General features: G+C 36.9%; 3 protein-coding genes across 6 annotated transcripts; 2 read left to right on the top strand and 1 right to left on the bottom strand.

The window, feature by feature from the left end:
* The first annotated feature begins 379 nt into the window (after positions 1 to 379).
* LOC121265854 lies at positions 380 to 1258 on the top strand. The gene is made up of 2 exons (XM_041169526.1): positions 380 to 823; positions 929 to 1258. Exons 1-2 carry the CDS (start codon positions 380 to 382, stop codon positions 1256 to 1258), a joined length of 774 nt encoding a protein of 257 aa, XP_041025460.1.
* Positions 1259 to 17670: 16412 nt separating this feature from the next.
* On the top strand, positions 17671 to 27478 carry LOC121266168. Of its 4 annotated transcripts, none has more exons than XM_041169915.1 (8): positions 17671 to 17922; positions 23379 to 23568; positions 24959 to 25008; positions 25282 to 25378; positions 25473 to 26041; positions 26302 to 26526; positions 26608 to 26753; positions 26936 to 27069. In XM_041169915.1, the coding sequence occupies exons 1-8, from the start codon at positions 17914 to 17916 to the stop codon at positions 26937 to 26939; spliced, it is 1290 nt and encodes a 429-aa protein (XP_041025849.1). In that variant the 5' UTR covers positions 17671 to 17913; the 3' UTR covers positions 26940 to 27069. The 4 variants fall into 4 exon arrangements, with proteins under 4 accessions (XP_041025849.1, XP_041025847.1, XP_041025850.1 ...); XM_041169913.1 differs by having other exon boundaries at positions 17673 to 17922; positions 25473 to 26029; positions 26608 to 26664; positions 27034 to 27478; XM_041169916.1 differs by lacking the exon at positions 26936 to 27069 and adding an exon at positions 27090 to 27244 and having other exon boundaries at positions 17673 to 17922; positions 26608 to 26664.
* Positions 27479 to 44458: 16980 nt separating this feature from the next.
* On the bottom strand, positions 44459 to 45515 carry LOC121265855. The gene is made up of 2 exons (XM_041169527.1): positions 45402 to 45515; positions 44459 to 45205 (listed from the first exon to the last, which is right to left on the bottom strand). The coding sequence occupies exons 1-2, from the start codon at positions 45513 to 45515 to the stop codon at positions 44459 to 44461; spliced, it is 861 nt and encodes a 286-aa protein (XP_041025461.1).
* Positions 45516 to 72089: the final 26574 nt, after the last annotated feature.

Genomic DNA, 72089 nt, shown 5'->3' on the forward strand with positions numbered 1-72089 from the left:
ACCACTCTGGATGGGTTCTGCTCGAGCGTTACGTCAAGCTCACCTCGAGCGAACCACTCTGCCTGGGTTCCGCTCGAGCGCTTAGTCGAGCTCACCTCGAGCGAACCACTCTGCCTGGTTCCGCTCGAGCGCCAGGTCGAGCGCCCATCGAGCGAACCTCTCTGGAAGGTTCCGCTCGAGTGCCAGTCGAGCGCCAGTCGAGCCATGTTGAGCGCACTTCAATCTTTTTCATGTACCAATCCATCAACACTTGTTACAACTCAACTTTACATAGGTTTTCACAAGAATATGCCAATTAACTCATTTTTCCCTCAACAAACAGAACTACAAACCATGAAGCTTTTAAGACCAAAATGGTGAAGGTGTGGAGTACTACAGGATGGATAACCTTCAAGGAGCTTGCACCAACAGATTACTTATCGAGTTCCAACTCTTATCAGATAAAAAGAAGGTCTTGCATGGAAGACCATGGTCTTTTGACCGTTACCTTGTCTGCCTAAAGGACTTCGATGGAGAGCTATCTCCAAATGAGGTGCAGTTCTCATCAGAACCCTTCTGGGTTCAAGTCCATAACCTCCCTTTCGTAGGTATGACTAAAATATTAGGGGAGATGATTGGTGCAATCATAGGCAAGGTGCACACTATGGAGGTTGATGCCCAGGGGTGTGGATGGGGTAGTTTTCTAAGACTCAAGGTGGATGTGGATGTCACCAAGCCTTTGAAACGAGGCCCAATGATCAACCTTGGTGGTAAACCATGTTGGACTTATTTCAAATGCGAACATCTACCTAATTTATGCTTCAAGTGTGGCCTACTGAAGCACGTAAATGGGAAATGCTCAAGTCTTAATCAACCCCCTCAAACTCAAGATCAATACTGCCCATGACTTAGAGCTTCCTTTGCATTCCCTTAACCATCCTTTGTGAAGAAGTATGGAGGCTCACCTAAAGTTTCCTTTCAAGGACCTGCATTTCGGGAGCAATCAGAGGAGGAAGGTAACATGGACACTGGTAATGGGCAGTCTCAATCAGCAGTAGAGGTAGAGGCCTCAAGTCAGAAAATCCCATCTTGTTTCAAGGAACCTGTCACGACCCAGCCTTTCTCTAGCCAAACCAACCAGGATAGCAACTTGTCCTCTGTGCAAACCTGTAGTCCAATGAGCTTGTCTAAGGATCCCCTCTTTCTCGGGATTCCTGTTGTGCCAACTAAAGCTTGTCCTTTGCCTTCTGGAGGTGCAGAGAAAATGTCAGTCACATAAGCTAAAACTTTCCTTTTCTTATGAAAGAAAACAATAGGGCAGCTACTAATAACACCACACCCAAAGCAGACTTTCCTAGTAAGTCAAATTGCTCTAATTCTGAAACCCCCCTAGTGAACCCAGACCACATCCTCCTTTACCTACCAAAAGTAAAACTTGGAAAAGGCAACCTAGAGGTCAGACTCAAACCCTCCTTGACATCACTAGTACCCCAAATGCCCCTCCTCAATTCAGCTCTGCCAAAAGACTAGCCTTTATGGTTGAGACTATGGCCAGAGTTCTCATGCCCTCAAGAAAACTAAAACCAACCTCACACTTGAAAGGAGGAAAACTCAGGCACAAGTGGTGGTGGCTACTTTGCAACCCCACCCCTCCCAATGAATTTCTTGAGCTGGAATTGCTTGGGGCTTGGGAAGTCTCGGACAATTCATGAACTTCACCTTATGGTAAAATCAAAGGCCCCACACTTGGTCTTCCTCATAGAAACCAAGTGCAATAGTGAAAAGATGGATATAATTAATTTAAGTTGGGTTTTGACTACTGCTTTAGTGTTAATAGCAGGGGCAGAAGTGGTAGCTTGGCCTTTCTTTGGAATTCTTCAGTAGAACTTAAGAGTGTCTACTTACACCAATTGGCATATCTCAGCCTTCATTAAGCTTTAGAGTAATGAGAACCCTTGGTTGTTAACAAGATTTTATGGCCACCCCAATACTGCCAAAAGAGTTGGATCTTGGCTTCTTTTAAAAGGCTTAATCCCTGCACAAAATGTCCCTTGGCTGTGCTTTGGGGATTTTAACGAAATTACTAGCATTGATGAAAAAATGGGAGTTGCATCAGATCCAATATGCAGATTGTGGATTTTAGGGAAGCACTTGAGTTTTGTGATCTTAATGATCTTGGTTTTTGTTGGGAATAAGTGTAGCTAAGACTAACACGAAGTATAGTAGCGGAACTAAAACAAAAAAAAATTCATGACAATCACACAGAAAGAACACCAAGAATTAAGTGGTTCGACTCAAAATGAGCCTACGTCCACTGGTGGGGTTGGTATCGAAGATTTCACTATCAACAGAGATGGAGTACAAATCAATACAACAAAACTTCACAAGGAAGTTATCTCTCAAAACTCACTCTAGACTTCTCTCTCAAGAAAACACTAAAATAAGAGCAAAATGTATTCTGAAGAAGTTGGAAGAGAAATGGGCGCCGTTTGATATTTATAGGAAAAGTGAGAATTCACTTTTGTGAACATTGGCTCGAGCGAACGTCGAGCGAACGTAGATATTCTGCACTTCGCTCAAGCCAACAGTTGTGCGAGAGTTGAGCGAAGCTCTCTGCCTGAACTCGCTCGAGCTGGGTGTCGAGCGAGGGTCGAGCGAAGCTCTCTGACTTGGATATTGCTCGAGTTGAATGTCGAGCGATACTTGAGCGAAGCTCTCTGTCTGAATTCGCTCAAGCTGAATGTCGAGCGAATGTCGAGCGAAGCTCTCTGTCTGAATTCGCTCGAGCTGAGTGTTGAGCGAATGTTGAGCGAAGCTCTCTCTGTCTGACTTCGCTCGAGCTGAGTGTCGAGCGAATGTTGAGCGAAGCTCTCTGTCTGACTTCGCTCGAGCTGAGTGAACCTCCTCCGCTCGAGTGAACCTACGACACATGCACTGTTCAATCAGAATTCAAGCCACCTCATAACAAATCTCCACCTTGGCTTGAACTCTGCCAAAACACAAAAAACCTCCGACCACAAAAAACCAATCCCCACCACCAAATCCCTTACGGGAATAACAAAATGCGAACACCAATTAAGTCCAAACAAAGTTTGAACTTGTATACTGCAACTGGCTTAGTCATCATATCTGTTGGATTCTCTGTAGTAGCAATCTTCAGAATCTGTATAGCACCCTCTATAACAATCTCTCTGAGAAAATGGTACCTGACATCAATGTGCTTCGTTCTTTCATGATACATTTGATTTTTGGTCAAATGTATTGCACTCTGACTGTCACAGAATACTGAGATCCCATCTTGTTGTAAACCCAAATCATTGACCAAGTCTTTCAACCAAATGGCCTCCTTAACAGCCTCTGCGGCTGCCATGTACTCTGCCTCGGTAGTTGATAAAGCAACAGTGGATTGCAGTGTTGCTTTCCAACTGATAGCTGACCCACACAGAGTGAAAACATAACTTGTCAATGATCTTCTTTTATCTAAGTCTCCAGCATAATCTGAATCAACAAAACCAGTAACTTTGGAACTGAGATCGACATCTCTATCAAATATTAACCCAAAGTTCAGGGTTCCCCTCAGATACCTGAGTATCCATTTCACAGCCTGCCAATGAGTCTTACCTGGGTTAGCCATATACCTGCTAACTACGCTCACTGCCTGTGAAATGTCTGGGCGGGTGCAAACCATTGCATACATGATGCTGCCAACTGCACTTGAATAAGGAACACTAGCCATGAACTGTTCCTCTTCAGTTGTCTGAGGAGATAGGCAAGCTGAAAGCTTAAAGTGCGTAGCAAGTGGTGTACTTACTGGTTTGGAATCAAACATCCCAAATCTTTGAAGCACTTTCTCAATGTACTTTCCCTGGGACAAGTACAACTTTCCAACTTTCCTATCTCTGAAGATTTCCATTCCCAAAATCTTCTTCGCAGCACCTAAGTCTTTCATTTCAAACTCATTTCTGAGTTGGGTCTTCAACAAACCTATGTCAGATATGCTTCTAGCAGCAATAAGCATATCATCAACATATAATAGCAAATAAATGAAAGACTTATCAGATAATTCCTTATGATAAACACAACTATCATAGTTACTTCTCAAATAACCATGATCAATCATAAAGGAATCAAACAGCTTATACCATTGCCTTGGCGACTGCTTCAAACCATATAAAGACTTCTTCAATCTGCACACATGATCTTCCTTGTTTTCAACAATGAATCCCTATGGCTGATGCATGTAAATGGTCTCTTCAAGTTCACCATGTAGGAACGCTGTTTTAACATCAAGTTGCTGTAGCTCTAAGTCATACAATGCTACTAAAGCTAGTAGTAATCTGATCGAACTGTGTTTCACCACTGGAGAGAAGACTTCAGTGAAGTCGATGCCTTCTCTCTGACTGAAGCCCTTAGCAACTAAGCGTGCCTTGTATCTTGCATCTGTATCACCCTGGATTCCCTCTTTTCTTTTGAAAACCCATTTGCAGTCAACAGTCTTTACCTTCTTTGGCAACAGAACCAAATCCCATGTTTGGTTTTTGTGAAGAGACTCAATCTCTTCAGTCATAGTTGCGCACCACTGTGCAGATTCTACGCTCTTAACAGCTTCTGAATAACTGGAAGGTTCCTGACCAACAATATTCTCTGCCGTAGTAAGAGCATACATAACCATATCTGCATGAGCATACCTCTGAGGTGGTCTAATCTGCCTCCTCTGTCTACCAGTCGCTATACTGTAGTCTTGCTCACCTTGTGCGCCGTTACTTGAATCAGAATCATGCTCATCTTCAATAGCATGATCTTGGGCGCCGTTGGGCAGCCCTTGTGATGCTTCCACCTGAAACTCCACCTGCTTTCTAACATCCTGTTCTTGTCCTGTAGACTCAGAATTCTCCTTCCTCGGACTAAGCATGGATTTTTTTATCAAAAGTGACATCCCTACTGATTACAAACTTGGGTGATTTAGGATCAGTACACCACAATCTGAATCCCTTCACCCCACTGGCATACCCAATGAATATGCCCTTTTTTGCCCTTGGCTCAAGTTTTCCATCATTAACATGGAAATATGCAGGACAACCAAAAACTTTTAAATTTGAGTAATCAGCAGGAGTATCAGACTATACCTCATTCGGAGTCTTCAAACCAATCGCTGTGGCTGGAGAGCGATTGACCAAGTAACAGGCCGTGTTGATTGCTTCAGCCCAGAAATCCTTAGCCAAGCCTGCATTAGAAAGCATGCTGCGAGCTCTCTCCAAGAGGGTCCTGTTCATCCGTTCAGCTACCCCATTTTGCTGTGGAGTATGTCTAACTGTACGATGTCTGGCAATACCCTCATTTCTGCAGAATTCATCAAACTCACCTCCGCAGAACTTCATACCATTGTCAGTGCGAAGTCGCTTGATTTTCTTACCCGTCTGATTTTCAATCAAAGCTTTCCACTGTTTGAAGTTAACAAATACATCACTTTTCTGCTTAAAAAAGTAGACCCAAACCTTTCGTGAGAAATCATCAATGAACGTAAGCAAATATTGAGCTCCACCTTTTGACGGGAAGGAAGATGGGCCCCAAAGATCAGAATGAATGTAGTCCACAGAACTTTTGGTTCTGTAAACCCCTGTAGAGAACTGAACCCTGCACTGTTTGCCAAACACACAGTGTTCACAGAAATCCAGTTTCCCTATCTTCTGATTACATAACAAACCCTGCTTACTCAGAATTGACATTCCCTTTTCACTCATATGACCCAAACGCATATGCCACAAACGAGTGACATCTGTATCTGGATCATCTGAAACTGACATTGCAGCTGCACCTGTCACTGTAGAGCCCTGAAGGAAATAAAGACCATTTGTCTTATCTCCTTTCATCACAACCATAAAGCCCTTACTGACTCTGATAGCTCCACCTTCACCAGTGTACTTGTAGTCCAGAGAATCAAGAGTACCCAAAGAAATAAGATTCTTTTTCAAATCTGGAATGTGTCGAACATTAGATAATGTCCGGACAATTCCATCAAACATCTTGATTCTGACTGAACCAATTCCAGCAATTTTGCAACCCATATCATTCCCTAACAAAACAGAACCTCCGTTGACCGATTCATAGTTAGTGAACCAGTCCCTCTTGGGACACATATGGAAAGTGCAAGCTAAGTCCATGACCCACTTGTCACTAAAGCGACTATTAGAGTCGCTTATTGCTAGAACAAGATCTAGGTTGTTAGACCTATCATCAGCAACACTAACGGCATTAGATGAACTAGTGTCGTCCTCTCTGTTTTTCAATTTTGGGCACTCGTTCTTGTAGTGACCAAATTTATGGCAGTAATGACATTTGACGTTTTTCTTACTAACCGTTGTTTGTGAACTGCACCTGAATTTTCCCTTATTCTTCTTTAAACCCCTATCATTTGATCTACCCCTGCTTGAGGACCCTTTAACAAACAAGCCACTAGCTTGTTCATTAGTGTTCTTCACACTCAATTTATTCCTCAACTCCTTAGAATTCAAAGCAGACTTTACATCTACCAAGGAAATTGTATTTCTACCATACAATATGGAATTCACAAAGTTCTCAAAAGATGTGGGTAATGAACATAAAATAATTAACGCTTGATCTTCTTCTTCAAGCTTAATATCTATGTTCCTCAGATCCATAATGATTTTATTAAATTCATCTAGGTGTTCAGAAATAAGAGTACCTTCCTTCATTTTGAGAGTGTATAACCGTTGTTTCAAATACAACCGGTTAGTGAGAGATCTCTTCATGTACAGATTCTCAAGTGCCGACCAGAGACCAGTTGCAGTCTCCTCGTCAGCAACCTCTCTTAAAACTCCATCAGATAGTGACAAAAGAATAGTACTGTGTACCTTTTCTTCTTCTTCTTTCGAAGGAGCCGGAGAATCTTCAGATACCGAGACTTCTAATACTTTTGACAAGCCCTGTTGTCGCAGTAAAGCCTTCATCTTGATGCGCTATAGACTGAAACTGTTCTGACCGTCAAATTTCTCCACTTCGAACTTAGCCATAGCCATCCCTCCAGATCCTGAGCCAAGCTCTGATACCAGTTTGTTGGGAATAAGTGTAGCTAAGACTAACACGAAGTATAGTAGCGGAACTAAAACGAAAGAAATTGATGACAATCACACAGAAAGAACACCAAGAATTAAGTGGTTCGACTCAAAATGAGCCTACGTCCACTGGTGGGGTCGGTATCGAAGATTTCACTATCAACAGAGATGGAGTACAAATCAATACAACAAAACTTCACAAGGAAGTTATCTCTCAAAGCTCACTCTAGACTCCTCTCTCAAGAAAACACTAAAACAAGAGCAAAATGTATTCTGAAGAAGTTGGAAGAGAAATGGGCGCCATTTGATATTTATAGGAAAAGTGAGAATTCACTTTTGTGAACATTGGCTCGAGCGAACGTCGAGCGAGTGTCGAGCGAACGTAGATATTCTGCACTTCGCTCAAGCCAACAGTTGTGCGAGAGTTGAGCGAAGCTCTCTGCCTGAACTCGCTCGAGCTGAATGTCGAGCGAATGTCGAGCGAAGCTCTCTGTCTGAATTCGCTCGAGCTGAGTGTCGAGCGAATGTTGAGAGAAGCTGTAAGGCTCTGCCTCTTCATCAAAGTGGCCCGGATCAGTGCGTGAAAATGGCCCAGCCATTTTCGTGTTTAGTGAGAATCCCGAACGACGTCGTTTTTGAGGTGAGTGTTTTCTTCTTCAACTTCCGTTTCTTTCCGCATTTTTCTGTTTTAGTTTCAGTTTCTCCCGCATCTCTCTCGCGCACGTCTCTCTTTTCTTTTCGGTTTCATCTTTATTTCTTGTTGTTGGCTTTAGTTTGAGTTTCCGAATCCCTTGCCCTAGACCTCCTCACATGGATTTCTGTTGCTGCGTTGCTTCTGGTTTCCCGAGTGTTGCCGTCTGCTACACTCTGTTTTTTCTCCATTTTGCATTTTGATTTCTGTCTGCAACTCACGGGCATCAATTCGCATCCCCTCCATTTTCGACTGGTAAGGGTTTCTTTCTCATCCAAGTTTCGGTTTCTCCTTCTGTAACCGTGCGATTTCTGCTTCTTAGTTTTGGGTTTGGTTTATCTTCATTTTGTTGCAGTATCTGTTTTGGCTGTGAGATTGAGTAGCTTTTTGTGAGTTTTTCTGGTTGTTGCGTGGTGAGTATTTCGGGTTGGTGTTTTGTCCTAGGTTTGGATTATTTGAAGTTTCATTGTAGTGGAATTGTTGGACTGGTGGTTGAGAAAATATTTGGAAGTATTAGTTTATACTTTATGTTATGGAGTTGGGAATGGAAAGAAGAGTGCTTTGTGTAGTGTAAACTGGTTAAGTTGGCAAAATCTGCGTACTTCGCTCGAGCGGACTGTCGAGCGCGACTCGAGCGAACAGCCAAATGAACATTGGCTTGAGCGGAGTGTCGAGCGATACTCGAGCGAACCTCTCTGACTTGCATTCGCTCGAGCGGAGTGTCGAGCGATACTCGAGCGAACCTCTCTGACTTGCATTCGCTCGAGCGGTCTGTCGAGCGAACTTGGCTCGAGCCAACTGTCGAGCCAACTTTCAGCAAACACTTTTTCAGTTCCAAATCAATCTCCACTTATAACCAGCATACTGAGTTTAGTATAGAATATTTTGGGTCGAAGTGTGGGCTATCCGGATTGTTATTGGGCTAGTTAAGTGTGATTAAACTCGTTGAATTATGGTTTAGAGTTTGAGTCTTGAGTTGTTTAAGACCAATTGTGTATTGTTGGACTTTAATATTTAGTTTATATTATCTTATGAATAGGTGGCGAGACGGATAGAGATCGTATTCAAGTCATAGATAATACGCTGCAGGAGTCAGGTAAGTGGGGTTCCTATGCTAGGTTTTATACAAGTTAATAAGACTGAGGCTGATTTTATGAAAAACTTGCATATTTTGTGTTATGTTGGGAACTTGTGAAAATAAAGATCAACCTCGGTCACTTATCTGCATTATTCATGAAATCTGTTGAAAAAGGAAAAATATGTTTTGGCATGCATTGTGTAGACATGAGCTAAATTCTGTCATGTGATTTCTGAAATCTGGAAAGAAGAGAGATATTGAGGATATGAAAAGTTGTGCATTTATTTAGAAAGATGTTCTGGCTTTTGTGTTCAGCGTGTGTAACTGTCTGATTCTGTTTTGGTACTCTGTATTATTTTGTTACAACATCTGAAAACCTTTGGCATGGTGTACTGGTTTTCGTATCTGACTCTGTCTCTGCTTTGCTCTGCTCTGCTCTGTTATGCTCTGCTCTGTTTGGGTTGGTACCAACTTCTCTGTCTCTGAGTGCACCCACTTTGAAAACAAAGTGGTTTTATTGTGGTCTTTCCTATGTGCACACTCGGGGCTCCGAGAAGAATAAAGGAAAGATTTCACCTCTGTCTCTGCCTGGTTTGGCCACCGGGGTTAGCACAACCCTACCACGGGGGTGAAACATGGTCTCTGCTCTGTTTGATGCTCTGTTTTGATTTGACGATGATACTCAGTTTATGTTATGCCAAAGTACCATGGGTTTTACTTGTTTAAAAACCATCGCTCGGATATTTTGAAAATATGTTCTGTTCTGCATGATAACTCTGGAAAAGTATTTTGTTCTGCATACTCTCCTTGATAAATGCTCATGTTTGCACACTAGCATATAATTTCTGCTTACTGAGTTGTTGATGACTCACCCCCCTATCATTATAATATTTTTCAGATGATGTGGTGAGTCCAAATGAGGACCTAGATTAGAATGCTGGTTGAGTCTAAGCTGAGGAGATGTTGGTAGAAGAAGGACTTCTGGTGTTCTTAGATTTAATATCTTTGGGTTTTATTTATGTCTTGAGTTTAGTAAGATTTATGAAATATTTAGTTAGTTTGTTATGATTATCGGGAAGTTATGGACCCCTTTGATTTATCTTTATTGCAGTAAAGATTATGTGGAGTTTGTAATGGGATTATTGAGAAGATTTGAGATTGATTCCATTTATGAAGTTTTTTTTTTTTGGAGTTTATTCTTTGGATGTATTGGGAGATATGTTTATGAGTGACATGTAGAAATTCTCCAAGCCACCCGGGTTTGGGGCGTTACAGAAGCTCTCTGTCTGACTTCGCTCGAGCTGAGTGTCGAGCGAATGTTGAGCGAAGCTCTCTGTCTGACTTCGCTCGAGCCGAGTGAACCTCCGCTCGAGCGAACTTACGACACATGCACTGTTCAATCAGAATTCAAGCCACCTCATAACAGTTTTGAAGGAAACATATTTACCTAGACTAATAATAGAGAGGGAGGGAATTTTACTAAAGAAAGGATTGACAGAGCTCTTGGCAACTCTAAATGGATAGCCAAGTTTGAGGATCATTCTGTCCACCACCTGGCAGTATCCTCCTCAGACCACAGACCCCTTATCATTAAAACTCAAAACAGTTTGCCTAGCACAAAGAAAGTGAGACCCTTCAAGTTTGAAGCAAATTGGAGCAACAAGGAGGCCTGTGAGGACTTGATTAAATAGACATGGGATAATCTAATTAGCCAGCCAAACCCATTGACAAACACAATCTATGACCTTAGGAATTGCAGAGAAGGGTTGATAAGATGGAGCAGAAATCATGGGAGTCTTCTGAAGACTAAAACAGACACACTCAACTCTGTGAAAGAGACAAATGAGGGCCAACTGTATGATGACATTAAAGCTCTCCAAACAGAAGTTGACTCACTGCTTGATGCAAAAAATATCAAGTGGCAATAGAGGGCAAAGCAAAATTGGCTAAGGGAAGGGGATAGGGACACATCTTTCTTCTATAAATGTGATAGCCAAAGAAGAAAGCAAAACACCATCAACAAGATCAAGATGAGTCTGGCCATGAGTACACCAGTCAGCAGGACATTAGTCAAGTTTTTCAAAATTTTTTTCAATCCCTTTTCACTTCCTTGAGCTCCATTGGGATTGCTGAATGCATATCCTCTATGCCTAAGAAGCTCATAGTAGAAATGAACCTCTCCCTATCCTGACCTTTCAATGCAATTGAAGTTAAAAAAGCCCTGTTTAGTATGAATCCAATGGGTTCTCCTAGCCCAGATGAATTTCCTACCTTTTTTTTTTTTCCAAACTCATTGGTCCACAGTGGGTGAAAGGGTTACTAGTGTTGTGCTTGCAGCCCTAAATGAAGGCAGGTGGGCTAGTGGATTGAATGAAACCCTCATTACTCTAATTCCCAAAAAACCATCCCCCTCCCAGGTTATTGATTTCAGGCCTATTAGTCTATGTAATGTGTTTTACAAAGTCATTGCAAATACCTTGGCTAATAGGCTGAAACTTGTTCTGCTAGAGATCATTTCGCCAACACAGACAACTTTTGTTCCTGGTAGGTTGATCACAGATAACATCATAGTGGCCTTCAAATCCCTCCACACTATGAAGACCAGATTGAAAAGAAAAGATAGTTATATGACACTCAAACTTGACATGAGTAAGGCCTATGATAGGATATAATGGCCCTTCCTAAAATCTATCCTGCAGCAATTTGGTTTTGAACAAAATTGGATAGACTTAATACTGAGGTGTGTAAGGAAAGTGTCTCATTCTCTCCTTTTCAACGGTGTTCCTCAAGACAGTTTTGTTCCCATAAGAGGGCTCAGGCAGGGGGATCCTTTATCCCCATATCTTTTCATCATGTGCACAAAAGTTCTCAGATGCATGCTCAACAAAACTGAGGATTCTGATTTCATCACTGGTCTTCCCATAAGAAGGAACAAACTCTCTATTAACCACTTGTTTTTTGCCGATGACAACCTTCTTTTTTGCAGAGCCAACTCTATTAAATGGATCAAACTCTATTACTTGTTGGAATCCTATGAGTTTGCCTTAGGTCAGAGGCCAAAAAAGGAAAAACCTTCAATATATTTAAGCAAAAACACTAGAGAAGAAACAAAGGGGATCATCATCAACATTGAAGGCATAAGGGGCACCAACTCCTATGAGAAATACTTAGGCCTACTAGCTCTCATTGGAAGGTCTCGAGCTCATTCTTTTAAAGGTATCATAGACAAGGTGCAAGCTGTGAGCATCTCTAATTGGAAGAACAAGTTTCTTTCCCAAGCAGGAAAATAAATTCTCATTAAAGCCATCATCCAGGCCATCCCTACCTATAACATGTGCATTTTCAAATTACCTAAGCAACTTGGCCTAGAATTGAACAAATTGGTAAGAAGTTTCTGGTGGGGGCAACAAGCTCAGGAACTCAAGATACACTAGATACATTAGAATCAAATGAAGAGAGCCAAGTGCCAAGGTGGGCTGGGATTAAGAGATTTTGCAAATTTCAACTTAGCTCTACTAGTTAAACAAAGTTGGAGAATTGTCTCTAAACTTGATTCACTTGCTGCACAGGTCTTAAAGGAGAAATACTTTCATAATAGCTCCTTCCTCTCTGCTAAGCTAGGCCAGAACTCTTCATACCTTTGGTAAAGCTTCCTAACTGCTAGATATCTCCTCAATAAGGGCCTATTCTGGAGAATTAGAGATGGGGAATCTATTGACATCTAGAATGGCAAATGGCTTCCTAGGTAGTCCTCTTACAAGCCTCAAAGCTCTATCAAGTTTATGCAAGCTGATACAAAAGTCTCATTTCCTATCGACTATTCAACTAACTAGTGGAAAGGAGACTTGGTTTCTTCTGTGTTCACTTAGGAGGAAGCAGACCTCATCAAAACCCTACCTCTCAGCCCCTATCCTAAACCTAATAGACTAATATGGAGATGTACCACCTCAGGAGATTTCAGTATAAAAAGTGCTTATCATCTGCTAACTGAATTGGAAGACCAACAACTAGGACAATCATAAAGGCTAACCACACTACAGGTTTCTTGGACCAAATTATGGAACCTGAACATTCCTAATGCTACTAAAAACTTCCTTTGGAGGGCCTGCCTCAATGATCTGCCCACTCGAGCCAATCTACTAAAGAGAAAAGTCATTGTGGACCTTGCTTGCCCAATTTGTAAGCTGGAACATGAAACTGTTAAGCATATCCTTTAGGAATGCCCCTCAGCTAGGGATGTTTGGGCTCTGAGCACTAGGAAACTGCAGAGAACAAGCCCTCACTACCAGCAATTCAAAGATATTGTCGAAGGCTTTGTTGAAACTCTAGAACCTGAGGGAACTGATGTCTTTTGCCTCAACAACAGTGTTTATATGGAAAAGGAAGAATGACATGGTCTTCAAGAATCTATTTATATACCCAACCAAGATTGTCCAGCAAGCTATATACCTGATGGAAGAGTTACAACAGACCTCTCAGCAAAAGAAGGCTCATGCTATCAACTTACAACAGCACACAGAGTGGGAAGCCCCACTCAAAGGAAGGTTAAAATTGAATTGGGATGCAACACTTGACAAAGTAGCTTTTAGAGTGGGAGTGGGTGCAGTTATTATAGACTGTGAAGAGAAAGTGCTAGCCACCCTCAGAATGCAACATGCTTTGTATCCTGATCCTTTAATGGCAGAAGCTTATGATGCACTTCAGGCATCCTTGTTTTGCAAGTCCATTGGATATCGAGATATCATCATGGAGGGTGACTCCTTGCAGGTGGTTTTAGGTCTTAATTCTTCTACAGACAATTTCACCTACTTAGGGCAGTTGTTAACAGACACAAGATCTACTCTCAACTCTTTTGATTCTTGGTTAGTAAGGCACATTGTAAGAGCAAACAATTCAGTTGCTCATGCCTTAAGTAAGGATGCTCTTAGCATTAGTGGTTATACCACCTCTTTTGATTTTGTTCCACCTTGTATCCAAACTTTGGTTTAATCCTTAATATAGGTTATGTTTTCATATTAAAAAAAAAACAAAGAACAACTAAAAAACAAAGTCTATGGCTAAAAGCTCTAAAGCCAAAACTATATTTCTAACTGTAATCTCATGGAGGCTCTAAGCATTCCAAGAGATGTTATTAATATTGAAGAGGTATCTAGTTGCATTCTCTCTCCTGTAAGAAGTGAGATTCCTTAATAAAACTTGCTACTTTTTTCCATAAAAAAAGAGTCGGTTACCTATATATATAAAAAAAAGAGTAGTTTACATAATCCGAAGTCTGAATGTAACAACCCAGTCCAATAATATTTTTTAGGAAGTTTTATTGGCCCAGTAATTAGTTTTAAAAGTCCAAAAAAAATATTTATTAGACAGTTGAGCATATAGTGGAGTCAAGATTAGACTCATTAAAATTACTAAATTTTGAGCCCATGAAATAAACCCAAACCCATTCGGCCCATTGCATGGTTTAGAGTTACATGTTGGTTTCTGCATAACTCTAAACCATTCTCCACTTATCACTAGGATTCACGTTCCAATAGAAATATCTTCCAACAGGGTTAAAATTCTACAGTTCTTGTTGCCCTAAATTTCTAAACCAGACTACCCTATATACATATCTATATATATGTGTGTCTGTCCAACTTGTTAGCATCCACTATTTTTCTCCCTTACAAAACCAGGGTTGATGCAAGTCTACTTTATTTTCTCAACAAGCCCCTGATCTCATGCACATTTTCAATGTCTCTCTCTTCAAGCCACAATCTGCACAACAAAAACCACCAACCTCCATTATTCAAGCTGAACATTACACACCCAAACCGTAAGCTACTTTAATTTTCACCGAGAGCCAAAGCAACTACCAAATGTGTTCACGCAACGCAACCACATTGCAAGTCAACCATGTTGAAAACCACCGAATCCCGTGTGTGCGCAACCCTGCACAGAGAACCACCAAGCTTTGCATCGTCCAAAACTCAGCCCTCTTCCTCCACACACAACTGACGCAACCCATGCACAAATGAGAGTTATGCAGTTTTCGCTTGAGGAAAAAAGATTTAGTTATGTAATTTTATATTAGTAATATCTTAGAGTAAATACAATTAATTTTCAAATTTGTCCTAATTTAGAGGTTTTCTCATTGAGCTATAAGTCTACGACAAGTGCGTCTTGCATGAATGGGAAATGAATGCACAAGCTACAATGTAGCATGTTGCCATGACAAGTTGGGATAATACAGAGATATTGACATTGTACTTCACGTCAATTGAGCATTGCCTTAATCGATTATTGATGGGAATTAGCAAAAAATAGAGGAAGGATGAGAAGATTTATCTAAGAAATTGGTTTGCTAAGGCAGCATAAGAGAGTCAAACGACCCTCATGCACCAAATGAAGTTGAACAGATATAAAAGCCCAATCTTTGAAGAGAATGTGCTGGCGAGTATTAAATAAAGTAGAGAAAGTCAAGGAAATAAGAAAAAGAAAATAAAATAGGAAATAATAAGAAAGAACATGATGGCTAATAAACCCTAACTTAATTTAGGGTTTCCTTAAATTAATCCCTAAATTAATTTTGGGTTTCAGAGTTTAAGGTTCCAATCTGAAACTCTAAACTAATTTAGAGGTTTCAATCTTGAAACCCCTAACATAATTAAAGGTTTCAGATTGGAACTCTAAATTAGTTTACGGTTCTAATCTGAAACCCTAAAGTCACAAAATCACACAAAAAAATTAATGCAAACATCAAAACACATGCACAAATCAAATCTCTACAACATATAATTCACAATGACAGAATCACATCCTCCAACTCCTCCATTTAATCCCATCCTTCATCCAAACTCCATAATTCAACAAAAAAAAAAAAAAAAAAAATACACACTTCGGATTCAATTAACTTACCTTCAGTGACAAAGATGCATAACGGCGGTGAAGGTGTAGTGCGTACAATGGATGGATGGAGATGGAGCAGACAAAGATGAGAGAGAGAGAGAGAGAGAGAGAAAGAGAGATATGGATGAAAGTTGGTCAGTCTGGAATTGAGAAACTGACCGGACCGAACCGAGATTGAGAACAGTTGATCTCGGTCCATGAAATACAGAACTGAAAGTTTTCGGTTCGGTTCCGGGATGGGGTTTTTCCACTCTGAACCAGACTGGACCGACTGAATAGTAAAATAAAAAAAATTATATATATATTATTTATATAATAATTGTATAATTAATTATGTAATTTTCATTTAATTTATCACTATTTACAATATAAAATTTTAAATATGTAAATTGTAATTACAAATTAATATTAATGTAATTAACTAATGTATGATATGAATATCAATTAACTAACCTATCACCAATTTACCATTAACTAATTACTAACATCTACATCTAATTAAAGTTCTAATTTATTAGATAAATTTTCGTAGGAGTGCTACCTGCACCATACAGTGCGGGGACACCCCCTCCCCGCCCCCCACCTCGCACCATGCAGGGGGAGGGTTTCCAACCCCAATCCTGGTGGCGGGGGCTGGGTAAATCTCACATTACTTTAACTATTGTATTTCATTGACCTCTTATATAGAGGTTGGTTTATGAGACCAAAGCAATCTATTAACTTGAATTCAACTTCAATTTTTTTAATAAATTATATATATCTATATACAATATATTTATATAAATATTAAAAATATAATTTTTTATATTAAATATGGGAGGGGTGCGAGGTAGGGCCCCGCTGGGGTTAGCCAGCCCCCGCTAAGGGTCTTCCATGCCTCGCGTCGGCATGGGCGGTGCAGGGTAGCCAGCCCGTCCATGCGGGGGCGGAGTAGGGGCGGGCCCCCGCTGCCCACCTCTAAATTTTTGTAAAATACCTAATACAATTATTTATTAATCATATACAAAATGTAAAAACTAAAATGTTTAATATATAGATAGTTATTATAATACATTGACATACTCTAAGTTAGTAACAAATTATCAATTAATATCATCAATAAAATTATAATTAATTATTTTTTAATTAGTTAGTTATATAATATATATTAATAATTCACTTAATTTTAATTTAGTAATTTAAATAAAATTTAAAAAAATAATTGGGCTGGACTGAACCAATAGTTACCGGTCCGGTTCTTATAGATGTTCAGTTCGGTCTAATTCAGGAAAAATGATTTTTGTCCATCACCTCCCGAACTGGACCTAGCCAGACCGATCGATTTACACCCTAGAGAGAGAGAGAGAGAGAGGGGGAGAGAGAGATTTTAGAGATCAAAAGTTAGAGAGAGTTTGAGAGAAGGGGCCAGGGAAGGAGAGTATGCAAAACGATGTCATTTTATGACTGCTTTTTTTTATACAAGTACATAAATATATTTAATATATATTATATGCGGGGTTTGTGAAAACCAGGGTGGGGTTGGACTTGGGCATCCTCCGTCCCTTGACTCCGCTGGAGGGCCAGATGCATCTAGCAGCATGGATCCTTATTAAAGTTCTAATCTCTAAAAAATAAATTCCCCCTAAAAGAATAAATTACCTCTAAGAGTTCTACAAAATGATAAACATCCTTATTAATTAAAGTTAGTTTTTAGAAGTAAAGAATCTTTAAAGAATATAACATTATTAAAAAACAAATTTCATATAAATATTAAAAAATACTTTTTTAATTATTAAATTAAAAAAATACGTGGATATTGTCAATGGTACTGACATTTTCTTAAGATTTAGAGCGGATTTGGATTGTTTTTTAAATTTTTATTATTATTCATAAATTCTAACTTATAAATATTATTATTATTTACGAATCATTTCAATCTGTCGATCCAAACCGCTCCTTAGTTGACAAAGCAGCATCCGTATATTTCAATTACGTCAGCGAACGCCCCAATTTCGTGTCGCTTTTTGGCGGGTCTGAGGCTTTTTGGTTTCGAACATTCGCTCGAATTTCTCTGACATCTCTCGCTTGCTCACACAGCTCAGATCTCCCCTTCGTCCTCTTTCTACCTTCGTTTAGGTAGATCTTGGATTTGTTTATTTATTTTTGGTTTAGATTTTCTGAGCTCACGTATCGGAGAGTTTGAGCTTGCAGGGGTAACTTTACTGATGAATGAGGTACGGATTTTTATATTACTTTTTCCCATTTTCTCTAATTTTCTGTTTGCTTGCGGAGTAAAGGAAGGAAAAAATGATAGAAACTTCGGTTTTGAGTTTATATTTTCTCCTTTTTATTTTATTTTATTTTATTTTTGTTTTAGTTTCTTAAAACGGACTTGCTTGACACAACTTTGCTAAATAGTTCTATACTGGTAAGTTGTTATATATATATATATATATATATATATCTATGTCTTCTCTTAAATGTGTCTATGACTCTATGGCGGCCCTAAATGGTTTGCTTTTCTGTGGGCCTAGTTAAGAAAGAATATAATATTTGATCATTTATTTTCTCTCGTTTTCTTCATTTTCTACGCAGCCAAACATATTTGTCTTTAATACATTGGCTTTAGGTAACATGGGCGAATTGATTTTCGAAATATTTAATATTTGAATGATTTTCTTCGAAATTTCTGTATTTAGAATTGGCAGCTTTCAGTATTTTCCCGCACCTGTTTCGGATTCCTTACCCATGCTTTTTTTGTTGTCTTTGGATGACTAGGGCAAGTTAATGCAGATATTAAATTTGTTTTCTGCCTAGGATGTCTCCTTTATTGTTAATTCAAATCTCAATGAGCAAGATCTTCAACGTTGCATGTCCCATTCTTAAAAAATTATTTTCATAAAGAGTGGTATTAGAAGAAACAATTTGAAACAGAGGCTTGGTTTGTTGCGGTGATTAGGAAGATTCACAATTTGAAACAGTTTGGGGGTGTCCTCACTTATGATGCTGATATCAGAAAATGAAATGGAATACCAACTAAATATTTTATGATGTTTATATATGTAATGACCCAATCCAATAATTCTAAATTTGAAATATTGATAATTTTTGTTGGGCCTAAATTATATTTAATAGGTCATATTGGATAAATCCATGAGTGATAAATTATTGAGGTTGATTAAGAGTTTTAATTAGGATCAATAACTAGGTTAAATCCCATTTATTATTGAATGAGTTAGATTCCTTTAAAAACTTAAAGATCGGTCATTAAAAATTTATTTCAATTTAAATCATCACTAATTGAAGTCTTGTACACGGTTTCAGTCACTGCTAATCCTACATTGAATGAACTTCTAAATCATGCTTTTAAATTCAAACTCTCTTCTTAGATGATCATGATTGAGTGTTTAGTAGATTAGTGTCACTACATGTATTAACCGAGTCAAACTCAAATCTCTATATAGGTATCTCCCTTCCGTGTGTTATTTAGAAAAAATTATAAACCTCCATATGTGCAACCCAAGATACCCAGTCCAACACAGTGCGTGTCCCACGTTCACCACGTTCACCACGCCAATAGCCGACTGCCTCATTCCTCTCACAACCTCTCTCACGTTTTCTCTCTCATTCTAGTTCTCGTGATCGATTTCATGCTGGAAATTTTGGATTAACGCTGCGAGGTAAGTAGCTTGATCTTAAATTAGGATTAACTTACGTTAGCTAATTATATATATTATTAAAGCTAGTTTTTTGAAAGTCAATGTTTATGTACCATGCATGTCATGATATTTGCAAGTAAGTCATTCATCATGTTTTAGTCTACATATTATAGTTATGTATGTATTATGCATCTCATACATCTCATGTTACATAAGACACATAAGCTTTCATAAGATCAAGCGTAAGACAAACTCAGAGTAGTTAATAAGATGACCATTAGATGTATGGTGCCAATACGATTTATGAGTGGATGTGCAAGCCACGGAGTTAAACGTGGTCCACAACCTTGTATACATGGTTAAGTGTGTGGGCTAGTATGATAAGTAAGATAAGTTAGATGAGTCAAGATAAGTCATGCATGCCATAACATACGTATGAACGATCATGATTTTAAGTTCTCAGCATGAAATATTTTATGAAAAACCTTATGTTAAGTATGCTTACGTTATGATGAGTTTTTTTTTAAGTCATCGACTCATTTTAGTTTGTTTTATGTTTTTAAACCACCCCAGGTTAGAATATTTATGAAGGTAGGGCTGCAGAACGAGAGTTAGTCCAGAGAGGCGTGACATTGGCCTAGATTATGTACAGAGATTTTAAGTTATGATTTTTTATGGCACAAACTACGAAATTTTAATAAATGCTTCTGTGCACTCTCATTTACGATTTCGGTATTTTAATTCAAAACGATTTTATTTATTATAAGGAATCTTTGTACTTGGCGCTTCTTTTAGAAAAAAAAAAAATTTTAAGTCAGGTTTAGTAGTAGCACTCGGCTTCCCTGACAATTTCTAAAAGTGATTTTATTCTTAAACTTGGGGAGCGGGGTGTTACAATATATACTCTAATACAGGTTGAGCAAGTGTGCATCAAAGAGAAATGTAGGAAGATATAAACAAGATCTATGGGGTGATAGAAAGGGAATGTACAATGTCAATGAAAGTGGGCTTGTTGGTGGAGAGAGTGAGATGAGTTTATCATCAATGTTAAGGAAAGTGTATTTGGTGATGGAGGGAGTAAGCTTGTGAAGTTGCTAAATGTTGATGAACAATGTTGTAGTCTTTAGCACAATAGAGTAAGCACTTTATTTTTAAAAGAGCGAGAAGTAAATGTTGGGAAAGGGTTTTAGTGCTTATCAAATACCCAAAACTACATGCTTTGCCCAACACCAAAAACTTGGGGAAGCTCTATCCTAGGCCCCCACAGGGGGGGGGGGGGGGCGTGGCGATTACGGACCCTCGGCCCCGGCCCTAGCCCCGTTCCGTATGGGCCGGTGACCCCTCTCGAAATGGTAGCTCGTAAATTATGATCTTACGAGCTAAAGACCTTCTACACCTCTTCGGGTCAAACTTCACAAACTCCTTCAATGTATTATCCCTACTACTCCCATTCGTCATCTTTTTAAGTCCAATCCCCAATCTAAATTGATTTTTTTCAAGCAGTCAACGTCTTATAGGACTCTTCTTGCATTGTGCATTGTTCTTCTAAATGATCTTTCATTTGGGAAGTGCCATGTCATTTATAGTGACAACTATAAACAACACCACAACAATTACATTTTTCTTGTGGGTCATTAGGGTTACCATCCTTGAATTTTGTAAAATGTTCCCACACGTGAGAGATGGTTTTTTTCTTTGGTGGACCCATGGGTGTTTGGGTAAGGGTAGGTGTAGGGGACGTAACACTAGTGCTGGTGTTTGGACTTGGATACTCCATTGTTTGACTTGGTACTTTCTCAAACACTTGACTTCTAGGAAGACTTCATCCCAAGCGCCTTCTAGTTCGTAGGTTGTGACAGAATCAGAAAGCACGTGTCTGTGAGTTACAGGCATTACACCTTGGCTCGGGATTCAAGTTGAATTCAAGGAATTGGGAGCACCATTTGCTATCTATCCTCCAACAATAATAGCCATTAAGGTGTTATGATGCTTTCATTGAAGCAATACTGCCCTCTATAGTCTGTACCACGAATTTATTTGAGGATATTGCCGTTTTGAAAAAATATACTTTTTTCAAAAGTTCTTTTTTTCATTTACTAGTCTTAATATGAACATATATACATAGAGTTTTATACTAGATAAGAATGAAAAATGATATTTGCAATAATAAAATTTACAAATTAATGGGATAAAATGGCATCACTGTTTATGCATTGTTCATCTTTTCAACAGGTATAGAACTTTGGTGTAGTACACAGAAAACAACAGCAGATTATCCCTCTGAAAACTTAACAACATCAGATTATCCCTCTGAGAACTCCCCTGCTTCAAATTGAAACCCTACACTAGATTGAGGTCTCAGGTCGATACCCTAAATTAGTTTAGGGTTTCAATTTGAATCCCTATACTTGATTAGGGTTTCAAATTGAAACCCCTACTCTACCCTAACCTAGAACACTATGTTTGAATCTGTAAGACCAATTGTAAGAGCCTAAATGAATTGGATGAGAAGCACATTTGCATAAGAAGGTTGCCAACATTAAAGAGCTGGTTTGGTTACACAAAACCAAACCATCTCATTCCATCTCATCTCATATAACCATTACAACTTTCCCAAACTCCCACACAAAATATAATAAACAATTCAACATTTTCAAATCCTAAAACAAAAATAATATTAAAAAATTATATTATAACAATATTTTATTCAACTTTCAACAAAACATCTCATCTCATCTCATCTAAACTGCATAACCAAACGAGGCAGTGCTAGAGTGTGAGAATATCTTTTTTATAGTTATGCAATCTGCACTCAAACTTGACTGATTGTTTTTTAAATTTGTCGCAACACTTATTTTTCTTCCCATACTGAAACTTGCGAGGTGAGGATTTACATACGTTACTACTATTTTACAATATATGTAAGTATGGTTTTATTTGGATTTTTTTTTATAAATTGTTGGTGATTTGAACCGTACTATGGCTACAATTAATCATAAGATCCAAGAGATTGTTTGCTTTACCACCATTTTGCATAGATAGTCACCTATATTATCTGTTACTCCATGCTTATTGTTGCTTTGCTCTGGAACGAATGATAAGTCCTCATTGAACTCATTCTGAACGGTAAGGAAAACACTAGAAATTTTAAAGCATTTAAGCTTGGCTTCTTCATGAAGTCTCAGAAGAAGCTCTCACTATAAGTGCAGTACAGTAACAAGGGATTACAGAATTCTCATGATAAGTAGCATAACTATGATTGGAAGCCTGTCTGTCAACAAAAAGGAAAGGGTTAGAACCTGGTGGGATTAATGATGTTGGATTGTAGCTAGTGCGTTTTGGTCCAAAACTACAAAATGATGGTTCATGCAATCCAAGGTAAATAAGACATCGAATAAGTTGAAGCGAGGAGTGCAAAAGGTTTTATAGAAGTTGAAGCAGTGTTTTTGCAAAAATGAAAGGAGTTGCTGTTGTTATTGTAAAACACTTACTGGATCACTCACTTTGGATATGGATTTTTCTTTTTTTAATAATCTATATTTGGATAAGGGCTTGGTTGTGTAACTTTTGACACCACTTCCCTCTCTCTAAGTAGTTCTCCACTTTCGTGAGTTATAATAGGCTTGAGAATCGTGTTGGTAGGAGAGGTTTACTCAACATGGAACATATCTTTGAATTTATTTCTACATGATGTTGGCACAAGGAAGAGTATTTGTGGTTCTAGAGTAAGTTTTCCTGCACGATGCATGTCATAATTAATATGAAGTTTGAGTGGCCACATTGTTGCACACTTCTGTGCTTTTTAAATAAGATTATATTACTTATCAGAAAGTTTGAGTTGCCACTTTTCAAGTATAATCACCTTCTTAATGTTAACTTAAAAGGAAAAAATTGTTCCCACAAAGTCATAAGAACGGAATTCATTTCGCTTGACATGCTTGGCTGTTGCTCCACCTTTAGTTTAATTCCTTCACTGCATGCATCTTTTGACTCTGTCCTTTTTTATGTCCTTTGATTGTGTGTTTTCCTAGGTAAAAGAAGATGAATTGTCTGTTTCTACATTGGAGGATGAAACAATTGAAGTTGAGCACTTATTTGCAGAACCCAAGACTGAGCACGTTTCGGTTGATGGTGTCTTAAGTTTTGGTGATGTTAGTCTGGGAAAACGCTTGCATATTGAAGATTTCTCCTGTGGATTTGAGTATGGACTAACAAATAACGGTAATTTATGAGTTCTCAGTTGTTTTTTTCTGAAAAATATTTATTTCAAGTTCCTCATGTTTCGATATAGAGAAGAAGATAGAAGTTTTTAAGACTACTCTTAAACACCCCTTGTGTCTTGTCTGCCTTCTTCAAATGAGCAGATTTGACATGTTTTCTTCAGGTCATTAACATTGTTCCCAGACTAAAATTTTCCTCTCACAGGTACCGTTTCGTTTTCCCCCCCTCAAACATTTGTAGCAGAAGATGACCTAAATAGCACAAAAGTGAAACAAGAGTGAAATAGAATCATTTGGATGGTGGTTATCTTAGGATTCCTTATAATTTTAAAAGATAACCTCTTTGGACGGATTTAAATAAAGTAAATTCATTTGTCCTCGGGAATTTGCGTTCCCTACAAACCCCCTTTTGATGAGAGTGTGGATTCCCTTGTCTCTAGAGAGGTGAGAAACTACATTCCCATTACCATAGGAAGCTTTTTTCAATTGAAATTGAAAAAATACACTTGATAAATTCTTTTATGCAAAATACACTCGAGTATCTTGTTCTTTTTGTTATTAGATATTGTTGTGGTTCAAAATAAAATGGGTTGCAATACTGTTTAATTTTCTTTTTACTTGTTGGATATTGTTATGGTTATTTTTATACAACTTTTTTTTCCGGTCTCCTCGAGAGTACTATTTGTAAAATCTGTATTTTAAAGTGAGAAATTATTTATTATGCATAAAAAAAGCAAGTCTAACAAATCAATAAAGTAAATATTTCAAAACATCATATACAGTTTATATTTCAGAAAAGGAAAGAGAACCCACGGTTAATATGTAGTTTTTATTTTTTATTATTTTTATTTAATTTTTAAATATTTTGCATCAGATAATCTTATGCACTTTAAGAGAAAAATAAATCATACAGTTGGGATGCCTAAGAATAAACCAAACATGAGAATATTTTATTTTCAAGGATCCTATCAGATTCCTAAATGTTTCCAGATGTGGGTTTAGTAACATTCTTGAGAATTCAGATCTTGAAGCCATCACATTCCTAGTAATATGGATGTCAAAGTGCACCCTTGGGATTAGTCGGACGCTATTCCTGGACACCCGGTGCCAATAAAAAAAAAATATGGATGTCGAAGTGAATGTTGATTCAACCAAACGGTCTGACATTCTTTAACACATACTTATACATAATCACAATCTAGTGCATTAGGGGTTTCTAATATTTAACACAAAGATGAAGTTTACGCCAGTACCTATGATGATATAATATATATTTGCTTAGATAATCCCAAGAGCTGCGCATGCGGGGTTGAATTTATTCTTTGACACAGAGATCTTTCCTTTCTTGGTGTATATTTCTAATACTGGTGAATGTTTTTCTTCAACTCTAGGTGGTTTGGATTCTAATGCTACTCAGGAAGGAGAAGACTTACAACTTGATGTATGTATCTCTTTTGGCGTATATTTAAACATCACGCCACAACTATTATTTTTCTACAATCTTCTCTTTGTTTCTGTAATACATCCTTTCTTTGCAAAAGTTAGTTTGTTTTATGTTGTTATAATTATTATTATTTTGGCTTGATGTAAGCTTGAATTTTCAACCCTTTGTGAACTATGCGGTTCCTTATCTGATACTGCTTCAAGCTCAACAATTTGTGAGCCTTTTTAGAGCTTTGTTTATGTGATTCATCTCTGATTACTGTTTTAGTAGGTCCTTGATGGATTGCTGGATGAAATTGATGAAGTGGATGATCTGGATGCAACAAATGGTCTCTCCAATGCATGTGAATGTGATGATTTTCTTCTGGGTAAGTTTTTATAATGTGTGCTTTTCATCTATTGTAAATTGATCTGATGACCGTCAATGTAATGTGTTGTTGCCTTTGTCGTCTCCAAGGACAGACATTGAGTTTGCTGAGAACGGTACCAAATTGGATTTGGGTCATAGCAAAGGATCACGTTTGGGGAACTCAAGTTCAGAGAGTCGGTCTCCTGGATTAAGTGGAAGTAGTAATGGTGCTGTTGGCATTTCAGAATCATCATCTGTAACTATTCTCGAATCTGAATGTAAGAATGATGCTCTTAACAAGACAGCAACTTGTAAGTTACATGGTGGCTTAGTGAGCAAATGTGGGTGTCGACCACAAGATGAAGACAGTATCCACTCTACTTCATTAGAGTTAAGAAAAGTTGATGACTTGAATAGTGGTAAAAATCTTTTAGCATGTGGTATCTCATCTGCTGGGGGTGAGAAGAGATTGCGTAAGCCGACTCGGAGGTACATTGAAGAATTTTCAGATAAAAAGTTGGACTTTATGAAGCGGGGAGAAAAATATTCTGCTGGTATGAGACGCAGAGCATTAACTGTAATTCCTGAGGAGAAATCTTTAGGTGGTATCAGTGTTCCAGCAGTGTCTCAATTTCGGGGGTGGCAGGGACGACCAAAGAAACAGAAACAGGTGTCAATATCGGTAGGGAAAATTTTTAGACCACCAGATTCTGTGTTTCATTAATCATGAAGATTCATAAAAATTCTCTCAACCAAAACTAAAAAAATAAAAAACAAAAAATCTGTCAGGTGTGTGCTTGAGCTTATGCACACCTACACGTTTTCATGACTTTGTTGGCATGCCCAATTGTCAGTTCATATAATGCAGCCATTTATCAATCTGTCATATAATGCAGTAGTTTCAGAATATAATATCAACAATGTATATATCACTCTGTACAGGAGATTGAATCTGACAAGGAACTTGTCTCCTCTGAATCGGAAGATGACCGTGTGACCAAAAAAATATCTATAAAACATGATAGGAGGAAGCATCAAAGGATGTGGACTCCTTCCGAAGTGATTAAGTTGGTGGATGGGATATCAGAACATGGAGTTGGCCGATGGACTGATATAAAAAGGCTCTTGTTTTCGACTTCTGCTTATCGCACACCCATTGATCTTAGGGTATTTTACAGTGCCTTTTTCAATTAAGCAGCTGTATTTGTAGTTCAGGTTTTGTTTACTGTCTGTCTGTGCAAGCTGTAGGACAAATGGAGAAATCTTTTGAGAGCTAGCGGTGCACAAAAGCCAAACAAGAAAGGGGTTAGTTTTCTTATTTTACTTATTTGCATATATAGGTTTCTTTTCCCTAAACTTGTGAAAATTTTCAACCATTCTTGTGCTTCATGGATACACAAAACATCTCATTTCATCTCATCATTACAACTTTCTCAAGCTCTCACACAAAATATAATAAACAATTCAACTTTTTCAAACCCCAACATAAAAATAATATTAAAAAAATAATATTTTAACAATATTTTATTTAACTTTCAACTACTCATCTCATCTGAACTGCGTAATCAAACGAGACTTAATGCTGCTTTGCTGTAATAAATTTCACTTGTTCATTGCAAGTGTTTTCTGAGCTCGTTTGCTACAATGATAATGATAATTGCATGGTCTATACAGGTTGAGCAAAAGCAGGAACATTCCTTGCGGCCCTTACCTAGTTCTTTGCTACGCAGAGTTCTTGAGCTAGCCAAAATTCATCCATATCCAAGAGTGCGCATCTCGAAGAATTTATGCGTAGGACAAGTTACCCCTGCCATGGTTCCTTCTGCAAGTAAAGGTGCTCCTCCTAGTCTTGGCGGGAGGGCTGTAAGAAGGAAAAATTATAATTGACGCAGCATCATTGTATGCGATACTCGGGAATTTCACATTAATTTTAGTTGTAAAAAACCTGCTTTCATTTGCTAGCTATGCTCTGCCCATAAACGCCTAATTTTCCAGATATTCTCAAAATTCTGGTTAGAGAATGTGATGTATGCCGGCATAAGTGCGTCCAAACTTTAAAATTATAACAGCTGTGAAATGTCTAACTGATGTTTAAACAAGAATAGTTTATCTTCTACCATCTCAGCTTTTCTCATGTAAGTTGTATCCATTTTTGGTTGTAAGAATATTCTCTAGTTCAAGTGAAATGGATGCTATCCATTTAGTGTAAAGAAAAAATCTATTCATCATCTCAACTTTCATCATCTTCCCATCATCCTATGATGTGGCATTAGGTGATAGTTAATTTTTAATCACCTAATGTCACATCATAGGATGATGGAAGGATAATAAAAGTTGAGATGATAAGTAGTATTACTCGTTACTACTCAGATGGTCTTCTTGACATGGTGCCACCATGTGATGTCATGTAGTTTATTAAAAAAATAAAAAAAATATAAACTCAAAAGTGAGAGACAATTTAGGGTTTTAATCTTCATATTATGTTATTGGACGCCCTTCTATTTTGAAGATGTTTTTTTATTTTTTTAAAAAATCAAATGGCATTACATGATGGTGTCACGTCAAGAAAGTCATTTGAACAGTACGTTTCAGATGATCCAGTAGTAATACTCTTTCAATTATTGCTATGATTGTGGTTGATGGGTATTGGGACAGTGGGGTTGTGTTTGCTTCAGAGTGAGGGTCTTGATGGGTAAGTTGGTGTTTGCTCTGTGTAATGGAATGACTTTTGAGTACTGACTTTTGATTAAGTTTTAATTTAATATGATTATTGTGTGATGGCATAAATGGTTTTACGGTTTTACCCATCTATGCCTACCGGGATCTGGAGTGCAATATACTGGTAATACCACTTATGCCTACCATAGATAGGTAGAACTGATTCCGATCTACGGTAGGCATAGATTTGGGAATTGAGATGCAGGAAACTTTGTGATGCAATTTTCTACTGTTTATGATATTTTCTTCCTTCATGCAACTTTAATGAAATGCATAAAAAAAATCCAAATAATTTGCAAAAATAAAGCACCGAGCTATTTACAATTAAAATATCAAATCACCAAATAGTTTGCACTTATTGATTTGAAGAGTAATGTTACTCATCATTCAAATTCTCATCAGTTTCTCATCATTCTATGATGTGATATTAGATGATTGTAAACTATTTATTATATTTCACTTGTAAACCTATCATCTAATGCCACATCATGAGATGATGAGAAAATGAATGATGAATAGATTTTTTCCCGATCTGAAATGGAGAAAATATGATTCCCCATTTAAAAGAGAAAAATTAGTGAATTAACATTAATAAAAAACTAGATTGTCAAAAAACATTGCAAGCTGTAAGCAAATTACAGAGAGAGTAGAAGCCTTAAAAGAAGGCATCAGAGACCCAAAACAAAACTACCTGCAACAACCCTCTAGATATACATACATCATATAGTTCACATCACATACTCCATGCCCACAATTTATTAACCACTTCCATCTTTATTACCATTACCATTATCTCCTTGAGAAGTGCCACCCCAGCCATTGTAATACTGTCTAGGTATGTTATGATGGTTGTCGATGTTGCCATCCGCGTACTGAACTTTGCTCTCTTCTCTTCCACCTTCCACTGCTGTCCCTTTCTGACCATGGTATTGCTGCTCTTGTCGGTATGCTCCACCCAACATAGCTCTCCACGGCACTGCCAAGCAAGAGCTGGTCCCAACCACTAGAGCAACCAAGAACAGAGCTACAAGCTGCTTCATTTTTGCTTTGTTCTGTACATTCAAAACCAAGTTGAGACATTATTTATATATATAGATGTATATGCCAGTGTGAATCATGATACAAATGACAGTTAGTATTGAAAATTAAATCATGGTGTCTCCAATAAGAATGAGACAAGACAGAGGGATTCATATATTATTTGACTAAAAAAATTGTTTTGTTTAAGAGCTAATACATCTCTCATGATGGCTAGGGGAACTGTGTCTGCAGCAGCAGCCTCAACAGGGAAACTCCACTTTTAAGTGGAATTATTAACATAAGCAAAGTCAATGGAGCATAATGGATTTTCTCTAGTTGAGCTGATGTATTTTCTCACATTCTATCACTATCAAATCTCTCCTATTTTTTTTTTTTTTTTCTCCAGTAAAATCTAAATTGTGGGTAGATCATGTAAGATGCCAAGTTTTATTCTTGATCCACTCACAACATTAGGAGTGTTGAATCGAGCTGACGGCAACAATTTGCTCTCAGTTCTGTTAGTTTGAAAAATACAATTGAAATTAAACTACTAAACAAATATTAAAAATTAACTAACAAAATAAAAACAAAAAATTCAAGAAAATTATCATTTATAGAATTTAAATACCTGGAAGCTGTACTTCATGAGTTTCTATACTTCGAAATCATTGCATGATGTTTTCATTATTGATGGACTTGAATATCCTTGTCAATCTACGTACCAAACAATCATTCATTCAATGATGTCCCATTCAGCTCACAACTTCAGTACCCTTTTTCACAGCTATCTTCTTCTCAGCAAGTAGTCCAATTTCTTTGAGTGTGGTAAATTTTTTACTCAAACTATGTCAAGGGTGTGTTTTCGATTTGGTTATCTAAGATGAAAATTTGGACCCTCTGAAAAATCATTTCCCCTTTGTCAATGTTATCAAATGACTCATTTTTCGACTAAAGGACGCAGTACAAAGTACTACTCCAGAACTCACCTCATCAAAATGATTGTTAAGTTTAGATTGCGTTTGGACGTTGAGGTGATCTCAGATGATTTGAGTTGATATGTGAATATCAGTGCTTTGTGAGTCTTATTGAGATGTGTTTGAATGTAAATAGGTTTAGATATGTGTTTGTTGTATGAAGTAGGTTAAGATGAATTTAACATTTTTATAGAAAGTTAAAAAAGTAATAGGTCCCATCAATAATTAATTTGAGAACCCCAATGTGTAGACAAGACACTTCATGATCATTTTGTAGTGTTTCCAAAACTTCAGTAGCTCATTCCACGTATACTCCTTATGTGGGACCTTGAATATTCATTCACCTACAAAACTCTTATCAATATCCTCCTCGATGCTAACCTATCTTATTATTTTGAGCAGTGGTATGAATACATGAAAGCATTTATGACCTATAGACATATAACTAAATAATATTATCTTTCTAAAAAATTTAAATATAAACTGATCAAATCAAAGCAAATGTCTATATAAATCTTAAAAATATTATTTTATTGTATTTGTATGAAAATTGTGATTGAGTTGTCGAGACCCTCTAAGGGATTTCTTCTCGTAATAATCCACCTTCGCTCATCCAGAGCCAAAGAAAACTTTATTTACCGCAACAGTCACCCATGAGTACCATAGAAACCTGGACCAATACTCTTTACTAGGTTGGTACTAAGAAATGAATGAGATTCTCTCCATGAATTTCAATCTAATTAAAAGGTGAGAATACATTTCCATTTGGTATGTAAACCAATAAAACATTCTCGAAAGCAACACACACGTATATAGGGACGTTGTGGTCGATCAAATTCTCTGATCAATTTAGTGTTGTCCTATTAAAAGATAACACAAAGTTTATGGAATTGTTTTGGTTCTCAATGCCAAAACAGACTAATTTATTTCACTATATATAGAGGTTACCATATGTTATCATTTACAATTTAACTCTATTTACATTTGAACTGATGTTATCTACACGTAATATTTGAATTTGAGTACTGCTGTATATATATCAAGTTTCTGTTGTGGAAGATCTTCAAGTGCTAAAGATTCGATCTTGCATGTTGAGTCATGCATGAGGAGTAACTCCAACAGCCCCCCGCAAGCTAATGGGAGGAGGAATGACATGAAGCTTGTCATAGAGAGTTGCGAAGCGAGATGCAGTAAGACCTTTGGTGAATACATCAGCCACTTGATCAATGGTGAAGATAAACACGATGACAATGTCCTTGTTGACCACTTTCTCCCTAATGAAATGGAAATCTATTTAGATGTGTTTAGTGTGAGCGTGATAAATAGAATTAGAGGCCAATGAAATAGCCCAAATGTTATCACACCACAGGGTTGTTGGAGCAAACAACAAAAGATGGAGTTCCTGCAGGAGCATGTGTATCCAATAGGCTTTAGCCGTAGCTAGGGGTGTAACCGGTCCGGTCCCGTCCGGTTTTGGACAAAATCTAAGACCAAACCGGTATGTACCGGTTTTGTATTTTTCAAAACCGATTACGCACCGGTTACCCTCTTAAACCGGTACTTCCGGTTTTATCAGTTTCTGGTCCAGTCCGGTCCGGTTTTTCGATTTTTTTTAAAATGTAAATTTCATAGTTTGTCATTAAAAATTTGTTTATAAAATAAAAAAACTGATTTAAAAAAATCTGTTTTACAAATTGTTATTACAAAAAATCTGTTTTAACTTTAAATAAAAAAATCTGCTTTACTAAAAATTACTTCAATAAAAAATCTATTTTACTACAAAAAATCTGTTTTACTACAAAAAATCTGATTCACTCCAAAAAATTGTTTTACTAAAAAACTGGAAAAAAATCTGAAAAAAATGGAAAAAAACTGTTTTACAAACTTATAAATATAACTACTACAAAAACTGAAAAAAAAAATCTGCAATAAGCTGCCTTATCTACAATAAATCATTGCATGTTAAAGGAAATAACTTAGTACTTACACATATATTTTTTAGAGCAATCACAAGAAATTTAAGAATGGACATCAACAAGCCTATGAGCCTATGGTAGAAAATAAGTTCAAAAGTCTAAATTAGAAGTCCAAAAGTCCAACAAATTATAAGTCCAAAAGTCTAAATTACAAGTCCAAACACTTAAAAAGTCTGAATTACAAGTCTAAAAATCCAACAAATTACAAGTCCAAATTACAATAACTTAGAACATCCAACAAAAAACTTCAATAACTATGCACCAAGCCACCAACTCCAATAGTCCCTTCAACAATCAAGCAATTAATTCTAATAAAAAGTTAGTAATTACTTTAAATAATAAAAAATTAAAGAAATATGTTATACAAGTTGACCTACCTTAAATTTAATTATCTCCGGCCTAAGAAGTAGGTCTTGAAGAATTCCCTAGGTCTTCCATGAGCTCTACACAAAAGGGAAAAAAAAAAAGCATAATAATTAAAACAAATTACTAATATGATTTACACTTTAGATATAGTTAAAGAAAAGGTGAATGATGCTACATACTTGTATCAATTTTCTCAAACTCCTCAACATCATCTATTAAAGTACGAATGTTAATCGGGGCAGAAGAACGGAGTCAATTTTGTGTACAAATAAGAGCTTCTACCATAAGTGGAGATAGGCTACTGCGGAATGGATCAAGTACTCGACCTGCTGTACTAAAAGCTGACTCAGATGCCGCTGTAGATATCGGAACTGCAAGAACGCGCAACTCTTGAAAGCACGCGGTATCTAATGGAGTTGACCTTCCACCAAGTCAACAAGTCGAATTTCACATCATCTTCTTCACATTTTTCAGATAAATATCTCTCCAATTCAGATTTAGTCGCCAAAGAGTTATTCGACTTCAAACGCTTCTTAATTTGTGCATGGATTAATGATCTGAAATCACCTTGACCTACCCCAGCAGTTGAACTTGTACTACTAGCCCCTTTCTCGCTTGATTGGCTTATAGTTTAATCTTGTACCCCAACATTACTTTCATCATTTTCACAATAACTATCATATAAACGAGTCAAGGCATCTTGAACCCGATCCATCAACATAAAAACTTTTGAACTATTATCCTCATATATTCCTTCAAAAATATATGTTAAACCACGCAATTTATACCGAGGATCAAAAACCAACCCAACATACAACAAAAGATTCATTTTTTCAATATTTCCCCAATACTTCTCATATTTAGATTTCATACTAAATGCCATTGTCCTCAAATTATGAGGCCCTTCCACACACTTCATGTTAATTGCAGCTTGAATTGTTGCTAGCTCAAATAAAAAACTATTGCAAGTGACATAATTAGTCCTCGAGAAACGCAAGGTTGCATCATAAAAAAGTTTCAAAAATTTTGCAAACAACCTACTCTTATCCCAATCATCCATGGTTGGAGGCCTAACTTGGATGCCCCTCCTCTACCGAACTCTCTAACACCATCATCAAAATCACTATCATCCTCCTCAACACTCTTAATATATCCCGGATCTTCATCCTCTAGCCGTTCAAATGCTTTTTGAAATTTTTCAGCCCTATCCAATATCATATAAGTAGAGTTCCAACGGGTTAATACATCTAAGCATACACTACTTTTACAAGTAATGTCCTCATTGTCACAACATTGCTTAAATGTGTTCCACCTTTGTGGAGATGATTTTACATACTTCACAGCTCCTCTAATTCTTGCAATTGATTGATCATATTCTTTCAACCCATCCCGAACAATTAAGTTCAAGATATGAGCACAACATCTCATATACAAGAACTCATGTTCCAAAATCATATCCCTTCTATTCTTTGTCTTTCTTTTGAGATACGAAACTGCCCCATTATTTGAACTTGCATTATCAAGTGTAATTGTAAACATTTTGGGCCTCCCTCATTCAAGCAAACACATTTCAATTTGTTTACCTAGTGTCTCACCCTTATGGTTTTCAATCAAAAATTGATAATTTTTTTGTGCATGTTTCAATCTTCATCAATAAAATGTGCAGTGAGACACATGTAATTAAAATTTTGCACGGATGTCCATGTATCCGTGGTTAGACAAATGCGCTGCCCCTTAAAAGCACTTTTCAGCTTGTCTTTCTCTGTCAAATAAAGTTTGTAAATATCTTTTGCAACCGTTACACGTGATGGAATCGCATTCCATCTAGGTTGCACAACAAGCATGAATTTTTTAAACCCCTCCCCTTCCACATGTTTAAAAGGAAGCTCATCAACAACCAACATTTCTGCTAAGGCTTCTCTACACGCCTCAACACTAAAAGCAATAGGTACAAGCCCCCTACTGCTTGATCCAGACTGGAAACCCAATATAGATTGGTTTCTATCCACTTTCCTAACTGGAGACTTCTTACATGTTTTTTCCAAGTGCCCCAACATAGATTTTGTGCCATTTATATTAGGATCACAAGCATAAGTCATCCCACAAAGGTTACATGAAGCCCTAGGTTTCGACTTATCCTCAGTATGAATCTTTGTAAAATAATCCCAAACTACTGATCTTTTCCTACCAATAGATGGCTTACTTACATTAGATTTGGGAGAAAGCGGATCATTAGTCGCCATTGATTCCATAGTCCTTTGACTCCTTTCCATTTTAGGTTGAATATTGCCGTGTGTTTCTGTTTCATTTGAAGGATCCATATGTGATTCTGTAATAACAAAAATAAACATTAATTGTTGAGTAACTTTTAAGAAAAAATTGAAAAACATTAAGAAAAAATAATAATGATTAGTAACTTTTATCAACAAATAATGATTAGTTACTAATTTACCCTAAAATCACAATAGAGAAATTATATTACCCTAGAACAAGAACTTAACTTTATAGAACATATATTAAATTATTAATATCATAACTAAGTGGTGTTGGTTATAAACACGGTAACGTTAGTATACTGTCTTTTGTATTACTTTTTAATTTTTATTTGCTTTGATTTGAAACTGTCTGCCACAAGAAAGAACTGAACGAACTTTAGCATCTTAAAATAAATTATCCTCAACTTTTACATCCATTATGTGAGATACGATTAAAATAAATTATCCTCAGCTGAATCCTAATATCACAAAATTCAATCACAAAAACCCTAATATCACAAAACTGAAAACCCAATCACATATTCACAAAAATCTCAATATCACAAAACCTAATCACAAAAATCTTAATATCACAAAATCCAATCACATAAATCTTAATATGTAATTTCAAAAAAAAAAAAAAAAACTTACCCAGGGGACTGAGAGACGAGAGCGGGAGAGACGAGACGAGTACTGGACTCGGGAGAGACGAGTACTTGAGAGTCTGAGACTGAGAGCAGGAGAGATTGAGATTTGACCTGAAACGGCGCTGCGTGAGAGACAGAGGCTGGAGGCTGGAGCACTGGAGCAGATAAGGCGATTTTACTTTCCGTTCAAATGCTTTTTAGGGTTGAAGACTTGAAGTGTAATGAGTCAATGACTAATGAATCGTAATGATTCAATGAAGGCTAGATGCTGAAGCTTGCGAGACCCGTGTAATGACTATGTGTTTTATTCTTAAATGATATTATGAATTTAATATAACTATATATAAATATTTGTAAATTGTAATACTGATACATTTAATATATTTTCAATGTAATATATTTAATAGACTATAGTAAGTTAATATAACTATATATAAATATTTAATAGACTATAGTAATTTAATATAACTATATATAAATATTTGTAATACTGATACATTTAATATATTTTCAATGTAATACATTTAATAGACTATAGTAATTTAATATAACTATATATAAACATTTGTAATACATTTAAATATATTTTCAATGTAATACATCTAATAGACTATAGTAATTTAATATAACTATATATAAATATTTGTAATAAATTTAATATTAGTATAGTTATATATATAAATATTTGTCACTATACATTTAGCCTACTAGTATAGTTATATATTAGTATTAGTTATAGTGATTTAGTATAACTATATTAGTATAACTATAATTATAGTCTATATTAAACTATTAATATTAGTTAAATAGTTATAGACTTATATATTAGTATAGCTATATAATATATTAGACTATATAATAGATTAATAGTATTAATATTAGTCTATTAGTATAGTTATATTATATATATTAGTATTAGTTATAGTGATTTAGTATAACTATATTAGTATAACTATAATTATAGTCTATATTAAACTATTAGTATTAGACTATTAGTTAAATCGTTATAGACTTGTATATTAGTATAGCTATATAATATATTAGACTATATAATAGTATTAATATTAGCCTATTAGTATAGTTATATATTAGTATTAGTTATAAACTTTTAGTGATTTAGTATAGCTATATTAGTATAAGTATAACTATAGTCTATAGTGATTAAGTATAACTATATTAGTATAAGTATAACTATAGTCTATATTAAACTATTAGTATTAGACTATTAGTTAAATAGTTATAGACTTGTATATTAGTATAGCTATATAATATATTAGACTATATAATAGTATTAATATTAGCCTATTAGTATAGTTATATATTAGTATTAGTTATAAACTTTTAGTGATTTAGTATAGCTATGTTAGTATAAGTATAACTATAGTCTATAGTGATTTAGTATAACTATATTAGTATAAGTATAACTAGTCTATATTAAACTATTAGTATTAGACTATTAGTTAAATAGTTATAGACTTATATATTAGTAAAGCTAAATAATATATTAGACTATATAATAGTTTTAATATTAGACTATTAGTATAGTTATAAGTTATATATTAGTATTAGTTATAAACTATATATTTAATATTAGTATTAGTTATCAACTTTTAGTATTAATTATAACTATAGTCTATAGTCTATATTAGACTATTAGTATTAGTTAAATAGTTATAGACTTATATATTATAATATTAATATTAGTATAGCTAAATAATATATCAGACTATATAATAGTATTAATATAAGACTATTGGTATAGTTATAAGTTATATATTAGTATTAGTTATAAACTATATATTTAATATTAGTATTAGTTATAAACTTTTAGTAAAATCTTTTATTATTAATTATAAATATAACTATAGTTTATAGTCTATATTAGACTATTAATATTATTTATAAACTTATATATTAGTATTAACATTTAATGTAATAATTTATAAATTATAATATGAAATTATTTCATATATGAATATATATAATTATATATATTATATATAAAAATTTCACATATAAATTTATAATTTTATATATTAATATATATATATATATAAAATATATTGTATAAAACTTAATAACTTATATATAAAAATATTTTTTTTTGTATATTTTTTTATGAACCGGTCCGGTCCGGTCCCAAAAATTCTAAAACCGGATCGGACCGGAATCGGCCGGTTTTAGGATTTTTGGAACCGGTCCCGGACCGGACCGGTTCAAAACCGGTAAACCTGGTCCGGTCTGGACCGGTTTAAAATTACACCTCTACTCTCTCTCATGGCATCTCTCCCTCTCACACACGGCCATTCCTCCCTCCACCACCGTGCCACCACCACCGAGCCTCCACGGCTCTACCAGTAGCCTCCCTTGACCTCCTTTAGCCGAACCCTAGGTCCAAACCACCACTTTATATGGTGGGTAGCCACTACATGTGATGGACAACCACTGCGCGTGGCTGACTGCCACTGTACACGGCTTGATTCGTCGTGTTACGTTTCTTGCCACCATCACAAGGCCACCATGAGCCCTTCCAAGACCACACTTAGCTATCCAAATGCCCAAACAGCCACCGTATGTGGGTTAGTCGCCACATACGACCCTTCCAACATCATCGGTTATGATGGTCAACGAGCAATGCACGGGTTATCCCGTCGTTGGTATAACCCTCTATCCCTCGTTATTTATGCTAGATGTTAATTAGTTGAATAGGTTGTGGACTGTGCTGTTAGTATTGTAGAGTTTACTGTATTGAGATGTTCTGTGTAGTGAAGTGTTGGGCATATCTGTGTAGTGCACTGTAAAGTGTTGGGCATAGTTGGGAAGTGTGCTGTGTAGTGTGGTTGTGGAGTATGTGCTGTAATGGTGAAGTGGCGTTGTGTGAATTGGGAAGAGAGTGTGTACTCTCGTGGTGTAGTGTGGGATAAGGAGAGTATATGTAAAATATACCATCCTGGTGTATTGTGGAATGAGAAGAGTATACGTGGAGTGTACTCCAAGAAGTGTAGTGACACACCGTGTGGCGTGTTGCAGAGATAAGGATGATTGTGTGGTTGATGGGCGTAGAGCGTGGTGAAGGAATTGTGGAATAGTGTCCCGAAGTAGTTATGGTGTAACCTGTAGTCTGAGGTGACGGGGTGTCACCGTAATTGACTTATGGCTGGAAGTATAGGTGAAGTGGTAGAATAAGTATAAGAGTGCGCTGCGGAAGCATGACTGGGAAATGCCATGAAATGACATAGTTACCAGCAGTCGTGCTTATGACGGGTGAGGAGTTAGCGTAGGCATGGCGCATCGGGATCGTGACAAGATGTCACGATATGTGATAAGAGTATGTGAGGAACCGTACTCGTGATGAGTTAAGAGTTGGTGTAAGAATGACATAGTGGGATGTCAGGTGATGTGACAAGGTCACGGTGTAGCTTGGGAGTAGTCTCGAGCTATATGACGTGACATAAGGCATGATTGTGAACGGAAGTCTAGGCATGAGATTTTAAATGTATGAAAGGCATTTTCATTGTAAGATTAATGTTTTCTGCTGTAAACCTCTTTTATTCTAAAAGCACATCTTATTTTATAACGTAGAGTCTTGCACCTTGGGTATGTAAGTAAAAAGTTTTAAATCAAACGGTAATTCCTGTCGTCTTTTCTAAAATCATTTTGTAAAAAGTCCCACCACAAGGACGGGCGTTTCATTACCCCTCCATTTTTATTCACTCCAGAGTGGATAGAAGAGTTCCACTAGGATACTTCCCTATCCTACCATTTAGGGTCGTGATAAAAGTATTTTTTTTTCATGCTGTGCATATGACAAACATATTAAATGGCATGTGTTTTTGCTTAAGAAATCAAACTTTGCATGAATTATCATAACTTTTGAACATGCCAATTTGTCAAAATGCTTAAATATGTAAAAGTTTAATAAAACATCACATGCCTCATAGAATCCGAACATTCATGAGATAAATGCAAGGTAACTCATGCTCAAAATCAACATTTATACATGAATACTTTGTTTATACATCATCATATAGTTATTATCTAAGAGTAGGTTAGAGACCAACTTACATCATACCATTGGTCACATCATACCATTGATTTCCATCTTACCCAAGCTCCAACCACATGCCCCTAGGGTTCTCTTTCCACCATGGTAAGGCTTCTAACTTGGGTTAAGGATTACTATTCATCTCTCCCATGAACAGTAACTCAAGCATCATGACTTGCATAGTTTTCTTGAAACTCTTTTCCTCATAATTTTATATCTAAAATCTGTCTTTTGCACTTATTTTGCATCACTCTTAGAAAATCCTTTAAGGTTAGAATTAATCCAGCCGATGTCACTTGAGGCAAAGGCATGTCAATACCACAACAACCCACCAATCAGCACCCTTGGTGCAAAACCATGCAACCCTTCAACAAGCCACCAAAACCAACGCCCCTTCCATGGGTTTTTCAAGTATATTTCTACACCATTCAAACCTTATGATATCCCCTAAAAACCATACCTAAGAGCTGGCAAAAATAGTCCTATAAATCAAGCCAAAAACCCAACTATTCATCTTGGAAATGGGACTTGACCAAGCCAAACTGTACATGATGTTTTCAAAACTATTTCTGCACAAAAACTGACCCCCCCTCCACATGCCAATACCCTTGAATTTTAGCACTGAAAATGTGCTCCAAAATACCCAATTGCAAGCATGGCCAATCCCCTTCTATGAGCCTTAAGACTGATTTGCAAATGGATAGGTGGAGTAGCTCATGTTGACCAAAGCCCTTGCACATTGAAGCTTCCTTTTCATTTTCTGCTAAAGCGTAACCAATTGGCACTCAACCCCACCTCCTTACCCACTTGAGAAAGCCACTAAATGGTGGTAATTATGCCCTCAAATAAAACAAAAGGAATGGGACTAAGGACACTCGAAATTTGGACAACCTTGAAACCCCAAACCTGTCGACCATCACTTGTATTTCCTTGTGATTTTTGTCTAAAATTCTGGAACTACTCAGCCCTGCACCTATGGCTATCTTCTAGCACTTGATCTTAAGGAAATTATGAAGCTTTAGGCCACTAAAAAACTGACCAAGCCATGGTACAACTGAAAAGAATGCACTTAACACCTCCACCGCCTACACCCACCAATCACCTCCCACACCTTCAGCCATGCCGTGGACCCTTCACCCCTCACCCTCCATGGAGTCCTATAAATACCTCCCTTCAGCCCTCATTTCTTCACACAACTTTCTCTAGCATTCCTCTAGTGTTCTTGAAAGCAAAACACTCAAAGTATGAGAAAAGGTTGGAGCCAAGTAGCTTGAGTGAGGTTCTTAAAGTGAGTTGAGTTTTGAGAGCTCAAGGGTCACGATTTCTGTAAGTGAGCTTGCCTTATCTTTTATTGGGTGCTAGATTGACATGTTAGGCTTTCAATTATGGCATGAGAATGAGGATTGTATTGAGTTATAAAAGGTTTTACTTGACGTGATGCATTTCGGGCTAGATTTGAAGTTTTGTATGTATAAATTGTTTTGGCATGAAAATTTAGCCATGGCATGTCTTTATATGTTATCTTAAGTGTAGTTAACATCTTGACTATTTGGTTGAAGTTTTAAATTTGAGGAACACAACATGTCATGATAGGTATATAAGCCATTATCTTGTGTTGATCATCTAAGCATTTGGTTTCGACTTGTATGATAGTAACCTTAGCATATCATGATCTATTTCCTCAAGGATGGCCTTATAAACCTTTAGAAACCAGTTATCATCAGGTTATGGATTATAATCCATGATTCATTTAGGTCTTAAAACTTTCACTAGCAAAGCAAAGCTAGAAACATCATGCATGCACTCGGTTTGAAGGTTTTAAGATGATTTTGTGTTATCCAATGCATAAGTGTTGGGATAAACTTTGTGACCTGAATTTAAGTTATGAACCTGGTTCCAAGATCAGATTTAAGGTTTGCTACTTATGAAACTTGATCACACATGCATCCAGAGAGGTTATAAGCTTGAAATCACAAGAAGGCCTAAATATGCATGCCACGGGTTGGATGAGTTTTGCATAGTAGTTGATTGATTCATGTAATTCTAAGGTCATATATGGATTTAGAACATGGAAAGTATGGGATTTGTGAAATTAGGGGCCAAAATGCAAATAGTAAAAATTTAGGGCCTAAGTGGTAATTTCGAGAAATGTAGGAGCAATTTTTCAAATATCATTGTTTCAACCCTTACGATTATGAACATCTTCCTTAGTTTTACAATTCTTAACATAGAATAACTTATATTACAGCTGCAACATTTTCCTAGGTACTCGGAAAATTAGTAAGTTAGCTTCTAACTTACATAATTTATTTATGATTTTTGTATAAGCGCCACATTCAATTTATAATTTTCATTTTGAGCATGAAACATCATATGAAACATTATTGAAATTTTGATTACTTACTTACATGACATATGAAATTCTCACCATTTTAGCATATTACATCTATAAATGTCATTTTTCATGAAGCTTATGATATATACACATGTCATGAAATACATTTTTTAAGCATTGCATGAATATAAATTTTGTCACGACCCTAAAGGCTAGGATGACGAATTATCTTAGTGAAATTCTTCTGTCCACTCTGGAGTGAGTAAAAATGGTGTGGTAACTCTTAGGTTGACAAAGAACTGTCAACAAGCTTTGAATGGATTCTTTTTAAAGAATGTCGGAGTAAAGTCGTATATGGCACCAAATACTGATGTGCGCATATGTTATAATATTATAATTAAATGTTATGATACCAATGCATTGGGTTATGATGGCTGCAGACAAAGATGTAGTTTCATGAGTTGTACTACGGTCACTAGCAGGTACTCATAGTGCATATAGGGGAGTTGTGACGATACCATACATTTTGCTAATGATGACTTTAATAACGATGAAATGTTATGTTTTTGAAATGATGAAGCGAAAAATGTTCTCTACAAGAAAATGTGCATTAAAGTTTTTTTGTAAAATGTTGTGGAACCTAGATGGGAGACATATACGAATTTTTCTACATATCATGTATGCATCTCATGTTTATCATTAATCATGCATATTTTATCTCACTGTATGTTGGTTGTTTAACTTACTGAGATTTCAAGAAATTTCATTGTGGTAGTCCCACTACCATTTTTTCTAAAATGGTAGAAGTTGTGTCAGGATCGGCATACGACGAACAGGATGAACTGTTGGCTTCAGATGGTTGAGGACGAGCCTGACCCTAAGCGGAGGCTGGATTTGAATTTAGTATTTATAGCAATGGCACTAAACACCATAAAGCGGATGAGAGCATTGATTTGACTAGGAGACTTTGATATATTATTTTTACTAAGGAGATTCACTTTGTGCCTGAACTTATGCCTTACTATGCAGACCTCTTAAGTAAGACAGTATCTATTGGGATGTTTAGTTCATTTTGGCATAAGATTTTTATAAGTCACCCTTATTCTGCAGCAATTATTGCATACTGCTAGTTGCATACTATGATGCATTGCATATTAACTGTCATGAACGAGGGTATGTAACTATGTGTTGTATGTTCTGATGCTCAAAGTCTCTATTACATATCAAGCAGTGACTTGGGGGCATCATAATAACTTACTAAGATTTGCAAAAATTTTATCTTGATAGTCCCAACTACCATTCCCACCCGAAATGATAGAAACTATGGCATGAAGTTATGAAGAAGAACAATCCAACATGGATGAAGTCAATTAGCAGGGAGTTGGAGCTGGAGGAGTTTATGAAGATCATACTCCAATTCCTGAATGCGATTTCTCCGTTAAGGGGATGCTTGGAGAATGAAATGAGATGAGAATTATGTGAATACTAGTAAGATAGTTTGTGAATAATAGTGACATAGTTTGAGTTAAGTATTTTTTTGATTTTGGGGAATGAAAGAGAACAAGTTGAATAAAAAAATTATAAAGTTAAAATATTATTAGAATATAATTTCTTAATATTATTCTTATTTTGAGATTTGAAAAAATTGAATTATTATTATTTTTTATTTGAAAGTTTGAGAAAGTTATAATGATTAGTTTGAAAAAGTTGTAATAATTAATTTGAAAAAGTTGTAGTAATTAGTTTGAAAGTATTTATGTTTAAATGATGTTTGGAAAATAAATGAGATGTGATGAGATGAGATGCGATATATGTGATGCGATGAGATGGGATGAGATGAGAATTATTTCCAAACATTCCCTAAATCCCAAACGGAGGTCGGAGACATCACATCTATTAAGTTCATCGTCAAATAAAATCATCAAATTGACCAAATACAAATTGATCAACAAGTTCTTCTAGCTTTTGTCAGCAGGCCGCCTTATTCCGTATATATAATTATGATCTTGTTTCTTTGAGTTAATCGTGAGTATAGCGAGGCCAAACACTTCAGTGTATGCTCTAATGTTAAATCTTATAACCGAATAAAAGAAAGACAGATGGAAAAAAGAAAATAAAAAAAGAAGAAATACAGCAACCTTGACTTTTGGGAATTTTTAAGTTTTTCTACCTCACTTTACTTTTATTTAAAGGAATTTAGATTCACATTATTTTGTCAAAAAATTATATTGAGTATATTCCTATGGAAAATATAATAATCCATCTATAGAAACCAAATTATTATCTTACCACGAGATTCAGTTGTGATTAAACTATTCAATGCATTAAGTACTGTTTTCTAGACATAAATATATATATATATATTTATATATTGCTGCAATAGTGATGGATACAATCTTCTTTCAAATGATATGCAAATATTAATATCTGAAGAAAATCTTTGATAGATTTTATATATGATATTAGGAGAATATTAATTCATCAAGTAAATTAATGGAAATACCCACTCCAAGACTTAACATTTAATACTACTTGAATTTAATTCATTGTTCATCATTATATATATATATATATATATATATATATATATATATATTGGCATAAGGTCTATACACAATACAAGAGACGATTGTTGACGGTACTTAATTCTTTTTTTGAAAGAAAGCTTATACCATTATATCAAATCTGAAATACATGAAGGAATTTCCTCCATAGTAATCATTACATCAGAAATGACTAAGGCATCTTTTGCCAAAACATGAGCTACCACATTGCCACTCCTTTTAACATGAGTAACATTCCAATTAACAAAGCTCCTAAGTTTGCTTCAGAAACAAACATGCCAAAATAGTTCAGTTGATCCTCTTCTTTTTTCAAAGCTTGGATTGTTTGTAAAGAGTCTCCTTCAACAATAACCTTGGTAAGGCCCAAATCCATTGCAAAACTAACTACTTGCAGCGCCCCATATGCTTCAGCTAGAGAAGGAAGACGAAACATGCATTGGCTCCTTCTCATCGTAGCAACTATTTTCCCTTCATAGTTTCTAACTACTGTGCCAATCCCCACTCCAGCTCTTGTTCTGTCCACTACTGCATCCCAATTCAACTTGTGAAAGTGCATGGGAGGAGCCTGCCATTCAATAATGCTGCTATTATTAGGTCTTGAAGAAGCACTTCTCTGCACCTCCAGTTCTTTCAACATTTTCAAATTCTGGTAGGTTGCACTGACAACTACATTTGGATGTTTGAACATTTGGTTAAAAATAAAATCATTCCTCCTCCACCAAATCTGCTTTGCTACCATGGCAAATTCCTGAAGACAATTTGTGTCCATAGTTCTTGCAATAGCCTCGAAAATTTCCAGCATATTCATTTGAGAGAAATGGCTTTTCTGTAAACTCTTTGAACATTGACTCCAAACATCCCTTGCTAATTCACATTCCCATAAAGCATGTGTTGTTGTCTCTTCTTCAAGGTTAAAGATGGTGCACTTTGGATGATCAACAATCTTCTGCTTAAAAAGATTAGATTGAGTTGGCAGTGCATTTAAAAATGCCCTCCACATAAAAACTCTGTCACCTGGAGTGACTTGTAGATGCCAAAGCATTTTCCAAGTCTTCTTGAAGTCATGACTACTGAGGCTTGCCCTTTGATAGTTTGACTCATCTCTTGATGCATATAATATGCACTTCTGACTGTGAATATGCCTGAGAGGTTCCTTTCCATATCATCTTGTCAGAGCTAGAAGACGAGCTGATAGGTATTTGAGCAATGATGTCTTCTTCTTCATCTTTATCAAAAAGTTGCTCAACAAGCTCCATGTCCCATCTCTTCTAATCTGGCTTTATAAGTTCCTGAACTTTGGCATTAGCATCAAGCTAAGTAACTGGGCTGTGAATTGCTTTTGGAATTGCTTTTGGAAGCCATTTATCTCCCCATATTCTCACCTCTTCACCAGTGCCAATTCTCCAAAAAGTACCAGCCTCAAGCAATGGTCTTGCTTGTAAAATACTTTTCCATATATATGAAGGTTTCTGTCCCAGTCTAGCTCTAAAGAAAGAAGATGCCTGAAAATACTTGGCTTGTAAAACTTGTGAAACCAAGGAGGAAGGGTATTGAATCAACCTCCATCCTTGTTTGGCAAGCAATGCAAGATTAAAACCTTCCAAGTCTCGAAAGCCCATTCCTCCTTCTTCCTTAGATCTTCCAATCTTGCTCCATGCTACCCAATGTATCTTCCTTTCTACCTCTTTCTGTCCCCACCAGAAGTTGTGCATAACACTATTGATATTTTGAATGAGCTTTATAGGAAGCTTAAACACAGACATGCTATATGTGGGAAGAGATTGCACAACAACCTTGATGAAAATTTCCTTCCCTGCTTGAGACAAAGATTTGACCCTTTGATTGCTGACCCTCATTCTGACTTTATCAAGAATGCCCCTAAAAGATTTTTCTCTTGCTTTCCCAACTAGAGTTGGTAAACCAAGATACTTTTCATAAGCCATAGTGGACCTCACACCTGCAATGTTAAGGTTGAATTCTTGTGTTTCCTTTGCAGTATTCTTGCTGAACTGGATAAAGGTTTTGTCCAAATTCAACCTTTGACCCGAGGCTTCCTCATAAATATTCAGGATGTTATAAAGATTGCCCCATTCTATTGCATTAGCCTTGCAAAATAACAAGCTATCATCTGCAAAAAATATGTGAGAAAGCCTGACTCTGCCCCTAGCAAAAGGCACACCTGTGATGAATCCTTCCTCTTCCCCTCTACTGATCATAGAACTCAAAATTTCAGCACACAATATGAAAATATAAGGTGAAAGTGGATCACCTTGCCTTATGCGTCTTGAAGGTCTAAAACTACTTTGAGGGACTCCATTGACTAAAATAGAATATGACACTGATTCAACACATCTCATCACCAATTCAACCTGTGAAGAGTCACATCCCATTTTACAAAGGGCAGATCTGAGAAAGGGCCATTCAACCCTATCATAGGCTTTGCTCATATCAAGCTTTAGAGCCATATATCCTTCTCTCCCTGACATTTTATAGTTCATAGTATGCAAAGCCTCAAAAGCAACAATTACATTATCCGAGATAAGCCTTAATAAAAGCTGATTGGTACTGAGAAACAATGCTAGGTAAAATCTGTTTCAACCAGTTAGCTATGACTTTGGAGATAAGCTTATATAAGACATTACAAAGAGATATAGGCCTGAAATCAGCAACTTTAGAACTATTCTTCTTTTTTGGAATGAGGGCAACAATAAAAGTGTTATTAATATCATCTATGCTGCCTTTTGAATTAAGTACAAAAAGGGCTGATTCACTGACATGCCTTCCCAATATACTCTAGTGTTGCTGAAAGAAGGCTGCTGGATAGCCATCATGTCCAGGTGAGCTCAAGCTATCCATTTGGAACAAAGCTTCCTCAATCTCTTGAGCAGTGTGTATGGCCTCTTCAAATCTTGATTCATCTCCTCAGTTACCTTGGGTCTAGTAGCAGCCAAGCATCCATCAATGTTCTGGGGACAAGATGTAGTGAAAAGATCCTGGAAGAAATCTTGAAATTGCAGGCAAATAGTTGCTTCATCGATTATTTCCTGACCAGTGTCATCAAATAGTTTGCTGGCTCTATTAACTTTCCTCCTCTGAGAAGCACATTGGTGAAAGTACTTGGTATTCCTATCACCCTCTTTAAGCCATTTATGCTTTGTCCTCTGTTGCCATTTAAGGTTTTCCTCTTCCAACAGTTGATCAACTTCTCTCTTCAGAGCTTCTATTCTGTCATTCATATATCCCTGATTGCATTTTTGTAGAATATTGATTTGAGCCAGTTTGTGCTGTATTTTCTTCTTAGTGCCACTCATTGCCTGTTTACTCCACTGTTGCAGCTTAACCTGACATCTCTTCAGTAACAGAATTTAGCTTATTAGAAGCTAGCCTTGGCCTTGACCATTCTTCCGCAATCAACTTGTTACACGCTTCTCTTTGGGCCCAACTCACCTCATACCTGAAAGGTTTGGAATGATTACTGATATCCTGTTGGGAGTTATCCTTATAGATAAGAATTGGACAATGATAAGAATTAAGAGCAGTTAAAGAAAGGACCACTGCTTTAGGATTCCAATCAGCCCAAATTGCATTGCATAAGCCTCTGTCTAGCCTCTCTTTAGTGAACTCATCCCCATAACGATTGTTAGACCAGGTATACTTGTTCCCCACAAAGCCCATGTCACTTAGTTCACATTCCTCCAAAGCCTTTCTGAAACTTTCCATCTGTCTATATGGTCTTATCATTCCTCTAGATTTCTCATTAGTAGAGACAATTTCATTAAAGTCCCTAACACAGAGCCACCCCAAGTCATTAGTTGGCTTCAACCTTCTAAGCAGCTGCCAGTTGCCTTGCCTCTTAGCATTAATTGGATCACCATAGAACCCAGTTAAAATCCATGTCTTTCCATCCAGTGAATTCTTAACTTTTAAAGAGATGTGATGCTGAGTATAGGATTCCAAGACTGAATCCATTTCTTCCTTCCATAAGAATGCCAAACCTCCACTCAAACCTCTACAGTCTACTATAAAATTGTTTTCCATGTTAAGTAACTTCTTAATTCTCTCAACCTTATTTCTTCTACATTTTGTCTCCACCAGGAAAACAAAATTTGGGACCTTGTTCTTCACCAAAAGGTGAAGTTCTCTAACTGTCTGGGGGTTCCCAAGCCCCTGGCAGTTCCAACTTAAACAACTCATTGCTGTTGGTGGGGCTGAACAATAGCCTCCATCAGATCAATAACATTAGTTTCCATATCCTCCAATTCTTCTGCCTTTTGTTTCTTGAGACCATTATGATCAGAGATCTCATCCTTTGCATCTCCAAATTTCCTTTTTATTTCATCACATTTATCCATTTGATTCTTATTCTCAGAGGCATGCTCATAAAAGAATCTGTCTCTAGGTCTTATTTTCCAAGTAACTCGTTTTTTTGATTGTTCCAAAATGGGGCCCTGATCTGTCAAAAACTGATCCTGATCATTAATGTGTGATGCCAACGTGGACACTGCTGATGTGGCACCATCTTTAATCTTCTGCTGATCTCGAGTAGAAGCTGGTGCCAAAATTTTGACACTTTCCTTTTCAGTAGCTGCTTCTGATTTGGCAAGATTGACCTCGCTATTGATAGGCAACTCCTCAATTTTGGAAATAGTTTCCTTTCCCAGCCCTCCCATTCTAGCCTCGTATCCTCTCTTAATTTCCTCCCCTCCTCCACATTTTGCTCATTTGACAAAATAACATCACTTACCAAAAGAGTACTACTCTCCTTATTAACTTCCTAAAATTGCTCCTGCATAGAGGCCTTTCCTTTTGGTGCATCTCCAGCTCCCCTCTACCCTTTCTTCCATGAATTTCCAAGGAACTTCTTTGCTCTATCTCTTCCACCACCAAACCTCTTTTGACTGTTTTTATTATGAGAAACTGCAGCAGCACGTAACCATGGCCCATACTGTTTTGCATCTATTTCATCACTATTGGCAGGAGTCAAAATCGGGCAAAGCTTTTTAACATGTTTAATAACACCACACTTAAAGCAGAAAGTTGGTAACCTCTCATACTTAAACTGCAACCAAATTTGTTTGCCATCAAAATTTAAAAAAGTACCTCTAGCCAAGGCATTGTTGAGATCCACTTCTATTTTAATTCTCATAAACTTCCCCCATCCAATCTCCCATTGATCAGCAATGACATCTAAAACTTTCCTTGCACATTTCCCAACCTGCAGTCAAACTTCTTTTGTCGTGCATGCTAGAGGCATGTTATGCACTTGCAGCCAGAAAACTTCCTTGTTGAAAGGAGTTTCATCCAGAGATACATCACCCTCAAACTCCTAGAGGCACACCAACCATCTATCAAAGGACCAGGGCCTCCCTTGGATGATCTTCTGTCTGTCCCCTTCCTTTTGAAACTCTATCAAAAACTTGTTCTCCCCCATATCAGAGAAGTCTATCCATCCTAACGTGTTCCAGATCTTTGACATAGTTATTTTGAATGCTTCTCGGTTAACAAGTTTGTCTGCAATGATCATGGCAAATAAGCATGACCGTCCTCTTTCCTTAGCCTTGTTGAAGGTGGATGACTCCACCTTGAATTCTGCACTCTCCTTCTCTGTAAGTTCGAAGCCTTCCCAACATTTTATTAATTCTTCACCATCTTCACCTCTTCAGATAACGATCCCCAGCCTAAGAGACTCTCCTCTATGAAGAGAGAAAAACCTCACCTCTCAAGGAAGGACTCCGGCCCTTTGACAGTACTTAATTAAGTATATACTATTTACTAGTACTAATAGAATTAAGTTAACATCTATATATAACGCTTCATTTATATTTATTAATATAAGACTGTTAATCGTTTACCGTTATCAAAATCATTTAGGGCTCTAATTGATAAGATCAATTAAGTTTGGACAACTGCACATTTTGTTGTCTTTATAATTGAAGCCATGTGCTGTTGACTAACCCAATTAGTTATAACATCACGTGATCATTGATCGTTAACTGTCAACCGTTTTATAGTTAATGCTAACAAAATTGTGATTGAGGTGATCTAGTCGAATTTGATTCTTGATCGTTAACCGTCAACCATTTTAATAATTAGTAGATCGTAGAAAGATATGATCGTTGATCATTAACCATCAACCATTTTCTATTTAATGCTAATGAAACTGGATTTGATATAATATACTAAGATTGGTTATATTCATCAATACAAAACCGTTAATTGTTTATCGTTAGCAGAATCTCTTAATGCATCAATTGTTTTTGTCATCTTTATAATTAGAGATGATTATAGATTACACGAGTTGTGATGTATGATAGGTACCTACAAATTGAACTTTAGGACAATACAAGATAAATTTTAGAGTAATGCTACATACAGTCGTAGAGTGCACAAGCATCATGCAGTCGTTTTGAAAGAGAGTGATGTCTATTATTAACATCATAACGTATGATACCATCACAGCTCTCCATATGCACTGTGAGTACCTGTTGGTAACCGTAGTACAACTCATGTTGAAACTATGTTGTCTACAGATTCGTTCTCAATGCAATGGTAACATAACATTTTATCACAACATCATTATCGTAACATCATAACATCATACATTTATGTGGGTCCTGTATATATTCACTTTTTTCAAAGTGATTGTGCAGCGCTTGCATATTCATGACTGCAACTATAATTTTTTTAAACTTCATCCATTTATTGTATTTAACAAGATCAAATGTTGACATGCTAAATATAATAGAAAAGTTATTGTAGTATATAAACTCTCGTTATTTTGATTTTAATGATCAGCAATATATAAGTAGTATTATGAGATTTTGTACTTAGGTAGTAGCTAAATTTTTTTGAAACTCGAATTGACGATAATTATTTGTTATATATAATAGAATCAAGTGATCCTTAAAAGAGATTTTTTTTTCCTCAAAGTTTCCATTTCCTTTTTATTATCATTTTTCATTATTCTGTTAAAAATTATACCTAGTATATGGAATGCTAATCCATCTATAGAAATGGGAGTCAGAACTTAACCATTTTATTATCTAATTTATAGTAGAATAATAACTTATTAATATCATTTTTCGTATTATTATTATCCTTTAATTCTCATGGTGTAAAAAAGTAAAATGTAATAGGTGAATATGGCCAGTTGAATCTCTGCATTTAAAACATAATCTAGGTGAGGCTAGGCATATCTGCCAAGTTGAACTGTAGTACTCCATAATTGGTAGAAAAACAATGGTTTGATTTTCATTGCTGTTTTTTCTAGTGGCCCCCAACTTCACTAGCAAATTAAGTATGGCTAGCAATCTTACTTTTTTTTTTTTTTTTTTTGTCGTTCTACAGTTTAATGTATAAGCTTATCCATGGAGACAATCTAGAACCTTAACTTACGTCCCCACCCCGTCAACAAGCACATGGCTTCCATGTATGTTTCTTCATGTAGGAATGTCAATATAAATAGATGCAAATATACATGAATGAAGGCCACTCCCATTTCTCGCTCACAAGCTTCTCTCTCACAAGTTGCTCTCTCTCACGAGCTCTCTCTCTCTCTCAAGCTCTCTCTCCAAGGTCGCAATGGTGCTCATTTCAGAAATCAACACTCATGAAAATAACAAAGAAGCAGAGACACAGATTCTTGTGCCATTGACATCGGGATGTCAGAAGGGTTGTTACTTCGAAAGGGGGCAACATAGTTCCCTCATGCGATTCGAAATATTGGATCATCGGGTATACCCTTTTTTCATCATATTTCAAAACCTACATCACATGCTGCAAAACAACAACTTTATGTTAAGGGTAGCCTTGAAGTTGCAGTACTGCATGCACAAGGGAAGTGGTTGTTCTGAGTTTACATGAAAATAGATAAATAAACTGATACATGATATTCCATGATATCATTGACCAGTAAGTAAATCTCCAAAGTTCATAGTTTCTAAGATTATTATTATTTTTAAAAATTTTATTTCTTATAATGAAGTAATTACTCATGTTTATTGCTTGTATCCTTTGCCCTAAAACACTGCAGTTACAAATTGTCTTTGTTAGCAAACATATCGGGGATGATTGTGTAAAGTTGATAATACATCGAATTTTCTTTGTAGTACTCTTTTATCAATGATTTTTCTCTTTACAAATCTCGTGGATCTAAATTTTTACAGCACTTCAAAAGTCAGCCATTAATTCGTTCACTTGTTCGAGTGCCAAAGCTAGATTTGATTGACATGTGGAATGCACCGATTTCAAAGCTGATGGAGTGCTTAGAAAATGCCAGGACATATATGAGGAGAGATACGGTAATGTTTTTTTCCCCTTGCCTAACTTTTCATATGATTTGTTTGTAATGAAGCATTGTTTTCAAAGTTGAAAATATATTTGTTTTACATAGTGCTACAGTAATTTTGTGACGGATATCATTTTCTTTCAAATAATATGCAATAGTGTGGTAGATTAATCGTTTACCGTCACTACAAAATAACTGTTTATTTGCGACTAGTTAATTCTAACAAAATGACTATTTGCAACTAAAATTGGTTGCGAATAGTCTTTTGGTTGTAATAAATTGGTCACACTAATTGATCGCATTATCAGAATCAATTAGTGTTCTAATTAATAAGATCGATATAGAATGGCACATATACACATTTTTGTCATCTTTATAATTGAACTATTTTTTATTTTATGCTAATGAATGCAAATTTACATGATCAAATAGGATTGGATTGTATTCATTAATACAAGACCATTAATCGTTTATAGTTATTAGAATCACTTAGTTTGGCTAGTGGCTGATTCCATGTAGCAGCTCACATTTGTATTCATTAGAATCGCTGGACTAGACACGTGTTAGTTGTAGGAAGTATTTCTAATTGATAAAATCAGTTTAATATGGTATACCTGCACATTTTTTTGTTGTATTTTATAATTGAATATATTTGAATAATTTAATTAATTACAATACACAATCATTGATCGTTAACCATTAATTAACCATTTTCACACAATCTCCCTTTACTACTCATCTCTATCTCAATCTCTATCTCTCTCCATGCAGGTCAAGATGCCACTGATTTTGAATGAGAACAACTCTCAAAACTCCAGTAATGAATTGAATAATGTCACTGGGTGGGGGATACAACTATATGTTTCAAATCCAGTACAGGATCAGGGTTTTTACATTAATAAAGACCCCAACTACAGTCGGCTAATCCAAGTACTTAGAGAAATGATTGTCGTAAGTTCCTTGTTCTCTTCACTTGTTTACAGGACAAGTTTCATGCTAGTCGAACAGGACTAATACTGCAACATGATGATAAATGGATATACATGATTTTCATAACCCATGCTAACTATATCTAATCTTTTATTTGAAACAGTAATCAACATCAAAGTTAAAACAAATATGATCAGTTGGGAAAACAAGACACATGACAACATATGGTGTACTTGTAGTTGCCCCAATATCCTATAATGTTGCAGATCACGATTTTCCCATTAATACTATAAGACCGAATGTGGTAGCCAAACTAGTTACAAAATTCTTCCACTAGTTTTTTACTTATAGCCATAGGGATTTTCGATCATGATTATGCATCTTACATAACCTTCTTAATTTCCATGCAGTGACATCATTAACTTGAATAGCATATAATTTATTGTTTAATTTAGTTTCATAGATCTTCATATATAGCATCATTAACTTCATGTTTTTTGCACTTGCATCTCAAATCACTTGCACCATTAATATTGCAGAGAAAGCACGCACCAACCCGTCTAGCAAGAGAAATTAGGGTATCCTTTCAACTTCCTGAAGATTGTGATATTGATGTTATATTAATGGTGGACAAGGTATTTTCGTTATAGCCGTCTATTCATTGATATGCTTTAGTTACTGGTTGAGTAACTCAAAAAACAAAATACTTTTGCATCATTCCTATATCTCTGTGAACATATGTGTGTGTGTAATAACGTTATCTTGTTTTCGTAGTGATTGTCTGATTTTCTTACAGTTACAAAGGTTGCCAACACATCAATTTTCCTTTTCTGAGAGGCTTGAAGGATGGCAAATTGAACACAGGCAACGTAGTAGTGGAAGATTTGACTTGGTAATTATAGTTACTTCTTGTTCTTATAATACTAATTTTAATTGGTTTGTATTAACTCTAAAGCTAAACAAATTATTAATGAAACCAATTCAAGAGTGGGTATCTAAAATCCTATGGTATCTATTTACCGTGAAAAGGATCATATACAACTAAGTAGTTACTTTTGATAAATTATATGTACTTATATGTTTATTATACACATGGAATTTTCCTTGCATGTAGTATTACCATCATGAAAAGGCACGCCGAACATTCAGGTCAACCATTGAGGTTGTTAATTTTCTACTCTACGAGGCTTATCCGGACAAGCTTCAAAAGGCAAGCAAGGGACCATTAGAAGGAGATGATTCCGTGAGTTGCGTATGAACATATATATATTCATATATATATATATATATATATATATATTAATTACATAGCAAATTATTCCTTGGTGATTGTAAATTATGTTGATGGTACATATCTCTTTTCAGGCAAATAAATATGAATATAAGGGGAAAACGCTAAAGAGAAAGTGGACATCTCCAATTTTCAAAAGCAGTTGTAAATCAAAGAAGGAGATGAAGTATTTATCATCCAAGGTTCGTGATGAATTTACAACTGAAACGGTGCAGCACTTCTTAGCTACTTCATACGAGAAATTTCTCGGTTCTACAACTAGTAGCTTCAACCATGGAAGTGAAGATCAAAAGTACACAGTATTCTCATCTGAATCTAAGGATCAAGCCAGAAAAAGAAAAATGGTTGAGGACTTTTTGGATGCATCACATAAAAATCTGCTTGCTTACTTTAACAAGGAAGAAACTGATCCAAAAGGTAACAACACTGCTGTTAGTTGCATGTTGTTGAAGTGATCTCAGATGATCTGAGTTGATCTGTGAATATCAATATTTTGTGAGTCTAATTGAGATGTGTTTGAATGTAAATAGGTTGAGATATGTGTTTGATGTATGAAGTAGATTGAGATAATTAATTTACTTTTTTAAGGAAAGTTGAAAAAGTAATGGATCCCATCAATAATTGATTTGAGATGAATTGAGCTGATTTCAACAGCCAAACATACCTCTTATCTATAACAATCTAATGAGAACTCCAATGTGTAGAAAAGACACTTCATCATTTTGTAGTGTTTCCAAAACTTCAGTAGCTCATTCCACGTATACTCCTTATGTGGGACCTTGAATATTCATTCACGTACAAAACTCCGATCAATATCCTCCTCGATGCTAACCTATCTTATTATTTTGAGCAGTGGCATGAATACATGAAAGCATTTGCAACTTATACACGTACAACTTTAAAAGAATATAATATTATCTTTTTTTAAAAAATTAAATAAGAACTGATCAAATTAAAGAAAATATCTATATAAATTTTAATAATATTATTTTACTGTATAATTGTATGAAAATTGTGATTGAGTTGTCGTGGTCCTCTAAGCGATTTTTTCTCGTAATAATCCACCTTCACTAATCATGAGCCAAAGAAAACTTTATTTACCACAACAGTCACCCATGAGTACAATAAAAACTTGGACCAATACTCTTTACTAGGTTGATACTAAGAAACGAATGAGATTCTCTCCATGAATTTCAATCTAAAAGGTGACAATACATTTCTATTTGGTATGTAAACCAATAAAACTTTCTTGAATGCAACAGACACGTATGTAGAGACGTGGTGGTCAACCAAATTTTCTGATCAATTTAGCCTTGCCTTATTAAAAGATAACATAAGGTGTCTATATGTAGAAGTTTCTGTTACAGACAAAGGAGAACCATCAAGACTAGAAAGTTTAGTACCACTAACAGAATGAGCAGCATAAGGATTGGCACCAATCATACCAGCCCGAGAAAGAAGATCCAAAACATATTTGACTGTTGTAGGTGTAGGACCTTGTGCAGACGACACACATGGTACTCGATTGTTGATCATAACCCTTGGCAATCACCCTTGTAACACTCCGTTCCCGGTGGTCCGAAGAGTTAGCTCTTGTAATCTAAATATCAACTCAAAAATCACATCTATAAATAATCCAGAAACTCCATAAAAATATTCATTTACTCAAACCAAATATCTATGTTCCTTCATAAGGACAATATATAAATTCTTAATAAAATAAATTGAAACTCTCCAAAAAACTTGAAAATATCCTTAACTCATCAAATCAAAATAACTGAAAATAACCAAATTACTAACTAAGACTCTTAAATAAATACTTGTACCCTCAGGTACTTATTCCTCTGCGAATATCAAACCTCTCTAATACTGCCTACTCTTGCTCTCCAGTAGAACCATCAAGATTATCTGAAAAATGTTTAGAGATAAGGGGTGAGTTATCAACAACTTAGTAAGCAGAGAACATATACCAATGTGTAAACATAAGCATTTACAGAGATCAGAATGCAGAACAAAACATTTTCATTTTCAGAGTGCGGAAGCAGAACATGTTATTAAAATATCGGAACGAAGATTCGGAAATAATTTCAATCAAAAATATCCTTTGGCATAGCATAAATGATCATCATCATTATCAGAACATCATATCAGAACAGAAGCCATATATAACCCTCGTGGTAGGGTTGTGCATCTGCGGATAGCCAAATAGAACATAAATCACTCTGTCACCAATGTGTCCACTCAAAACAGAGACCACTACTATAACCTGTGGCAGGGTCGTATCCACTATTAAAACCCGTGGTTGGGCCGTATCCACTATTATTACCCATGGTTGGGCCGTATCCACTATTATAACCTGTGGCAGGGCCGTAATTGAACAGAGCGTAAATAGAATCAAATTCAGAATCAGAGAGTCATGCCAAAGGTTTTCAAAAATTACGTCTTATCCAAACAGAGTACTGAACAAAATCATATCACCTTCATAATCATCGCAGATCCAAAGCATATTTACATAATCATGCACAAATTTTCATATTCGCTCTCTTGTATAGGTCAGAAATAGAATGCCAAAAATAAGCTCATGTCTACACCAGTCATGACAAAAATGCTTTCTCTTTCATCAGAGTTCAATGTGTAATGAAAAATAAATAATTGAGGTTATTTTCACATTTCTTTTCAAAACATATGATGCACCTTTTTGTAAATCAGCCTCAGTTCAATTTTATTTTATGCAACGTCTAGCATAGGAACCCCACTTACTTGGACTTCTTAGCTTTTCAGAATTTTTCTAAAAAATGCCGAATAAATATTAATTGCCACCTATAAAATAATCACGTAACTTCCATAAATTTCCAATCCATGTATTTCAATATCTAAACCTGAAATACCTATTTTAATACATCAAAACCTAAAATTTTCTTAACTCTAAAATATCATCACTTTCTAAATTCATCATTTTTCACTTAATAACTTCGGCTAAGACATTAAATTCTAACTTATTTACTATTGAAGTTCAACTATACAGTATAAAATTGGATAACATAATTATATCAAAATCTATTAAAGTAGACAAAGCAAAAATGTCTTTTAATTAAAATAGACTTAATTAGTTTTAAAGTATTTAAAATAAAACTAAAATCTTATTATAATACACTACTGAAATTAGTAATAGAATACTTAGCAATTTATTTTGAAAAGAAAAGTATTTTCTATAGACTTTCTTATCACTCAAATAGAGCCATGAAAAACAAGTTTAATATAAAAATATGCCCCATGAGCTATCCTGGTGACAAGGGCGATTTGGGAATATAAAAACATAAACATGGACTATTTGGGAAAAGCTTGAACACAGAAGGAAAACTGATGTGTAAAACGAAAACTCCAGACCAAACAATGCAACATAGGCATCCATACTCACCGAGATAGTGGAGCCGTGACGTAGCTGGGTGCGGTGGGCAGCGATGATCACGACGCCAGAGCAGTGAGAGAGAGATCTAGAGAGAGAGAGAGAGAGACCAACGAATCAGAAAAAAAATGTGAAAGAGATAGAGTAAGCCGAGAGAGAGTGACACGAAGGTGCTGTCGGTGGCTTATCGAAAGGGACGTGGCAGGATAGGAGTGGCGTGGAGTGACCGTCGGAGTTCTCTATGCCGGTGGTAACGACGTGGAGGCGCTGACATCGTGTGTGGTGGCTTTGAACAGCAAGGGCACCGAGCTGTGTGTTGCTCTGCTTTTGGGAAGCTAAAACTGGGGACCTATGGCGTTGGTGAGGCTACGTTCTGTGTTGCACGGCTGAGGGATATAGGTCAACGAACGGCAACTATGTGGAGGTGCTGGGGTGGCGCGACAGTGCACTGTGGGGACTTCGTGTATGCATGGGTTGCATCAATTTTTGTATGGGGGGCAGTGAGAGTTCTGGGCTGTGCAACGGGCTGTTGTGCCATGGGGTGGAAGCCGTATATGTGTACTGGCGGTGCAAGGGCTAACGCAAGGTGGCTGATGTGAGGGGCGCACCGCAGTGACTGGGTGGTGCAACTAGTTGGACCGTGGCCGAGCTGGGGGGTGTTGCGCTTGCTGGCTTAGTGCGAGAAGGATGTTCCTGGTGGCAACAGGTTGCAGTGGCTGTTGTTCCACGATGGGCAGTAAAGCTAGTGCTACTGTTGGCGGTTTCACCAAAAAAAAACCAAGCGATGGCAGCCCTAGTTTAGAAGATGGGTACATGTTGTATGTATATAGGAACGGTTGACTAGAGCGTAGAGAGATAGAGATGTGCATGCGAAGGAAACGGACGTGCACGTCGTGGGTTCTGGTACAAGGTCTTACGGGCTTGGGCTGTTTGGCCATTTCAAAACAAAAAAAAAAAATTGCTCCCGTCGTAGTGAATAAAGAATAACAAATGTGCTTTTTTTTTTTTTTCATATGTCAAACCCAAAAATATTCAGAGAGCAGACTTGGTGCTGGGTCCGGTACAACCCTTCTTGGCTTGAAGCGCTCATTGGAACCATCTGACTTACATTTAATCTTGTGGACCCACTTATTACATACAATGTTGTAGCAGTGGATTTAGGACATAATGTCCAGGTTTCATTAGAGATGAGAGCATCAAACTCTTCACCCATAGCTACTCGCCATTATGAGGAAGAATAGCAAGTAGGTTTAGCAGGTTGAATGACATTGCTAAGAGCATGAAGTGGATGCTTGGTATAATAAAATAGTTGGTAATCTGGAAAAGGTTTAGGATAGAGAGAACCCATATGATATCGGGTTACTATTGGATGACAATGAAGCTGAGTAGGTGGTGAGATAGGAGGATGGTGGTCAGATAAAGAAGATGGAATAGAACTAAGGGAAGCTGTAGGGAGAGAGAGTGGAGATTGGTAAGGAAAATTAGAATTCAAATACTCAAGAGGTGAAGACATACTTGAGTTGGACAGAGCAATTGGAACCTTAATGGGAATAGCAACAGCAGGGAGTAGGATAGGCGTACGAGCTGCATGTGTAGGAGAAGATGAGCTGATACTCTAAGACATGGAAGTACCTAGAAACACAGTTTCAACAAACACAACATGCCAAGTGACAAGGAGCTTGTTAGAGATGGGATGCAGCACTTGCTACAGTACATTAATTTGTGAGAATTATAGGGATGCAACAGAGGAAAAGCATAAACAACCAAAGGTTTGAAATGAGGAAAAATCTGATTGTGTATGTAAGAGCTCATAGTGAGAATTTGATTTTCGTAGAATTGGAGTAGGAAGTTAGTTAATGATGTAAACAGCAGTAAGAAAGGATTCAACCCAAAATGACTGTGGTAAATGAGAATGAACAAGCATGGAGAGACCGTTTTTCCACAATATGGCGATACTTTCGCTCAGCAGGCCCATTTTGTTGGGCATTATAAGGACATAATGCTATGAAAAATACCATGAAGCTCCAGAAAATGACTAAATTGTTTGAAGGCATATTCTCCACCACCATCAATTTGTAATTGTTTAGTAGAGGAGGGTAATTGCTTTTCCACTAAAGCCACAAACTTGTCAAAAGATAGAAAGATATCTGATTTATTAAACAGAGGATACATCCAGGTATAACAGGAGAAATCATCTACAAAAAGTAAATAGTAGCGAAAATCATCAAGATATACAACTAGAGAGCACCAAACATCAGTGTGAATGAGCTGAAGTGGAGCAATGGAGACGTGTAGATAGCTGGCAAGGAGGTTTTTTACTCTTACCAAGTTGACATGAAGAATGAACAACAAAATGATGAGTAGAGCATAGAAAGGGAGATTGTGGCTGGACATAAGACTTGAAACTGTAGAAAAAGAGGCATGACCAAGACAGGAATGCCATATATCAACAGGAGCCTTGAGTCACCCCTTTCTTGGGGTAGATTGGATAGAGACTTCCTTCATTCCTTCTATGCAATAGAGTGTGTCTGTGTGCTTGTCCTTGGTACAAAACAAAGAATCCGTTATGATAAAGAAACATGAATTATCTTTACAAAACTTATTTATGGAGAGAAGGTTGGCAGAGGCATTGGGTCAGTAAAGAACACGAGAAAGCTTGAAAGGTGTAGAAGAAGTTTGTAAAGTAAGAGAACCAGTGTTGTCTATATCAAAACTTGTACCATTGCATACATCAATATTTTCATTGCCAGTATATGGTTCATGAACATTGAGATTTTCAAGGGCAGGAGTGAGATGAGCATTAGCTCCATTGTCGACAAACTAGCATCATTATTAGAGAGAGAGCTGGACTGAGAAACCATTAGAGCTAGCTGAGACGGGGGATGAAGATCTTGATATGCATAGTCCATTAGATGGTAGCAGTCAAGCGCACGGTGACTAGTCTTTCCAGAAATTTGGCAAGGAGAGCGAGGTGTGGTAGACTGTTGAGAGAAGCTACGAGACACCAATGGAGTGGAAGGAAAAGTTTGTTGAGAGGAAGACTGGTTGTTATGAGCTTCTTTAGCATACAAAGGATTTTGATTTTTGTGAGAGGGTTGAGAATAGTTGTGTGAGAAATAAGCAACATTAGGTCTAGGTGCAATCTGTTGGTGTTGGTTGTCTAGCAAAAGTTCAAAGGACAATAACTCAGCAACGAAATCAGCAAGAGACGATGCTGAATCATGAGTAGCAAAGGAGAAAGAGGTAATAAAGGGGTTGAAGACTGGAGTCAGCCCAACAATGATGTACAAGAGAAGGTCATCATCAGCAACAGGACGACATGAAGTAGAAAGTTGGGAAGCCAAAGATTTGGTAAAAGTGATAAAGTCAGTGTAGGCCTTTGACCCTTGATGAAGAGTTTGCAGTTGGCATTTAACTTGAGTAATCCTAGAGTGAGAATGAGAGGCAAACTTGAGCTCAAGATAATGCCAAACTTCATGAGAAGTATGGGGATCATATATGGTAGGTAAAACAAATCCAAAGAGAGAGGTATTAAGCCAAATCAAGATGAGTTGATCCTTTTTAACCCAAAGGGAATAAGCTTGATTTAGATAAGAACCTGAAGCAGAGTCAGAGGCATATGCTTGGAGGGCACAGTTTGGAGCCATCAACGAGACCCATATAAGTGCAAAGGATTGGAACAGTAAAGAGAGATCCAACTAAGACAGTTGGAACCATCGAACTTGATAGTACCAAGTTGACCAACATTACGAAAAGTGAAGGGAGCGAAAGAGGAAGATGCCATAAGGATCGAGAGGAAAAGCATGGTGAGCTTACAGTGTAACTGATACCATGAAAGATAACACAAGTGTATGGAATTTTTTTGGTTCTCAATGCCAAAATAGAGTAATGTAATTCACTATATATAGAGGTTACAGATGTTGTCATTTATAATTTAAATCTATTTACATTTGAATTCAAGTTATCTACACGTAAAATTTGAATTTGAATATTGTTGTATATCAGGTTTATGTTGTGGAAGATCTTTATGTGCCGAAGATTCAGTCTTGCATGCTGAGTCATGAGGAGTAAATCCAACATAAAAAACGTGAAGCGCACTGGCCTGATTTAGCGGACGATTTAGATTTCTTCGCATCTCCAAAGCGTGCGACTTGAATTACAATCTAGATTATTAAATGGCTAAGAGCAGTTAATATAACTAACTCAAGACCTTAAAATTGGAAAAACAAGATTCTTATCTCATTTTGTTAAGAGTAATGCTACTATGCATACCACTCACTTTGCCTGAGGTGCCACTTGACATATTAAAAAATAAAAAAATTATGTATTAAAAATAAAATGATGTCTGAAAACACAAAAATGGAAGCCTAATGTAACGTCCCGAAAGAAACTCGATAGATGAATTCTTTAGACTTTAGAAATGTCATATAATCCAGAATTCTGTTATAGCCCGCAAAAAATCCAGTGGATGAATTTCTTTAGGCTTTAGGAGCATCGTGAAAATTTCAAAAATGTCTCACGAATCGAGCAATCGCATAGGTTCTAAAGGAGGCTAAACTACGAGTCATCTACAGCTTGCCGTTTAAATAAGTAGTTGCGTCGTTATGTGCAATTTGTTATTTCCATTCTATTTTACTTTCCACATCTTGCATTTTCATTACTTGTATTAGTCATGGGCTGCCACCATATGTAATCCAGAAATGGCACCGTGTGAGTATCTGAAAAATATTATGAACAATTGTCATTTTCATTTAGGAGGTTTGGGAACCCTCGAAGTATTCCTGTAGCAATACAAGCTTGTGATTTTCTCTTTTCCATTTTAGTAAACATCTTGCATGTACATTGTTCTTTCCACCACATCAATCCTCTATTGCCATTTCCATCTCCTTTCCCTTGATACAAACAGTAAACCACAATCAGGTTCATTACAATTGGTATCCAGAGTCATTGATTCTTCATGGGTGTGGTATGATTAAATAAACAACAATTGTTATTGCTGGAAAAGATTTTGGAGAAATTAGAGTAATGATTGAAATACTCGACAGAATAGAGCAAAATTGTAAGAGGATGCAATTATCTCTCGTGGAATAAGAAAAGGCAGTAGCGGTGGAGGAAAGGATGGCGGTGTCCACAGAAGTTGTTCCCAAAGTAATTCCTCTCCCCTCACTTCCCTTAAATTCCTCACCATCACCACAAAAATCCACTCTAACTATATTACTACCTGCAAATCTCTCTCACTCTCATTTATCTACGTCGTCCCTAAGTATCTCAGTCTCTCCCCTCACCTCACTCTTGGTCAAATCGAGACACGACTATTTGGATGGTTGTCAACAGAAAGGGGAAATAAACAAGAAAGAAATGAAGGAGCTAAATCTGGGCAAGACATTCCCAATGAAGCAAGTTAAGTGGCCTCGACAACAGAAGAACACTCGGCTACCATGTTCTAGGTTATGGATTTTTGATCTTGGCATTCACTCCTTCTTTCAAGACCGTAGAGCATGGAACAAAATAGGGGTCATCAAAGTCGCCATCACCATTTGCTGACCCAACACTGGCCATTCCCTCACCTTTGATGGCCAGATCTGGTTTTATACCAAAGCTGAGCAATTTGGAAGTTCCAGCGTGAAAGCTTCCTCTTCTTCTCTGCTCAACGCTGATCCAGAGATCCCTATCCCTCTCTTGGCTCAAATGAAGATTGGTATTGCGCTGGAACACGAAGGATTAGATCGGTACACTAGCGGTGAGGGGAAGGGCATGGTTTTGGTCGAAACAGAGTTGTTCCAGAGCAGGAGCACAATGGGGTCGGAGTTGTTTGATAAAAGGCCGGAAGAAGCCTTTGCTGATTGGAACTCAATAAATTCTAAGTATTGGAAGTGGGTGGGCGAAGCTCTAACAGTTGAAGATATTATAGAGACTTAAGGCTGACCTCAAAGAAAATGTGGAGAAACAGGAATTTATCTTTGATATAGTGTTGAACGAGGAGGTCTCAAATAATGAAGTGTATCGTGTGACAAGGGAGCCCATAGTCCACAAAATTTTTCAACACACAAGAGCTACCTGTTTTGCATATGGCAAAACAAGAAGTGGAAAAACTTATACAATGAAACTGTTACCCCTCAAAGCACCACAGGATATCTTGAGGTTGATGCATCCCTCTTACTGGAATTAAGGCTTTCAGTTGTTTGATGAAGTGATCCTTAGGGTTCCTTTGGGGCCCTTTGATAGAGTAAGGGAAAGAATGCCTAGGGGAATAAATTTTAATGGCCAAAGTGTTATGGAGCTTCTAAGGAACTCACCATATCAAGTGCACGTGGTATCACCTCAGCTTCAGAACTTTGACAATCGGGAAGGTATTAAAAAATCTCCTTCTCTAACAAGAGCATGGTTACTCTATTAGTGGAGAGGTCTTGCATTGATTTTCAGAGCCAACTCTCTGTGAATGATTTCACTAACATACCAACTTCAGATGGTAAGTATCTGTTACCTAATAACTCTAGAGCAAATGCGTGGAGTGCTGGTTATGTTCTTTCCTGGGCTAATCACGGTGGTATATGTGGATGGAACGTATATGTGGATGGAACAACACATCCACATATACCACCGTTCAGAATTGCGTTTAGAATTGGCTGGCAAAGAATTTTTATATACAAGGATAGAAAATCTGAAAATCTTGTCTAGCATATGGAATGTTGGACAGGGAAGAGCATCTCATGACTCACTTATATCTTTGTTGGGTTTTAGGGCCAAAGATGTTGGGGTTGTTGTTGTTGGGTTGCAAGAAGTTGAAATGGATGATGGTGTCCTTGCACTATCTATTGCTAAAGAGACTATAGAACTTGAAGGAAGTACTATTGGACAATGGTGGCTGGGTATGATTGGTAAAACATTGGATGAAGGGTCAACATTTGAACATGTTGGTTCTAGGCAGCTGGGGGCTTGCTCATCTCGGTGTGGGTTAGAAATAGTCTTAGAAGTGATGTTGATACTGCAGCAATTCCATGTGGATTTGGGCGTGCCATTAGTAATAAGGGAGTTGTTGGTTTGAGGCTAGGATGGTTTGACCAGGTAATTTGCCTTGTCAACTGTCACTTTGCTGCTCATTTAAAAAAAGTTAATCAGCGAAATGCAGATTTTGATCATGTATATCGAATAATGACATTTTGCCGATCCCCTCATGTTTTCAATACTGTTGCTGTTGGTTCTGCAACTGCTGCTCAAATGCACCGTGGTACGAATGTTATTGGCAAGCAACCTGTAGAAGGGATGTCTAAGTTAGTTGAGGTAGACTTGGTCATAGTTCTTGGTAATTTTAATTATCGTCTTGATGGTATCACTTATGATGAAGCAAGGGACATTATTTTTCAAAGATACTTCAATAGGCTTAGAGAAAAGGATCAGTTCCTGACAGAAAGGGAAGCTTGTAATGTCTTCCTAGGGATGCACGAAGCAGTTATTACATTTTCGCCAACATACAAGTTTGATGTAGATGATAAAATTGTTGAGATAGGAAGCCTTGAAGTCAATGAGTAGTGGTCATCCTTGGGTTTGGACAAATGGGTCAGGTCCTTGCCAATTTATTGTCCACCCTATTGGTTTTTTGGATTTATAATTGTAATCTGTTTGGATCAGACTTGGACCTTGACAACAATTCAGATGGAGGTGACCGAGTTCTTCACTTTGGGTAGGAAAACCACTGCTTCTCTGATCCTTCAATTTAAAGGCACTATCTATGACATAAAGGATGGGGAATTGGGACTGGATTTGCTATGATATGGAGGCCAATTTGCAAACCCTAGCAGAAATATGTGTTGTTTAAAATAATATTGGGTGATGACATGTTCCTTAAGGCCTTGGAAGGTTTCCCATGCCAGCTAGTTCAAGAGGCTATCAATGCTCTAAACCTTGAGGACAAGGTTTTTTTTAAGGGGAGGAGTTTGTTATGATTCCAATTAAACAACCGCACCGTTTTGAAGGCTAATAAAGGAAGCTGAACTACGAGTCGTCTACAGCTTGCCATTTAAATAAGTAGTTGTGTTGTTATGTGCAATTTGTTATTTCCATTCTATTTTACTTTCCACGTGTTGCATTTTCATTAGTTCTGTTAGTTATGGGCTGCCTCCATATGTAAGCTAGAAATGGCACCATGTGAGTATCTGAAAAATATTATGAACAATTGTCATTTTTATTTAGGAGGTTTGGGAACCCTCGAAGTATTCCTGTAGCAATACAAGCTTGTGATTTTCTCTTTTTCCATTTCAGCAAACATCTTGCATGCACATTGTTCTTTCCACCACAACAATCCTCTATCACCATTTCCATCTCCTTTCCCTTGATACAAACAGTAAACCACAGCCAGGTTTATTACATTGTCGCCTCCCCTCAAGCTGAAACCCAGCCCGTAATCCCTCATCTCCACCCAACAACGCCGCGCGCTGCCACCATGAGCAGCCCCACGGGCACGCAATGAAGCCTTATCGGCCAACCAACCCCTCTTCCCTTGGCCTCTCGCTCAGCCCCCGTAGCTCTCTCTCTCTCTCTCTCTCTCTCTCCAATACGCAAGCTATTGTCACCGCCGTGAATGGTATCAATGGAGCTATACGACAAGGAGCCACCATACCCCACCATCGCGACCTCCATTCTTCCCTTTCATGGCCCAGCAGCCAACGCCCTAGCCCCAATGACACTCCCTCTCTTTCTCTCTGTTCCGCCCTTCCCTGGCATCGATTGCCGCTGCAAATCATCACATGAGAAACCCAGCTTAGCCAAGCCTCATCACCCCTTCCTTCCGTGAACCCAGCTGCCTCCCTGTCTCTCACGTTCCCTCATCTCACGGCCAACCACCAATCGGTAGCCATGGGACAGCCTAACACCACCGTACTTCACCACGAAGCACCCACCCTCCACACATGGCTCACTGCCCAGCCACCAAACAACCCTTGTTTTAAGGTCATAGTAGTGACCACTAGGCCCCAACCCAGCCCCTTCTTTGACGTACATAGCCTCCACCATTAGACCTTGCTGGACAGTGAGCGATGCAACAATTCAAGCATTGAAATTATGGTATAATTTCTATCTCTTTCCCCGATCATTTCTTATGTTGTGAAGCTAAAATTGAAATGGTTTTGTGAATGTGTTGTGGTTGTAGATTGGAAATGTTGAGTTTGTGATGTGTTTCTGCTTGTGAAGTGTTGGGATAATTTTGTAGTTGTGAAGTGTGTTATGTGGTTGGAGCAGTTTGTGACATGGCTATGTAATTGAAGTTAAAAGCTTTATTGTGCAGTTGGTGTTATAGCTATCTTTAGTGGGAAGTGATCGGGTTATTGTGCAGTTGTGATGTAGTTGGTGAGATGGCAGCTTGTTATGGAGTGTTAGGATTTAATGCAAAGTTGTGATGTGAAGTTGTGATGGGACTGTGATTGTGAAGTGGCGACACTATTGTGAATGTGCTCTATGTAGTGAACTATGAATCCGAAGTGATGGGCTGAATTATGGATCACTATGTAGTTTGTAAAGTGTTTAGGAACTATGTGAAGTGATTGCATGTGGTGTAGTTATGATTTTGTTTTATGTTGTGTGAAGTGTCCATAGAAGTTGTGCAATTGGATGCGTTGTATGACGTGTTAAGTTGATTGGGTTTGAGTTTGATGCTTTTATTTCTCTTAAGAAATATTTATGAAAGCTCATCATTTTATTTTATGATGCAAAATATTATTTTGGGATTAATAAAATGAAATTTGATTTTAATTCAGTCTCATTTCAGTTCTATTTCATCATATTATGTAGTTAGTTTATTTCTTTATATTTAATATCCACCATTGGATCTACGTTAGGGAACCCTAGATATAGGCTAGGATTAAAACCCTAGATGCCCTCCCTCTTTTCCTCTCTTCTCTCTCTCTCCTCTATCCCACACTGTAACCCCCTCCCCATGACTCTCTCTTCTCCCTCACTTCCACCGTGCCGCCGACACCATTCCACCGTCACCTCACGCCGGTGACCCTTCACGTCCGATCCTCCCTTTCCCTTTTTCCTCACACAATCGTCTCCCCTCAAGCAGTAACTAGCCCATGATCCATAGTCTCCACACAATGCCACCATGCACCGCCACCTTAAGAAACCACACGAACACGCCGTCAAGCCTCATTGGCCAACCAACCCCTCCTCCCTTGGCCTCTCCATCAGCCCCCGTAGCTCTCTGTCCCTCTCGATCTCCCTCACCCTCCACTACGCAAGCTGCTGCCACTACCGTGAATGGTAGCAATGGAGCAGCACCACGGGGAGCCAGCCCCACCACCGCGACCACCCCTCTCCCCTTTCACAACCCAATAGCCAATGCCCTAGCCCTAACGACACTCCCTATGTTTCTCTCAATTTCGCCTCTCCTTACTATTTACTGTCGTTGCAAACCACCGCATGAGAAACCCAGCTTAGCCAAGCCTCATCGCACCCCCATGCCACAACACACCCAGCTCTCCTCCTCCCCGAATCTCACCCCCTCATGTCGTGAGCCCAACCGCCTCCCCCTTCCTTGGATTCCCTCATCTCACGACCAAACACCAATTGACAGCCATGAGGCAGCCCAACACCACCGTCCTTCACCACGAAACACCCACCCTCCACACATGGCTCATTGCCCAAGCACCAAACAACCCCTATTTTAAGGTCACAATAGTGACCACTAGGCCACGACTCAGCCCCTCCTTGCACGTACGTAGCTACCACCATGAGACCTTGCCGAATAGCTAGCGACGCAACAATTCTTGCCCCAAAATTATGGTATAATCTCTATCTCTTTCCCAGATGATTTATTATGCTGTGAAGATGAAATTGAAATGGTGTTGTGAATGTGTTGTGGTTGTGGACTGGAAATGTGGGGTTTGTGATGTGTTTCTTCTTGTGAAGTGTTGGGATGGTTGTGTAGTTGTGAAGTGTGTTCTGTGGTTGGAGTAGTTTTTCATGTGACTTTGTAATTAAAGTGAAGGGCATTATTGTGCACTTTGTGTTGTGGCTGTGTGTAGTGTGAAGTGACGGGATTATTGTACAGTTGTGACGTAGTTGGTGAGATGGCAGCATGTTATGGAGTGTTGGGATTAAATGCGAAGCTATGATACGAAGTTGTGATTGTGAAGTGGCGGGACTTATGTGAATGTGCTCCGTGTAGTTAACTGTAAATGTGAAGTGATGGGCTGAATTATGAATCACTGTGTAGTTTGTAAAGTGTTTGGGAGCTGTGTGAAGTGATTGGATGTAGTGTAGTTATAGTTTGGTTGTATGTTGTGTATGTCATGTGAAGTGCACAGATAAATTATGTAGTTGGATGTGTTGTATGAAGTGTTAGGTTGATTGGATTTGAGCTGAATGTTATTGTCGATGTGTATGAAGCTTGTTTACACAAGCAGACATTTTAGTGGACTATATGTTAATCTTAAGTGATAAAAGGATGAGGTACATGTGTAAATTAGTTGAACGCATGTGCTAGACAGATTTACCATATATAATGGATAGTCTGTCTTAAGCATGAGTACATGATGTTTAAGTCTCAAAGTTGGCTTAAGTTATGTGTTATGCTTAGTTTGGATTATGACGAAGTGTTGGTTAGATTATGCATGAATGGAGGAAGAGGTATATGTATTGACTAGAGTTGAGATGTATAACTTAGTTGGTTCAAGTTATGCATTGAAATGGATGGTTAGGTAGGAAGAGTATGATGAAGATGGTAATGTGTCTTAATCTTTAAAGTGAATAATAGAGGTTCACTTTAAAGGATAAAAACATGGAATAGAATGATGTATTTGGAAATGTGACTTCAAGTGGGTCCCAAGCTATGAGTTTGAGAATTTAGAGAAAAGTGATAAAGGAAAGCATAAACAATGAACCTGGATGATAGAGTATGTCTAAGTGAAGGAAGTTTAAGTAAATTGTAGTATTATGTAAGTTCTAAGTTTAAGTTAAAAATGCACTTGAAAAGGAAATGATGTTAAGATTATGTATGCATGTAGGTTGCTATCTGATACGCACATGAATGGACTGCATGAAATGTAAATAGCATAGAATCGAGGTAAGTATTATGTTCATACTTTTATAGAGTTTTCTAAATGATATCAAAATGAAAATGAAAAACTTTTATGAAAAATATTCTTTTATGCTACGAAGGAAATGAAATGATGTTTTATGAAAGTATGTTAAGTATTAATATTTAAAAGGTATATGTATATAAAGGCCTTCTTTGTCTGCCCCTATTTATGCACCCAAAGTAATAGTTGTATGCATATGAATGGATGTTATATGTAGTAGTTGTTGTCTTTATTTCTTATGAAATGAAATGTTGAGGTTTATGTTTGATGCTTTTAAATGATGTTTAAATGATGCAATGAAAATGTTTTTAAATGACGTTATGAAAGTGTATTTAAATGAGGGTATGAAATGAATTTTAAATGATGCTATGAAATGTTGTTTGCTGATGATGTTTAAACTTATGCTTTTAAATGATGTTTATGAAATGAAATGGATTGATGAATGAAATGATTGAAAAGGAAATGATTGAAAGGATTGAATAAATGAAAGGAAATGAGTGAATGTTTTAATATATGAAAGTACGTGTCATAACTGAATGAATGAATGATTGTACCAATGAACTGGGTCGATTGCAATGCCGAGTAAGTAGTACTGGTAGTGCACCCAGTGCTGCCCCTGACTGAAAGGGATTCTCAACCTGTGGCCATGGGGGGAATCCGTGTCCAGAAAACCGCTAACCCTAACACACGAGGCGTAATAGTGTGTACTAGCTAGAGCAAAAGTGAAAAGAGTAATTGAATGTATGAACGATTTAGTTTCTTTACAAATGAATGTACAAGGTGTGAGAATTGCTTTCTGAGAAATAAAAACCTCTTTTTAAAGAAAAACTCCATCTTGTAATGTTTTCAAAGAAAGTGAGTGATTTATATAAAGTATGTAGATGTATATCAAATGCATGAATGAAAACATATGTTAGTATATTTTTACAGTATGAAATAATGCTTACTGAGTATTTGACTCATTTTGTTTTTATATATGTCTCTCCCCTTCTCAGGAATAAAATGAGTAAGAAGCGTCGGGACAGACATGGCCCTATGGAAGAGTGACAGAAGCCTAGGCCTTTTTTATGTAATGTATGAAAGTTAATTTTTTGTAAAAGGTCTTTTAATTCAATTTAATGATTTCCACTGTAAAATTTCTTTTAATTTATAGAACATGTTTTAATTATAAATAAACAATCTTTTATATCCTGGGAATGAAAATGAAAAAGTTTTAAAAGAGTCAGCAATTCCCATTTCCTTTTCTTAAATTATTTTCTAAAGTCTCACTACAAAGATAGGCGTTACATTTCATCCCCTTGCCATATTTATCTATTACAACCATTGTTATGCCATGCCATGATTTATCTATTACATGCCATTGTTATGCCATACCATGATTTATTTTAGTGCATACTAATTTGTCGACGATCATTTATTTCATGTCATGTCATGTTATACTATATCATTTGTCACACGATCATTTATTTCACTTCACTTCTTGTCACACTATGCATGTGATACGAAAAAAAGTATTTTCAAGTTGATCGAGTCTTTCATGTTTATCACGATCCCAAGTACTATGATAGGACATTATCTTAATGGAACTCCTTTGTTCACTCTGGAGTGTTTAAACTAATATAAAATTCCCCCTATGTTGACAAGGTAAAGATCAACATGCTTCGAATGGGACCAGAAGAATTGTGGTACCAACCACAGTTCAATTTTATGTTATACTTACCTGTTATGAGATGCATACATTACATACTCACAATAGGTGCAAATACTTGTGAAGTGATACATATGTTAATGTACTCACAATTGGTGCAGATGCTTGTGATGTGATGCAGTATCATCATGAGC

The sequence above is a fragment of the Juglans microcarpa x Juglans regia genome, chromosome 5D (genome assembly GCF_004785595.1).
Source record: "Juglans microcarpa x Juglans regia isolate MS1-56 chromosome 5D, Jm3101_v1.0, whole genome shotgun sequence".
Taxonomy (NCBI): domain Eukaryota; kingdom Viridiplantae; phylum Streptophyta; class Magnoliopsida; order Fagales; family Juglandaceae; genus Juglans; species Juglans microcarpa x Juglans regia.

Excerpts from the sequence above, each read along its gene's own strand:
- LOC121265854 (XM_041169526.1), top strand. The coding sequence starts at position 380 with ATGGATAACCTTCAAGGAGCTTGCACCAACAGATTACTTATCGAGTTC. Across the intron at positions 824-928 it reads AGTGTGGCCTACTGAAGCAC|AAGTATGGAGGCTCACCTAA; the intron begins GTAAATGGGAAA and ends TCCTTTGTGAAG.
- LOC121266168 (XM_041169912.1), top strand. Across the intron at positions 23,569-24,958 it reads GTATGGACTAACAAATAACG|GTGGTTTGGATTCTAATGCT; the intron begins GTAATTTATGAG and ends CTTCAACTCTAG. Across the intron at positions 25,009-25,281 it reads GAGAAGACTTACAACTTGAT|GTCCTTGATGGATTGCTGGA; the intron begins GTATGTATCTCT and ends CTGTTTTAGTAG.
- LOC121265855 (XM_041169527.1), bottom strand. The coding sequence starts at position 45,515 with ATGGAGCTTGTTGAGCAACTTTTTGATAAAGATGAAGAAGAAGACATC. Across the intron at positions 45,206-45,401 it reads TATGGAAAGGAACCTCTCAG|AAGATTGTTGATCATCCAAA; the intron begins GCATATTCACAG and ends CTTTTTAAGCAG.